The sequence below is a fragment of the Coregonus lavaretus genome (assembly GCF_964263955.1).
Source record: "Coregonus lavaretus genome assembly, chromosome: 5".
Taxonomy (NCBI): domain Eukaryota; kingdom Metazoa; phylum Chordata; class Actinopteri; order Salmoniformes; family Salmonidae; genus Coregonus; species Coregonus lavaretus.
In genome coordinates this window covers 31,548,157-31,620,245 of record NC_139992.1, presented here as the reverse complement: position 1 = coordinate 31,620,245, position 72,089 = coordinate 31,548,157, and the positions used below count along the sequence as shown (strand labels likewise).

At 41.4% G+C, this 72,089-nt stretch overlaps 3 protein-coding genes across 5 annotated transcripts; 1 reads left to right on the top strand and 2 right to left on the bottom strand.

Annotated features, from left to right (window-relative positions):
• Positions 1–39,734: 39,734 nt before the first annotated feature.
• On the bottom strand, positions 39,735–45,106 carry LOC311129738 (cysteine-rich with EGF-like domain protein 2). 3 transcript variants are annotated; one of them, XR_014613305.1, is made up of 10 exons: positions 44,730–45,100; positions 44,228–44,310; positions 43,924–44,034; positions 43,599–43,690; positions 43,334–43,510; positions 43,078–43,176; positions 42,883–42,966; positions 41,763–42,714; positions 40,585–40,725; positions 39,735–40,054 (listed from the first exon to the last, which is right to left on the bottom strand). XR_014613305.1 is itself a non-coding variant. In XM_084162159.1 (10 exons), the coding sequence occupies exons 1-10, from the start codon at positions 44,859–44,861 to the stop codon at positions 39,996–39,998; spliced, it is 1,074 nt and encodes a 357-aa protein (XP_084018285.1). In that variant the 5' UTR covers positions 44,862–45,106; the 3' UTR covers positions 39,735–39,995. The 3 variants fall into 3 exon arrangements, 2 of the variants coding, with proteins under 2 accessions (XP_084018285.1, XP_084018284.1); XM_084162159.1 differs by having other exon boundaries at positions 42,619–42,714; positions 44,730–45,106; XM_084162158.1 differs by having other exon boundaries at positions 42,619–42,714; positions 43,078–43,251; positions 44,730–45,081.
• A 162-nt stretch (positions 45,107–45,268) lies between these two features.
• LOC311128980 (dol-P-Man:Man(7)GlcNAc(2)-PP-Dol alpha-1,6-mannosyltransferase-like) lies at positions 45,269–49,393 on the top strand. The gene is made up of 9 exons (XM_084161208.1): positions 45,269–45,435; positions 45,676–45,808; positions 46,021–46,194; positions 46,698–46,892; positions 47,189–47,294; positions 47,535–47,756; positions 47,946–48,115; positions 48,415–48,490; positions 48,640–49,393. The coding sequence occupies exons 1-9, from the start codon at positions 45,277–45,279 to the stop codon at positions 48,872–48,874; spliced, it is 1,470 nt and encodes a 489-aa protein (XP_084017334.1). The 5' UTR covers positions 45,269–45,276; the 3' UTR covers positions 48,875–49,393.
• Positions 49,394–49,711: 318 nt separating this feature from the next.
• LOC311129134 (zinc finger BED domain-containing protein 4-like) lies at positions 49,712–56,529 on the bottom strand. The gene is made up of 2 exons (XM_084161426.1): positions 56,251–56,529; positions 49,712–54,551 (listed from the first exon to the last, which is right to left on the bottom strand). Exon 2 carries the CDS (start codon positions 54,360–54,362, stop codon positions 50,514–50,516), a length of 3,849 nt encoding a protein of 1,282 aa, XP_084017552.1. The 5' UTR covers positions 54,363–54,551; positions 56,251–56,529; the 3' UTR covers positions 49,712–50,513.
• Positions 56,530–72,089: the final 15,560 nt, after the last annotated feature.

The following is a 72,089-nucleotide window of genomic DNA, read 5'->3' as shown; positions in this document are numbered from 1 at the left end:
CCTCTATTAACAGTGTTTTTATGTAATACTTGGACAGAGTGATGTTTGTGTGTGTGTATGCGTGTATGTACAGTGAGGGAAAAGTATTTGATCCCCTGCTGACCCAAAACACACGGCCAAGGCAACAAAGGAGTGGCTCAAGAAGAAGCACATTAAGGTCCTCGAGTGGCCTAGACAGTCTCCAGACCTTAATCCCATAGAAAATCTGTGGAGGGAGCTGAAAGTTCGAGTTGCCAAACGTCAGCCTTAAAGCCTTAATGACTTGGAGAAGATCTGAAAAGAGGAGTGGGACAAAATCCCTCCTGGGATGTGTGCAAACCTGGTGGCCAAATACAAGAAATGTCTGACCTCTGTGATTGCCAACAAGGGTTTTGCCACCAAGTATTAAGTCATGTTTTGCAGAGGGGTCAAATACTTATTCCCTCATTAAAATGCAAATCAATTTATAACATTTTTTACATGCGTTTTTCTGGATTTTTTTGTTGTTATTCTGTCTCTCACTGTTCAAATAAACGTACCATTAAAATTATAGACTGATCATGTCTTTGTCAGTGGGCAAACGTGCAAAATCAGAAGGGGATCAAATACTTTTTTCCCTCACTGTATCTGCTTAGGTGTGTGACCTACTGTAGGTAGAACATTCAGTTCACCTCAGTAATTTAAAATTGATCAATTTAAGGTCAAATTTACATTGTCTATATTTACCTTCCAACAATATTGTAGTGGCTGTATACTGTATGTCAATGTTAACTCAACCGAACCACTGAAAGGTTACAGGTATCAAGTAACACACCTGCTGCTGTTTACCTGTATGTCTATTTCTAGAAATGTCTTCCATTCATTTCTACTGTCAACATATGGCTCACAATGATGACCTCCCAGGTATACCTGTCCACATCTTTGTGTGTGTGTATTTATATGTGTATGTGTGTGTGTGTGTGTGTGTGTGTGTGTGTGTGTGTGTGTGTGTGTGTGTGTGTGTGTGTGTGTGTGTGTGTGTGTGTGCGCGCACCAGACGACCACAGAGTGAGGCTGAGGTGATATCCCACACAGGACCAACATCCTGTAAACACCTGTCTTTATTGTCCATCGTCACCATGGTGATCAGGTTTATTGTCCAGGTGTTTGTTCAAGCAAGGTTTAATTATGCAATGACATCTTTGCCGCCATCATCCATCATCCATCGTCCAATCCATCCATCCGTGGAATGGAACGGAACCGTAATGGAACTTATTCCAATTCCCAGCTGTTGTGGTTCCAGAATAATCATGGAGCTTTTAGATGATGTCATAAAGATCCCTTCCGTTCTGACCCGCTGGGGAGGTCTGTTGATGGAGTATCAGTAGTGCATGGCCCAGCTGTTACCATAGTAGCCTAATACGGATCTGGTCAATAATAGTGCAGTATTATTATTGGGTGCGAATTGAGATTTGCCCAGAGAGAGAGTGTGTGATCCAGAGACACGTCTTTGTTTTTCAAACTTCTGCCCAGCACATGTTCTATCAAGGGCCTTGACACACACACATCTGACACATAGTCGAAGACTGTTTACATTTGCCCTCCAACCTCTTCCGATTCACTTGAAACGTCTGAAAACATGCTATTCCTTCAATTTATGGATGTTTTTTCCCCCATGAGTCCCTTGAATAATACATGCATGGCCGTTGGTTGCCCATATGACGTGTCAGCATAGATTGTGTTTTGAACAAGAAGGAAGAAACGCAAAGTAACTTGGAAGTAGGGATATAAAAGGGGCTGGTCAGGAAGTTTATCTTGAGTTGAAACCAGGCACACAGCTCATAGGATTACCCAACAGGCGTTGTGGTTCACGGAGTGGCCAGAGCTAAAATCTGGGTCACGCTGTAGAGTAGAGGGGAGATATAGGGAAGATATAGAGAGACCCTCTTCATTGTATACTTGTACTCCTATTTGTATCATCCCCCATAGTATCATGTTCTTGGCTTTTATATCATTATCTTTCCCACATTGACATATTGCTGTGGGATTTAGCACTACCAGTTTTAATATGATTGGTTTCATATGCATAAGGTTGACAAAGCACTATGGAATTTCGCACTGGTAGTGTACTAGTGTTATTGGTTTCAGAAGCAGTTTGTTGTTGTTGATGATACTGACATAGGGTATAAAGAGAGAGTGTGATGGTAAATAGCTTGTAGTAGCAGCGTTGTTGCTGTTATTATTGTCATTGTCATAATGAGCAGTGTTGTGCTGGCACCTTGTGTGTGTGTGGACTGCACTATAAAACATTTCCTGTAATTTGTACAGTAAATTACTGGCAGATTTACAGGACCGTTACTGTAACACAAATTTACAGCATATTACTGGAACACCTGACTACAGTAACATGCATTATTTCTAGAATTTACAGTGCATTACTGGAAGCACAGTGGTTAGTAAACTGTTGCAGATTTACAGTGCAGGTAGCTAGTGCCAACAATGGGCAGTATTTCTGTTAAATGTATTTGATATAGGTATTTCAATACTTTCCATACCTACAGTGGGGAGAACAAGTATTTGAGACACTGCCGATTTTGCAGGTTTTCCTACTTACAAAGCATGTAGAGGTCTGTAATTTTTATCATAGGTACACTTCAACTGTGAGAGACGGAATCTAAAACAAAAATCCAGAAAATCACATTGTATGATTTTTAAGTAATTAATATGCATTTTATTGCATGACATAAGTATTTGATACATCAGAAAAGCAGAATTTAATATTTGGTACAGAAACCTTTGTTTGCAATTACAGAGATCATACTATTCCTGTAGGTCTTGACCAGGTTTGCACACACTGCAGCAGGGATTTTGGCCCACTCCTCCATACAGACCTTCTCCAGATTTCGGGGCTGTCGCTGGGCAATACGGACTATTAGCTCCCTCCAAATATTTTCTATTGGGTTCAGGTCTGGAGACTGGCTAGGCCACTCCAGGACCTTGAGATGCTTCTTACGGAGCCACTCCTTAGTTGCCCTGGCTGTGTGTTTCAGGTCGTTGTCATGCTGGAAGACCCAGCTACAACCCATCTTCAATGCTCTTACTGAGGGAAGGAGGTTGTTGGCCAAGATCTCGCGATACATGGCCCCATCAGTCCTCCCCTCAATACGGTGCAGTCGTCCTGTCCCCTTTGCAGAAAAGCATCCCCAAAGAATGATGTTTCCACCTCCATGCTTCACGGTTGGGATGGTGTTCTTGGGGTTGTACTCATCCTTCTTCTTCCTCCAAACACGGCGAGTGGAGTTTAGACCAAAAAGCTATATTTTTGTCTCATCAGACCACATGACGTTCACCCATTCCTCCTCTGGTTCATCCAGATGGTCATTGGCAAACTTCAGATGGGCCTGGACATGCGCTGGCTTGAGCAGGGGGACCTTGCGTGCGCTGCAGGATTTTAATTCATGACGGCGTAGTGTGTTACTAATGGTTTTCTTTGAGACTGTGGTCCCAGCTCTCTTCAGGTCATTGACCAGGTCCTGCCGTGTAGTTCTGGGCGGATCCCTCACCTTCCTCATGATCATTGATGCCCCACGAGGTGAGATCTTGCATGGAACCCCAGACTGAGGGTGATTGACCATCATCTTGAACTTCTTCTATTTTCTAATAATTGCGCCAACAGTTGTTGCCTTCTCACCAAGCTGCTTGCCTATTGTCCTGTAGCCCATCCCAGCCTTGTGCAGGTCTACAATTTTATCCCTGATGTCCTTACACAGCTCTCTGGTCTTGGCCATTGTGGAGAGGTTGGAGTCTGTTTGATTGAGTGTGTGGACAGGTGTCTTTTATACAGGTAACGAGTTCAAACAGGTGCAGTTAATACAGGTAATGAGTGGAGAACAGGAGGGCTTCTTAAAGAAAAACTAACAGGTCTGTGAGAGCCAGAATTCTTATTGTTTGGTAGGTGATCAAATACTTATGTCATGCAATAAAATGCAAATTCATTACTTAAAAATCATACAATGTGATTTTCTGGATTTTTGTTTTAGATTCCGTCTCTCACGGTTGAAGTGTACCTATGATAAATATTACAGACCTCTACATGCTTTGTAAGTAGGAAAACCTGCAAAATCGGCAGTGTATCAAATACTTGTTGTCCCCACTGTATTTTGTATTTTATTGGCATGATCAACAATTAATGTAGCCTATTTTGGAACAGTTGATTTAGAATACATGCATTTTGTATTTTCTAATACAAATATAGATTTGCAAGTAGCACGCTTAACTACAACATTCTCGGTAACAGTAAAATCATATTTTTACTTGCTATGACTGTGGTATATTCTTGTTTACCTTAGTTTAATATACTGACTGTAAGTCGCTCTGGATAAGAGCGTCTGCTAAATGACCAAAATTTAAAAATGAACACTTGCAAAGCACACTACTGGGTATTATTCTAATGACCCCCGCCCCCAAACAAGGCCAAATTTGATCAAAATACAGATTAGAATAATACCCAACAGTCTGCTTTGCAAATATTCATTTTTAACATTTACATTTTGGTCATTTAGCAGACGCTCGTGTCCAGAGAAACTTACAGTCAGTGCATTAATCTAAGGTTCATTTTAAAAAACACATATCACAGTCATAGCGAGTAAAATGTTTCTGTAACCGTTAGTGGGAATGTTGTTGTAGTTAAGGATACATTAGTCTTAAAAATATGCTGTATTAGAAACAAGATATATTTTGAATATATCTCTGGCTTGTGCAAACTACGTTATTTTAATAATCACAGTAATTTGCCACCAGATTCCTGTAAATTACTGGAAAATGCAGAACAATGTCATAGTACAATACTGTAAAATGTGCCCACTATACTGTAAGAAAGTAAATACTACTGTAATCATGTTGGTGTTTCACAGTATTTTACAGTAATTACATGGGATTAGTTCAAACAGGTTGGCTGTTAGGTATTTGTATATTACAGCATATTTATGAATATTTTGTGTTTTATATTACTTGCACTAATCTGGCAGTCACTACAGGGCCAAAGAAATCAAAAGGACATGGCTATCAATCATTAAAGGTTTGAGACTTGCTGCCACTCTAATCTGTTCACTATATACATTTGATTATAGGGAACTACTACCACATACAGTGCCTTCAGAAAGTATTCACACCCCTTGACTTTTTCCACAATTTGTTGTGTTACATCTTGAATTTAAAATGACACAATACACCATGTCAGTGGAATTTTGTTTTTATAATTTTTTACAAATTCATAAAGAATGTCTTGAGTCAATAAGTATTCAACCCCTATGTTATGGAAAACATAAATAAGTACAGGAGTAAAGACGTGCTTAACAAGTCAAGTAATAAGATGCATGGACTCTGAGTGCAATAATAGTGGTTAACATGAGTGTTGAATACTACCCTATCTCTGTACCACACACATGCAATTATCTGTAAGGTCCCTCAGTCGAGAAGTGAATTCCAAGTAGATTCAACCACAAAGACCAGGCAGGTTTTCCAATGCCTCACAAAGGGCACCTATTGGTAGATGGGTGAAAATAAAAAAAGCAGACACTGAATATCCCTTTGAGCATGGTGAAGTTATCGATTACGCAACTCAATTGCCGGAGAGGAAGGAAACCGCTCAGGGATTTCACCATGAGGCCATTGGTGATTTAAAACAGTTACAGAGTTAATGGCTGTGATAGGAGAAAACTGAGGATGGACCAACAGCATTGTAGTTACTCCACAATACTAACCTACATGACAGAGTGAAAACAAGGAAGCCTGTATAGAAAAAAAAAATTCTCCAAAACATGCATCCTGTTTGCAATAAGGCACTCCCTCAACGTGACCAAGACAAAGGAGATGATTGTGGACTACAGGAAAAAAAAGAGGACTGAGCATGCCCCCATTCTCATCGACGGGGCTGTAGTGGAACAGGTTGAGAGCTTCAAGTTCCTTGGTGTCCACATCACCAACGAACTATCATGGTCCAAACACACCAAGACAGTCGTGAAGAGGGCACGACAAAGCCTATTCCCCCTCAGGGGACTGAAAAGATTCGGCATGGGTCCTCAGATCCTCAAAAAATTCTACAGCTGCACCATCGAGAGCATCCTGACTGGTTGCATCACCGCCTGGTATGGCAACTGCTTGGCCTCCGACCGCAAGGCACTACAGAGGGTAGTGCGTACGGCCCAGTACATCACTGGGGCCAAGCTTCCTGCCATCCAGGACCTCTATACCAGGCGGTGTCAGAGGAAGGCCCTCAAAATTGTCAAAGACTCCAGCCACCCTAGTCATAGACTGTTCTCTCTGCTACCGCACGGCAAGCGGTACCGGAGTGCCAAGTCTAGGTCCAAAAGACTTCTCAACAGCTTCTACCCCCAAGCCATAAGACTCCTGAATAGCTAATCATGGCTACCCGGACTATTTGCACTGCCCCCCCACCCCATCTTTTTACGCTGCTGCTACTCTGTTAATTATTTATGCATAGTCACTTTAACTCTACCCACATGTACATATTACTTCAACTACCTCAACTAGCCGGTGCACCCGCACATTGACTCTGCACCGGTACCCCCCTGTATATATAGCCTCCCTACTGTTATTTTATTTTACTTCTGCTCTTTTTTTCTCAACACTTTTTGTTGTTGTTTTATTTTACATTTTTATTAAAAATAAATGCACTGTTGGTTAAGGGCTGTAAGTAAGCATTTCACTGTAATGTCTGCACCTGTTGTATTCGGCGCATGTGGCCAATAACATTTGATTTGATTTGATTTGATTTGAAGTAATACTGCAAAATAAAATGTGGCGAACTAATGAACTTTTTGGCCTGAATACAAAGTGTTACGTTGGGGGCAAATCCAACACAACACATCACTGAGTACCACTTAATATTTTCAAGCATGGTGGTGGCTACATCATGTTCTGGGTATGCTTGTCATTGGCATGGACTAGGGAGTTATTTGGGATACAAATAAATGGAATAGAGCTAAGCACAGTCAAAATCCTAGAGTAAAAACTGGTTCAGTCTGCTTTCCAACAGACACCGGGAGACAAATTCACCTTTCAGCTGGACAATAACCTACTACACAAGGCCAAATATACACTGGAGTTGCTTACCAAGACAACGTTGAATGTTCCTGAGTGGCCTGGTTACAGTTTTGACTTAAAATCTGCATGGAAATCTATGGCAAGACTTGAAAATGTCTGTCTAGCAATGATCAATAACCAATGTGGCAGACCTTAAAGAATGTTTTGAATAATAATGGGCAAATATTGTACAATACAGGTATGCAAAGCTCTTAGAGCAGGGGTGTCAAACTCATGCCCTGGAGGGCCTAATCAAGTACAAGGGAGGAGCGAAAATCTGTAGACACTCGGCCCTCCGTGGAATGAGTTTGACACTGGTCTAAAGCCTTGTTCACACTGCAGACCTTAATGCTCAAATCAGTTTTGTTTTTCAAATCCATTTGGGACTACTGACTTTCCAAACAACAAGTTACAAGTGACCAAATCGGATTTGTGTGTGTTCAGACAGCAGTCATTTGCTGACAAGGCTACGCTAGTTGTCATAGTAATGATGGTTATGTGTGCAGTGGTGTAGGCTGATTGGTGGTGGTGCTGGTGCTTCCTATCACTCAGAAGTTATGTAGCAAGCTAAAGTGACAACAAAGCCTGCCATGGACATTTCCAAGTTGCTTTGAATGTTAAACATCATAGGGTAACAACACTTTTAAAACCTCAAAGGATAACATGATCCAACTTTCAAAACGAGTCCTTTTTGGCTAGCCACAGCAGTCAAAGGTCATGGAAAGGATTATGTTCAAGCAGATTGACAGTTGTATTTCCTTACATAACCTATTCTATGAGCTCCAATCTAGCTTTAGGAAATCCCATTCCACCAACACTTGCCTACTATATCTAACTGACCACATAAGGAAGGAAGTAGACAGGGGGACATTTTGTGGTATGGTTATGTTAGATCTCCAAAAGGCGTTCGATACAGTGGGTCATGAGATTCTGTTAATCAAACTAAGAGCCATGGGCTTTAACAACTTAGCAGTAAAATGGGTTAGCTCTTACCTGCAAGGAAGAAAACAGATGGTTGATGTGGATGGGACCCTGTCTAAACCCAAAATCTTGAACTGCGGGGTACACCAAGGGAGTGTGCTGGGTCCACTTTTTCTATTGTATATAAATGATCTGAAATCTGCCTGTACATGTGACCTTTTCTTATATACAGATGATTCTGCACTGTTGGTTTCCACAGACAAAAAGGTGGTTGAGAAAGCCCTCAGTGCTGAGCCCTCAGACTGAATGTCAGTAAATGGCTATATGACAATAAGCTGTCACTTCACCTTGGAAAAACAGAGTCCATCTTGTTCGGGTCCAAGGTGAAACTGAGGAAATCCCCTGATTTTAAGGTGGTAGTAGGTGACATAGTAGTCGCAGCAAAATACTCTTAAGTATCTTGGATGTGTGCTAGATAAACATCTGACAGGGGAGAGCATGCCACAAAATGTTATCTCCAAAGTGAACCATAAAATTAGGTTTCTGGCAAGAACCTCCAAATATCTGGATAAGAATGCAATGGGGACATTGGCAGGGGCTCTTGTTCAGTGCCACTTTGACTATGCATGCTCTTCCTGGTACAATAGTGCCCCCAAGATAATAAAAAATTAATTGCAGACATCTCAGAACAAATTAGTCAGGATTATTCTTAAACTTCCAGCATTTACGCATCTTTACTATTCCCACTTTGAAAGCCTTAGATGGCTCAAAGTGGAGGAGAGAGTCGCTCAAAATAAATTGTGTCTTGTACATAAGATTTTCCTCAGTATGGTCCCCAGGTACCTATGTAATTACTTTAACTTAGTAAGGGATAACCATAACTATTCCACTAGAAGGAGTGAAACTGACGTTTTTCCTTTTAGATTTAAAAGTGGTTTGGGGAAATTAACTTTTTTATACTCAGCTGCCATTCTTTGGAATAGCTTCAGAAGAATTTGAAACGTATGACCGCCAATGAAGTTCTCAATGAAAATATGGCTAAATAGTAGCATGTCTCAAAAGTGAGACGTAAGATTACAGTACGTGGCTGAGAAGGAAATACCCGGGATAGCATATGGTCTGCCTTTTGGTGCCTGTTGTTTATTATATTGTGATTGTCTTGTATATATTAGGTATTGATTGTTTTATATATTAAGGGTATGTGAGACAAGGGAGATGTACCTGTCCATAGTTGCTTATTAGGAAAGGAAATTGTACTAATTATCTCATGTTATGAAACAGACAAAAAATGTTGTCTGTCTTTGTCTGTTACCATTACAATTACCTTCTAACCTTGTTGCATTCCCCGTCCCCCCTTCCTTCTTCAAAAGGACCACAATGGAAATAAGCTGTTAAGCTTTATTGTGTTATCCTTGATGATTTTCTTAAATTGTATGTGGAGGCGTCACCGGCTGGAGCGCCCTTATGTATGTATTTTACAAATTGTCAAATAAATTCAATCAATCAAACTAGCTAGCTATGTAGCTGTTTAGCTTTCTAGCACAGTCACTAATTTCTTTGTAAACAATTAACAAGCTAGTTATCTACCATATGTTATTGTCAAACTGTCAACAGAGCAGCTAGCAAGCAACAAGATATGCTGAATAACAGTCTAAAACTACTTGAGGGCAAATAAATCAGATTTGACCGTTCAGATACAAATCTGATTCCTGAACATGTGACTTGTATCTGACTTCAAACCACCTACGAAGGTTGTTTGAAATGTGGCTTGAAATATCCAATTCCATGTGCGTTTTGGCTGTTCAGACTGCAGGAAAAGTAACAGATTAGATCGGATATGCACATAAATAGGATTTGAGACTCTTAAAACTGCCAATGTGAACACAGCTTTAGAGAATTACCCAAAAACACTCACAGCTGTAATCGCTGCCACAGGTGATTCTAACACAGGGCTCTCCAACCCTGTTCCTGGAGAGATACCCTTCTGTGGGTTTTCACTCCAACCTGAGGTAAATAACCTGATTCATCTTATCAACAAGCTAATTATTGAAATCATGTGCCCTAGGGTTGGACTGAACACCTACTGGACAGTAGCTCTCCAGGAACAGGGTTAGAGAGCCCTGTTCTAACATCTACTGACTCAGGGGGTTAAATAATTACTATCTAATCAAGATATATTAGTGTTTTATTTTTCATAAAAATACAAATAAATAATATAATTTTCTTACACTTCTTACACATTTATCGTTGATAAAAAACTACAATTAAGTCAAATATTATTCCACTTTGTAACATAACAAAATGTGTAAAAAATCAAGGGGTGTGACTACTTTCTGAAGGCGCTGTATCGATTCAATGTTTATTTCTTTATTTAACTAAAGGTTAAATAAATTGGTACAGCACTCTCACAAACTGGTATAGCCTCTTACAACGCATGCCTCAACATGTGTTAATGAGCCACAACAATACCATATACCCACAAAAGGTTTTTGGCACTCCAAAATTACAGTATGGTACTGTATTCTGTGGGGTGGTACTGAATTACAGTAAATTACTGTCAATTTACAGAACAAATATAAATACCTGAAGGTTTACAGGAAAAGGTTTTTAGAGTCCAAAAATTCAGTATGGTGCTGTATTCTGGTACTGAATTACAATAAACTACTGGCAGTACAGTAGCCAGTAAGTTACTGTCAATTTACAGAACAATTATACAAAAATACGGTACTCTATTCTGTGGGGTACAGCATTCTCACAAATGGGTGCAACAAATATAGCCTCTTACAAGGCACACCTCAAAATATGTTAATGAGACAGAAATTATTTCCCCCCCACAACCCTAATTCACAGTATGTTGCTGTAAATATAGAGCAAAACCAGTAATACAGTACTTCATTTTACAGTAGTGTAGCAGAATGCCATTGAGCCCCCATAATGTATTGCTCTTTACAGTACTGTAATATATAATTATAGTAGCTAACTGTAAATGTTTTGCTGTGAATTTACAGCAATGTGTTAGTGTGTTTTCCACTCATTCTTCTTACGTTTTAATGAGTCATGAGCTCCCTGAGTGTTTTTTATATGACACTATAAATAAACCCAAACGTATCTGCTCTGTTCATGTGTGCATGTGAGTGCTCGCTGAATTGCACTGCTCACCAAGTGCTTCATTATTCAAGACGTGGAAAAGGCTGTGTTTTCTTAGAGGGGGAGAGTGCCTGCGTCATCTCTGAGTGCGTGTCACTGTGTCATTCGTTCATACGTGCCTCTGCCGGGTGATAATAATAGAAAGGATCGGGGCACTTGTCGTTGTCACACAGCGTGTGTGTTTGTGTGAGTCATCTGAAAAACAACCAGTGTGACTCAGAGCTAGAAGTCAGGGTCGTGGTCAGGATGAAGATACCTTCTGCGTGACACAAACACACACACACTGCGAAATCTGCCCCACAGCCTCAATGTGACTGCATGGGGCTGAATCAGTCAAACACCATATAGTCTCTATAGCTCTGGACCCGGTTTCCAATAGCGATGGAATTTAGCCTTACCAGTGTTTTAACAATGCATCGTAAAAAAAATTATGGCCGAAGATGTCACACCCGTTTCCCAAAACACCACACAGTGCACTCGTTACGAAGTGTCGTTACAGGAGCTGTCTCGTGCTGAAAATAATTCCAGAATAGGCTAAAGAGCTCAATGGAGATCTTAAATGATTTATGGCTATTAAGAGTCACCTTTCTTTTTTATTTATTTTTTACACAGTTCAGTTTTCCCATCAAGAGAAGAAATGTTCTGTAGCCTAGTATGTACAGTCGTATGAGGCTGCATAACAATTGACTCTGTCGTCACAGAAAATGTTCACAGTGGCATGCCATTCATTTTCTAATAAAAGCTGAGTACTGGGGTATTGTCCAGACAAAGATTTTTAGTGTAGCAATATTATGTTGTATGAAATTAAATCAGATGTGAAAAATACGCTATGCAAATATTTGGGCACACTTGTCATTCTGTTGATTTGAATACCTGTAACTACTTAGCACTGAATAATTGGAACACACAATTGGTTTGGTGAGCTCATTAAGCCTTGAACTTCATAGACAAGTGCATCCAATCATGAGAAAATATATTTAAGGTGGCCAATTGCAAGTTGTTGTTCTCTTTGACTCTCCTCTGAGTCAACATGGGGGCCTCAAAACAACTCTCAAATGACCTGAAAACAAAGATTATGGTTTAGGGGAAAGCTACAAAAAGCTATCACAGATATGTAACCTGTCAGTTTCCACTGTGAAGAACATAGTGAGGAAATGGAAGACCACAGGCACAGTTCTTGTTAAGGTCAGAAGTGGCAGGCCGAGTAAAATATTGGAGAGGCAAAGGCGAAGGATGGTGAGAACGGTCAAAAACAGCCCACAGACTACCTCCAAAGACCTACAACATAATCTTGCTGCAGATGGTGTCACTGTGCATCGTTCAGCGCACTTGCACAAGGAGAAGCTGTACGGGAGAGTGATGCGGAAGAGGCCTTTTCTGCACACACGCCACAAACATAGTCGCTTGAGGTATGCAAACGCACATTTGGACAAGCCAGCTTCATTTTGGAATAAGGTGCTGTGGACTGATGAAACAAAGATTGAGTTATTTGGTCATAACAAGGGGCGTTATGCATGGTGGCAAAAGAACACAGCGTTCCAAGAAAAACACTTGCTACCCACAGTAAAATGTGTGGGGGTTCCATCATGCTGTGGGGCTGTGTGGCCAATGCCGGAACTGGGAATCTTGTTAAAGTTGAGGGTCGCATGGATTCCACTCAATATCAGCAGATTCTTGGGAATAATGTTGAAGAATCAGTCACAAAGTTGAAGTTACGCTGGGGCTGGATATTTCAACAAGACAACAGCCCAAAACACTGCTCAAAATCTACCCGGGCATTTATGCAGAGGAACAAGTACAATGTTCTGGAATGGCCATCACAATCCCCAGACCTGAATATCATTGAGAATCTGTGGGATGATTTGAAGCGGGCTGTCCATGCTCGGCAACCATCAAACCTAACTGAAGTGGAGATGTTTTGTAAGGAGGAATGGTCCAAAATACCTTCATCCAGAATCCAGACACTCATTATAGGCTATAGGAAGCGTCTAGAGGCTGTTATTTTAGCAAAAGGAGGCTCTACTATATATTGATGTGATTCTTCTGTTGGGGTGCCCAAATTTATGCACCTGTCTAAATTCGTTTTGATGCATATTGCACATTTTCTGTTAATCCAATAAACCTAATTTCACTACTGAAATATTACTGTGTCCATCAGTTATTTGATAGATCAAAATGAAATTGCTGATCCAAACACCCAATTATTTATAAATGGAAATCATGGAAATTGTCAGGGGTGCCCAAACTTTTTCATATGACTGTATGTAGGTCTAAGTGTTTTCTATTAGCCTATGTCATGTGTTATGCATTCAGTTTTCTCGTGTTATTTTGTATGCAATGTTTGACTATGTAAATTCTGCATTTCTTCAGTTTGTGTAAACTGTGAGCAAGACTGAATAAAGTCAAAGTCGGTAACCTAAAAATAGGATATGATGACAATTGTTTTCGTAATTGCTTAACAAATAATTGTAGTCTAATGGCAGGCAGGAATTGGGCTTGAAGTAGGCCTACAATTATCCTACAAATAAATCATTAAACAATTAAAATATTTAAAATTGTTAAGGGAAAGATCGCAATTTACTGAGGGGGCGGGGTGGTCCAAAATAGGGGAGGGTTGTCAAACATTTTTTTTGCTTTGGAGAGGGTTGTGTGTTTTTTTTTTATTGGGCACAGGGGAGGGTCGTGCATTTTTTCCCCTTGTTAACGTTCACTGTTTTGTAGGTTTTAGTACATAATTTCTTCCATTCTTGCCAAATTTCCTCATCTGCTTGCATATATCAAGGTATTTTGGTACTACCTTTACGATGTGCTAACTCTTACTATACCACAGGTCAGTATAGTCTACGAGTCTAAAGGTCTATCCTGCCCGCTATCGACCATTCATGGTGACAATAGTGGCAGGTGGATCGTTTGTCCAGCTCTGCAATAGGTATTGCTAACTAGCAATCATACCACATACATGAATTGACAATAACAAATAGGAATAGCTGATAGGCAGCGGACAGGCCAGGTGCATCATTGCACATGAAAGAACAATGAAGACATGAAACGCACAGCTCAGAAAGCTCCCCTATTGATCTTGTTTAGGGACAATACAATTATCCAACCTAGACTATAGTAGCCTACAACACCACAATGCAATGAATAATTGTGAGTACAAAATTGAAGTGAAATGCCATTTGAATAACAGTGCAAAAGCCCTGTGACTTTAATGTTTCATTCGATTTAGATCCATTGTGGGTCTAATCTCAAAAGTTTAAAAGGTCTAGAAAGGCACAGTAGTAGGCCAGTCTGACTGTATTTTTACTTCTGATACTGAAAGCGCTGTCTGTTTCAGATCAGCATTCTTCTAAGTCGTCCTATAATAATTTGGCCACATTATGCTACCTCCTGGCAGGCCCAGTTATTCAGGAATGCTTAACACGCGCTCTACCTCCTCTCCAATCCCAGCGGCTATTCTTCGCGCACCTAGAACCTAATGCTTCAATAGAGCCTAAATATTTGTCATAATTTTTTTTAAATGTATTACCTTTTATATGTGGCATAAACACAACCAGTCACAATGTTTTAATCTGATTAGGCTACTTCAAAAGCCTCCTGTAGGTATGTGCACGTTCATCCAAAATATAATTCCAGCGTCATCAAAATGGCTTGACATTAACCAGGTTTCCATCCAACCTTTTTATGCAGTAAAGTAGCCTACATGTCTGGTAAAAAATGTCATGACATCATGGGAAAGCATGCAGTTTATTAGGCTACAGATGAAATAAGTTATGATGAACTTCACAGGGTGGTGAAAGTGCACAGTGATCAGGTTGATGCTCCTTTCAATAAATAAGGAGGATCTTATTCTTGTCACATGATGATCGATGCTTGGCTGCCATTTGACAAACAAAAATAATCACACTTTATCCATAATAATCTCATCATGTAGTAGGCTATACCTGCACTGTATCTGCAAGCTGTTGGCTAGAGCGCACATGCTAATACCAGAGTGGGCATATTGTTATACCTACACAACATTCAGTAGGCCTAGAGTTGACAATGTGATGGAAACCCTTTTAACTTGTATTTTTTAATCAGTTCGTGGGAATTGAGCCTCAAAAGTTATTTTTATGTGCACTACATATTAAAGCACAGACTTTTATCTGCAACAAGTCAATTTGATGGAAACACAACTCTGACGGGAAAATGGTCAAGGGTTTCCCTTAGCCGGTAATAGCGGGTTTTGGTGGTAAAAAAAAAAGAAAAGCCAATAAATAAAATTGTAGCATCATCTGGATACAGGGCAATCGGAAAGTATTCAGACCCCTTCCCTTTTTCCACATTTTGTTACGTTACAGCCTTATTCTAAAATGTATTAAATAAAACATGTTCCTCATCAATCTACACACAATACCCCATAATGAAACAGTAAAACAGATTTTTAGAAATGTTTGTAAATGTATTACAAATAAAAAACAGAAATACCATATTTACATAAGTATTCAGACCCTTTGTTATGAGACTCGAAATTGAGCTCAGGTGCATCTTATTTCCATTGATCATCCTTGAGATGTTTCTACAACTTGATTGATGTCCACCTGTGGTAAATTCCATTGATTGGACATGATTTGGAAAGGCACACACCTGTCTATATAAGGTCCCACAGTTGACAGTGCATGTCAGAGCAAAAAACAAGCCATGAGGTAGAAGGAATTGTCCATAGAACTCTGAGACAGGATTGTGTAAAGGCACAAATCTGGGGAAGGGTACCAAAACATTTCTGCAGTATTGAAGGTCCCCAAGAACACAGTGGCATCCATCATTCTTAAATGGAAGAAGTTTGGAACCACCAAGATTCTTCCTAGAGCTGGCCGCCCGGCCAAACTGAGCAATCGGGGGAGAAGGGCCTTGGTCAGTGAGGTGACCAAGAACCCGATGGTCACTCTGACAGAGCTCCAGAGTTCCTCTGTGGAGATGGGAGAACCTTCCAGAAAGACAACCATCTCTGTAGCACTCCACCAATCGGGCCTTTATGGGAGAGTGGCCAGACGGAAGCCACGCCACCAGTAAAAGGTACATGACAGCCCGCTTTGAGTTTTCCAAAAGGACTCTCAGACCATGAGAAACAAGATTCTCTGGTCTGATGAAATCAAGATTGAACTCTTTGGCTTGAATACCAAGCATCACATCTGGAGAAAACCTGGCACCATCCCTATGGTGAAGCATGGTGGTGGCAGCATCATGCTGTGGGGATGTTTTTCAGCAGCAGGGACTGGGAGACTTGTCAGGATCGAGGGAAAGATTAACAGAGTACAGAGAGATCCTTGATGAATACCTGCTCCAGACCGCTCAGGACCTCAGACTGGGGCGAAGGTTCACCTTCCAACAGGACAACGACCCTAAGCACACAGCCAAGACAACACAGGAGTGGCTTCGGGACAAGTCTCTGAATGTCCTTGAGTGACCCAACCAGAGCCCAGACTTGAACCCGATCAAACATCTCTGGAGAGACCTGAAAATAGCTGTGCAGCAATGCTCCCCATCCAACCTGACAGAGCTTGAGAGGATCAACAAAGAAGAATTGGAGAAACTCCCCAAATACAGGTGTGCCACGCTTGTAGCGTCATACCCAAGAAGACACAAGGCTGTAATTGCTGCCAAAGGTGCTTCAATAAAGTACTGAGAATTGGAGAAACTCCCCAAATACAGGTGTGCCACGCTTGTAGCGTCATACCCAAGAAGACACAAGGCTGTAATTGCTGCCAAAGGTGCTTCAATAAAGTACTGAGTAAAGTGTCTGAATACTTATGTAAATGTGATATTTCCGTTTTTTTTTTTATATAGATTCGCACAAATTTATACAAACTTGTTTTTACTTATGGGGTACTTTACTTTAAAGTAACACATAAGTCATTTTGTGGGGTATCTGTACTTTACTATGTATTTTTTTGAAAACTTTTACTTTTACTTTACTAAATTCCTAAAGAAAATCATGTACTTTATACTCCATACATTTTCCCTGACACCCAAAAGTACTCGTTACATTTTGAATGCTTAGCAGGACAGGAAAATGGTCCAATTCACACACTTATGAAGAGAACACGTGGTCATCCCTACTGCATCTGATCTGGCGGACTCACTAAACACAAATGCATAATTTTATATATGATGTCTGAGTGTTGGAGTGTGCCCCTTATTCATTACTGCTGTTGTCACATTCTCTTGCATAATTCAACAAGTGTGTCAAGAAACAGAAACCCATGCGATTTAAAATCACCTACAGTTGAAGTCGGAAGTTTACATACACTTAGGTTGGAGTCATTAAAACTCGTTTTTCAACCACTCCACAAATTTCTTGTTAACAAACTATAGTTTTGGCAAGTCGGTTAGGGCATCTACTTTGTGCATGACACAAGTAATTTTTCCAACAATTGTTTACAAACAGATTATTTCACTTATAATTCACTGTATCACAATTCCTGTGGGTCAGAAGTTTACATACACTAAGTTGACTGTGCCTTTAAACAGCTTGGAAAATTCCAGAAAAATATGTCTTGGCTTTAGAAGATTCAGATAGGCTATTTGACATCATTTGAGTCAATTGGAGGTGTACCTGTGGATGTATTTCAAGGCCTACCTTCAAACTCAGTGCCTCTTTGCTTGACATCATGTGAAAATCAAAAGAAATCAGCCAAGACCTCAGAAAAGAAATTGTAGACCTCCACAAGTCTGGTTCATCCTTGGGAGCAATTTCCAAATGCCTGAAGGTACCACATTCATCTGTACAAACAATAGTATGCAAGTATAAACACCATGGGACCACGCAGACATCATACCACTCAGGAAGGAGACGCGTTCTGTCTCCTAGAGATGAATGTACTTTGGTGGAGAAAAGTGCAAATCAATCCCAGAACAACAACGAAGGACCTTGTGAAGATGCTGGAGGAAACAGGTACAAAGTATCTATGTCCACAGTAAAACGAGTCCTATATCGACATAACCTGAAAGGCCGCTCAGCAAGGAAGAAGCCACTGCTCCAAAACCGCCATAAAAAAGCCAGACTACGGTTTGCAACTGCACATGGGGACAAAGATTGTACTTTTTGGAGAAATGTCCTCTGGTCTGATGAAACAAAAATAGAACTGTTTGGCCATAATGACCATCGTTATGTTTGGAGGAAAAAGGGGGAAACTTGCAAGCTGAAGAACACCATCCCAACCGTGAAGCAGGGGGTGGCAGCATCATGCTGTGGGGGTGCTTTGCTGCAGGAGGGACTGGTGCACTTCACAAAATAGATGGCATCATCAGGAAGGAAAATTATGTGGATATATTGAAGCAACATCTCAAGACATCAGTCAGGAAGTTAAAGCTTGGTCGCAAATGGGTCTTCCAAATGGACAATGACCCCAAGCATCAAATCAAATCAAATAAAATTTTATTGGCCACATGCGCCGAATACAACAGGTGCAGACATTACAGTGAAATGCTTACTTACAGCCCTTAACCAACAGTGCATTTATTTTTAATAAAAAAGTAGAATAAAACAACAAAAAATTGTTGAGAAAAAAGAGCAGAAGTAAAATAAAATAACAGTAGGGAGGCTATATATACAGGGGTGGTACCGGTGCAGAGTCAATGTGCGGGGGCACCGGCTAGTTGGGGTAGTTGAAGTAATATGTACATGTGGGTAGAGTTAAAGTACTTCCAAAGTTGTGGCAAAATGGCTTACGGACAACAAAGTCAAGGTATTGGAGTGGCCATCACAAAGCCCTGACCTCAATCCTATAGAACATTTGTGGGCAGAACTGAAAAAGCGTGTGCGAGCAAGGAGGCCTACAAACCTGACTCAGTTACACCAGCTCTGTCAGGGGGAATGGGCCAAAATTCACCCAACTTATTGTGGGAAGCTTGTGGAATGCTACCCGAAATGTTTGAATCAAGTTAAACAATTTAAAGGCAATGCTACCAAATACTAATTGAGTGTATGTAAACTTCTGACCCACTGGGAATGTAATGAAAGAAATAAAAGCTGAAATAAATAATTCTCTCTACTATTATTCTGACATTTCACATTCTTAAAATAAAGTGGTGATCCTAACTGACCCAAGACAGGGAGTTTTTACTAGGATTAAATGTCAGGAATTGTGAAAAACTGAGTTTAAATGTATTTAGTTTAGGTGTATGTAAACTTCCGACTTCAACTGTATCTATACATACTTTATATAGTTTGCGAGATCAGACATAATATCACTATAATCCAAGTTTTCCTTTTTCGCATGTTGCTTTCATTTCAGCGCATCTCATTTGTAAAAATGTTAACTGTATTAAAATCATTACTTTTTTCAATTGCACTGTGAGAAAGTTAACTCGGTGCTTTCTCACTTGTCCTATTTCACAGTATACATGGTGATATAATTGCTTGGTCAACTCACCAAAAATTAATTTTGGTTGAGTGTGTTACCTGTGTTTGATCTATTTTAAATCATTTCTAAAGATTGGATATAAATTACAGAAGACATGAGAAGTAAATCAGATAAAGTTTATTAGTAATGTTGCTAAATCAGTACTTACACATGTTTGTGTCTTGTAGCATGTGGAGGGGCGTGGCCACCAAGTGCACATGTGACCATGGTCTGCTCATGAAGAAGGGACACACCATTACTAATTGGGGGGAAAGAGTTTGCGCTCTAGTCCAGCTCTTTAAAAGTATTCTATATATTTCTGTATCGTACAGGTTATACAGTGGCTTGCGAAAGTATTCACTCCCTTGGCATTTTTTCCTATTTTGTTGCCTTACAACATGGAATAAATTTTTTGGGGGATTTGTATCATTTGATCTACACAACATGCTACCACTTTGAAGATGCTAAATATTTTTTCTTGTGAAACAAACAAGAAATAAGACAAAAAAAAAACGGAAAACTTGAGCGTGCATAACTATTCACCCCCCCCCAAAGTCAATAATTTGTAGAGCCACCTTTTGCAGCAATTAATGCTGCAAGTCTCTTGGGGTATGTCTCCATAAACTTGGCACATCTAGCCACAGGGATTTTTGCCCATTCTTCAAGGCAAAACTGCTCGAGCTCCTTCAAGTTGGATGGGTTCCGTTGGTGTAAAGCAATCTTGAAGTCATACCACAGATTCTCAATTGGATTGAGGTTTGGGCTTTGACTAGGCCATTCTAAGACATTTAAATGTTTCCCCTTAAACCACTCAAGTGTTGTGTAGTGTCGAGTCAATGTTGCTTATTATTGCTGTTAAACAAAGGAGTCCGCTCATACTGAACTTTGATCATAAGTTTTATTCATATCACAAGATTTCAGCATAAGTTTACGGATGTCATGATCACCCGGAGAGCAGTGTCCTCCAAATTACAATGTCTGCTCCGCCGTTCTTTGTCTCTAGCCTATACTTATAAGATATACAAAAATATGGGTGGCTCCCTCTACTGTCCAATCACCTGTCTCCAACGAACAGGGGTGTCACTACAAAATGGCTCCCTTTCTGCTAAATAAACATCCTCTCAGGTTCCACTTAAAACCTTATCAAAGTCATAATTCTTCATATACTACAGTTGCTTTAGCAGTATGCTTAGGGTCATTGTCCTGCTGGAAGGTGAACCTCCGTCCCAGTCTCACATCTCTGGAAGACTGAAACAGGTTTCCCTCAAGAATTTCCCTGTATTTAGCGCCATCCATCATTCCTTCAATTCTGACCAGTTTCCCAGTCCCTGCCGATGAAAAACATCCCCACAGCATGATGCTGCCACCACCTTGCTTCACTGTGGGGATGGTGTTCTCGGGGTGATGAGAGGTGTTGTGTTTGCGCCAGATATAGCGTTTTCCTTGATGGCCAAAAAGCTAAATTTTAGTCTCATCTGACCAGAGTACCTTCTTCCATATGTTTGGGGAGTCTCCCACATGCCTTTTGGCAAACAACAAAAGTGTTTGCTTATTTTTTTCTTTAAGCAATGGCTTTTTTTCTGGCCACTCTTCCGTAAAGCCCAGTTCTGTGGAGTGTACGGCTTAAAGTGGTCCTATGTACAGATACTCCAATCTCTGCAGCTCCTTCAGGGTTATCTTTGGTCTCTTTGTTGCCTCTTATTAATGCCCTCCTTGCCTGGTCCGTGAGTTTTGGTGGGTGGCCCTCTCTTGGCAGGTTTGTTGCAGTGCCATATTCTTTCCATGTTTTAATAATGCTCAGTGGGATGTTCAAAGTTTCAGATATTTTTTTATAACCCAACCCTGATCTGTACTTCTCCACAACTTTGTCCCTGACCTATTTGGAGAGCTCCTTGGTCTTCATGGTGCTGCTTGCTTGGTGGTGGCCCTTGCTTAGTTGTGTTGCAGACTCTGGGGCCTTTCAGAACAGGTGTATATATACTGAGATCATGTGACAGATCATGTGACACTTAGATTGCACACAGGTGGACTTTATTTAACAAATTATGTAACTTCTGAAGGTAATTGGTTGCACCAGATCTTATTTAGGGGCTTCATAGCAAAGGGGGTGAGTACATATGCATGCACCACTTCCGTTATTGTTTTTGTATAATTTTTTTAAACAAGTTATTTTTTTCATTTCACTTCACCAATTAAGACTATTTTGTGTATGTCCATTACATGAAATCCAAATAAAAATCAATTTAAATTACAGGTTTTAATGCAACAAAATAGGAAAAACGCCAAAGGGGATGAAAACTTTTGCAAGGCACTATAGTATCTAAACTGTTATTGTAGAGTTGTTTACTTTGCTAAGTGTTTAATGGCTTAGTTTGACAAAGTGCCTTCAATTACAAGTGTTTCCAGTCACCTGGTCACGTTATAAATGCTCAGGCGTAGAGCTTTATGAGGGATTAAGATGGCATTCTGTTTCTGCAGGGGTTTGTAAGAGTTGTTCTGAACCCTAGGGGCTAGTCAGACTGATTTTCAGTCTTTATATGTGTCCGACCGGCTCAATTTGGTCTTATGTAGCAACATTTGAAATTGTGTTTTTTACATTGGATAAAAGTAGAGACTCAGAGCTAGAAAATGGGATATCATACACTACAGTTGAGGAACAATGGGAAAGTAATTCTGCTTTGAAAGTTGATAAACTTGTAAACTCACTTTTGAGAAAATGGCCTTTGAATGTTTTGGTACACCTACTGGAGACCTCTTTTTTACATTTTTACATTTTTAGTCATTTAGCAGACGCTCTTATCCAGAGCGACTTACAGGAGCAATTAGGGTTAAGTGCCTTGCTCAAGGGCACATCGACAGATTTTTCACCTAGTCTGCTCGGGGATTAGAACCAGCGACCTTTCGGTTACTGGCACAACGCTCTTAACCACTAAGCTACCTGCCGCCCCACCTCTTCTTTGTCTACACCCATTCAGCATCGTTCACACCCTCTTAAGCTTTAGCCCCACCCATCTCTTTAAGGGTTGATCCAAGCGTTCTGACCTAACAACAGCAGTCAAGCGCCCAAGATAACGTTGGCTAGCTTGCTAGTCATTTCCAGACACAAATGAGAGAACAGCTCACTTTGACCATTTTACTCACCCTAGCAGAGCTGGTTAGGCTGTTTTTATGTTATCCAGAGCGTTGGTGACTGCAACTGTGCTGCTGGCAACAATTTATGATTTTTGCCAACATTTACTGACACTGGCCATATTCAACAGGTGTTGAACGTTCGTAAATTAGTCTGTTATTTTGCGCTCTGGCACACTCAGACAAGAGTGCTCTGAAGTCAGAATAGATAGCCAGAGCGAATTTACCAGCTACATCTATCAACAGTTGTCGATGTGACATCATTAACATTCTATTAAAATGGTTACTTGCATAGTGGAGTCTTTTGTTAAGACATGTAGCTAGCTAGCTAAACAATGAACCATAATCCCAACTCATGACGTTACTACCCTGCATGAATCTGCAAGTAGCTAACCAACCAGGTTCAATGTTAGCTAGCTAACATTAGCCTATAACTAGCAAAGCAAATGGCACTGAGATACAAATAATATTACTACACAGATCATACACATAACGTTAGCTAGCTGACCAAACAACAGCAGTCAAGCACCCAAGCTAACTGGCTAACGTTGGCTAGCTTGCTGGCTACTTCCAGACACAAATGAGAGAATAGCTCTATCTGACCATTTTACTCGCCCTATTGAAATGGATACTTTTTGTTAAGACATGTAGCTAGCTAGCTAAACAAATATCCATAATCCCAACTCATGACATTACTACCCTGCATTTTATTTTTATTTTATTTCACCTTTATTTAACCAGGTAAGCCAGTTGAGAAAAAGTTCTCATTTACAACTGCGACCTGGCCAAGATAAAGCAAAGCAGTGCGATAAAAACAACAACACAGAGTTACATATGGGGTAAACAAAACATAAAGTCAAAAAATACAACAGAAAATATATATACAGTGTGTGCGAATGTAGTAACTTATGGAGGTAAGGCAATAAATAGGCCATAGTGCAAAATAGTTACAATTTCGTATTAACACTGGAATGATAGATGTGCAAAAGATGATGTGCAAATAGAGATACTGGGGTGCAAATTAGCAAAATAAATAACAATATGGGGATGAGGTAGTTGGGTGGGCTAATTTCAGAATGGCTGTGTACAGGTGCAGTGATCGGTAAGCTGCTCTGACAACTGATGCTTAAAGTTAGTATGAATCTGCAGGTACCTAACCAACCAGGTTCAATGTTAGCTAGCTAACATTAGGCTATAACTAGCAAAGAAAATGGCTCTGCGATATGAATAATATTACTACACAGATCATACACGTAACGTTAGCTAGCTAACAGTACACTTTAACTTGAAATGAAAACGACTTTCTGACTAAATTAGAAACGTGTAATATCTGAAAATGTAAATAGCTAGACTATCTTACCTGTATACATGGATGGAGGCTTCTCCCTCTCTCACAGATGCCATGGTTGCCCTTAGTTGAAGATGTAATCTGTTTTCTCCATCTCCTTAGCTATCATACTCTAATTCCACTGATTTCAAAACTCGGTCCTCCAGAAAGTGGAGAGCAACACTTATGCAGTTCTACTATGCAATATATATTTTTTAAGCTGAGTTAGACAGGATTACCGACACATACTGACCAGCTCAAATAGACAGAAGCGGGCTACATGGCAGACCAATCCGAACTCATCTCTCGGCATGTCCAGCCCACTCATTATCTTAGCCAATCATGGCTAGCGGGAAGGTTGCTGTCTTTTTCTGTGGCTAAACCAACTAGGCTCGTAATTTTATACAAGTTTGTTATTAAGGCACATGAAAGTTCACATGTTCCAGAAGGCATTTCTGCCAAAAAAACGCATTTTGATTTTTTTTTTACGTTTACGTTCAAATGGCTCTCCTGTGAAGTAGTGACACGTGACATACGTCTAGTTTCCTGAAACGAGTCACATATTCATTTGACTAGTTTTTTATCCATTTATTATTTAATTTGAGCCTGGTCCAGTATCTTGTTGGATGATTTGAATGTATTGTAAATACCTGTACCAGCTTCAACAGCCTTAAAGTAAAAACCTTGCACTGGATCTTCTGCTTCCTGCCTCTCTTTGCTCACCAACACACAGACAGTTTGAACCATCCAGGGCAAGTAAGGAGCCTATCACCCACCCTTACATGCACAAAAAATAAACACACATCAAAATAAAGTTATCTTTCTTCTCTTTATTGTGATGTAAGTGTCGAGACGGTGTGTTAAAATCCCGACCAAGCATTATCGTTCTTATAGATGCAACATTCCATTGAGCCCATTTCAGCCATTACCGGAGTGTGTTTGACAGGTCTTTACAAACATTTCCGTGGTCATTACGTTAACGGAGAAAAACGAATGGTACAAGCAAGAGTGGGAAAGACTCACCAGAGTAAAATGATAGAAATCAATCAGCCAGATTTAAGTGACAAGTGGATTTTGCACCCATCAAACATAGGAAATAGATGGCTGAAAAGTTGAGATCCTCAGGTGGTCGTTGCTAGTTTACAGTAGCTACTGTATTTGTGGATGGATGCTGTGCTGAAAGAAAGTATTACAATGGTATTTATAATCAAATGGTTGAAAGGCCAAAGCTGCTGAAGACAAATTCATTGGTGTAACTTTAGAAAGACTAAAATGGGCCGGTGTGTTTGAAATGCCAGGGCCGATTTCTCCAGCCACTGAGAAAGAGACAGTCAAAGACCTTGAAGAGGAGACATTGACGTTAAATACTGTAAAGTGTTGACAATCTCTGTCGCCGGTGCTCAAGTCGTTTTCAAGGTGAGATGCCATTGTCTGAGAGTCGGCTGTGTGTGTCTTTGTGTGTGTATGAGCTCATGTGTCTGTCTGTTTGTGTGTGTGTTTGTACACTCTTAGGAAAAAAGGGGCTATCTAGAACCAAAAAGGATTCTTTGGCTGTTCCCATAGGATAACCCTATGAATAAACCCTTTTGGGTTCCAGGTCGAACCAAAAGCGTTCTACCTGGAACCAACAAGTATTATCCTATGGGGACAGCCACAGAACCCTTTTGGAATCCTTTTTTCTAATAGTGTATGTGCGTACGTTTGTGTGTGTCCTCAAAGTGTATGACTGAGAGGGTGGTCGTGCTCCACTGATGCGTTAGCGTGTCAGAGCCGTCACACTCCCATCAAACTCTCAACTCTATGACGAGGCTGAGTCACAGAGGCCATAGCCTGTGTCACATCTCTGTCTCTCTCCTATCACAACACAAGCTGCTTCAACATCAGACCGGCTGCCAGCCATCGCTGCCACACACGTCACTATCAGAGACACAGAAACACACAGAAATAAAGGCGGGTTGAACTCACACAAAGCATCTTAACCGGAAGTCTCTGTTTTCAAGAAGTAAAAAGAATAGTCTGATAATTTACACATCAAAGAAAAGTGTCTCAGCTAAACAAAATCTTCATTGGATAGGCTTAAATGCATAAACATCTTGACAGCTTTACGAAATGACATATTAAAGCCACACAATACAGGCTTTCAATCCACACCAAAGACCATAACTATACTGAACAAAAATATAAACGCAAGATGTAAAGTGTTTCATGAGCTGAAATAAAATATCCTTTATCATTACACAGGTGCACCTTGTGTTAGGGACAATAAAAGGCCACTCTAAAATGTGCAGTTTTGTCACACAACACAATGCCACAGATGTCTCAAGTTTGGAGGGAGCGTGCAATTGACATGCTGTCTGCAGGAATGTCCACCAGAACTGTTGCCAGAGAATATAATGCTCATTTCTCTACCATAAGCTGCCTCCAACGTCAATTTAGAGAATTTGGCAGTACGTCCAATCGGCCTCACAAACGCAGGCCACGTGTAACCACGCCAGCCCAGGACCTCCAAATTTGGCTTCTTCACCTGCGGGATCGTCTGAGACCAGCCACCCAGACAGCTGATGAAACTGAGGAGTATTTCTGTCTGTAATAAAGCCCTTTTGTGGGGAAAAACTCATTCTGATTGGCTGGGCCTGGCTCCCCAGTGGGTAGGCCTGGTTCCCAAGTGGGTGGGCCTATGTCCTCCCAGGCCAACCCATAGCTGCGCCCCTGCCCAGTCATGTGAAATCCATAGATTGGGGCCTAATTTATTTATTTAAATTAACTGATTTCCTTATATGAACTGTAACTCAGTAAAATTGTTTAAATTGTTGCATGTTGAGTTTATATTTTCGTTCAGTATATATTGACAAATGATACATAGCCTAACTATAAAACATGGGCGAGCATCCACGCTGGAGGGAAATGTATCGTTCTACAGTAGGCCTACATCTGTCAGTCAATTGATGTCCCAAATCAGCTCATCAACTCAGCCAGGGAAACATAAACAGTAGCCTATTATCGGTTTTCACACCTTTGACAATCGATAGGCTAACGGGTAGCCTTCAGAATGTAGCCTATTGGAATATAATCAAATAACAAGGGGCCTAGAGCAACCATCAATGGCACTAGAATATCACCAGCTGATGTCTCGTTAAACCATCAATAGCGCTAAATTCACCCGCACAGCTGATCTCAATTGCAACCATTATTGGTCACCTCAACTCATTACCGCTCCCGAAAAGATGATTTCGGTGTTAAAGCCGATTTATGGTCATTCCAGCATCTGCATTGGCAGTACAGCATTTACTGCGATGCGGCTTCTGCAGAAGTCAGGGCATTCATACTTCATGCGCTTCGCGATATGGAGCCCTCCACATTGTTACAAAATTTGGGAGGCGCACAGCGATGTGGTAAGGAGCTTGATTTCGTCTCCGGAGGCGCCACAATGGTGTCACACCCTTCCTACGGAGCCTGCGGTCCACATTTCCAGATCAAGCATAAAACCGGCTTTTACCTTAATGTTAGTCCTGCTTACATCCAAAGTATTTCAAGATCTGGTTGGTATTGTAATCAGAACAACTTAATCCTTTTTTAACAGACTAAGGGCGATTTATCTATTTGACAAGCACTCCGTTCAATATTTCCTTGTCTACCACGGTAAATTCTACTGTGGCAATTTACCCAACACTTTGTATGAATGGAAACTAATGTTGGTGTAGCCCAGGGTTCCCCAACTGGTGGCCCACAGCCCTCATTTGGCCCACGGGTGGTTTTATTTGTCCACCTAGTTCTGAGCCCACCATAAAAAAAATTATAATAACATTTTGAGGGGGGTCATAGCAGACTGTAAAAACACCACAAAGTCAGTTCCAAGTGATTTTAAATTTGAAAATCTTTTCCCAACTATTCCCATGCATAATAGAGAGATCGTATACAAATGTAAACAAGCTTTGAAATGATTATGTTTTAGTCAAATATTATATCTGTTTGGGCTTCTTTTGGTCAATTTGCAGTCTACAAATTATTTGTAATTATGTTCCAGCCTCCCAACCATCCGCTCAAGAAAGAGATCGTCCCGTGGCTGAATCTAGTTGATGATCCCTGGTGTAGCCTATTGTTATTCTTTTATTAGGTTCCTATTTATGTTATCCAAAAGTGTCTGGTACGGTCATTTCTTATCAAGATCGGGGGTCAAATATCCATGGACTGTCCATATTTTAAATGTGTAACTAAATCAAGTCAATTGGGGGGATTCTATTATTATTGCCAGAAGGGCATGGACCGGAATTGAACCCATGCCAACCCGGTAGGCCTTTGTGTGCATGCTGAAGTCAGTGACCCTAACCACTAGACCACTCCAGGCCACAATTTAACTGAATTTTGACCTTAGGATAGACTTGATACTTGTATGCCGTAACCTAGTGGCTATATAAAATGATGGTTGTTGATGTGTATGGCTGCATTTCAGATACATTTTTGTACATTTGAATGTTGCAATAATAGGGCCTAGGCCTAACGATTGAGCGAGCAAGAGTGAAAATTATTTTGATGAGAGCAAGCCATGATCCCAATGACTCGACTGCCTACGCATGGAGAGAAAGAGAACTGCTCATTTTCAGGGACTCACCAGGCTCATTTGAATTTCCTATGCAGCATGTAAATTCTCTGCAAAAAAAGAGTGATCAAGTTAAGATCTGTACTAAGCAGGATCAATGAGTTAGCCAGCTAACTTTGCTAAACAACCAAAAATATCTACTGATTTTCAGGAACATTAAGAAAGCCAAACTTCAATATGTGTTTTCGGTTGTTGAGTCAATTAGACAAAGCTCATTTCAAGCTACCCTTTCTAAAAAATAAAACAATTATTTCAGAACATTTATGCAAGTTAGCTGGCTTGTTGTTATACCTGCCAACTGACCAGGTGTAGAGTGGGGGAGGGGAGGGGAGAGGAGGGGATGACAGAGATCCGACTCTCGTCCACTTGGTGCCCTGTGGTGAGGAAGTTCATGGTCTATCATAGACTCTGGGTCAATGAGGGCACCAAAGGATTCTTCTCTCTGTATAACCTTGTTTTACCTCATTTGCTGTCCGCAGTCAAAGAGCAAATAATGTACTGTAAGGCCCATGACAGAATGACATATAGGACTATAGTACCTAATAACCCAGAGCTTTTTTTGATCAGGAAAATCTCCAGTCCATGATAATAAGAGGTGAGAATTGGTGAGAGATGGTTGTCAATAGAGATACAATACTTTTTTATAAGGACAATGTAAAGAGGCCTGGTGTAAAGAGGTCATTCAGGTCATCTACTGTCACCCAGGGTGTCACACAGAGCTGGCCCTGTCCTGGCCCCACCTCGGCAGGAATGCTAAGAATGGACATTTACATTCACAGTTGTGAATGGTGTTTTTTGTCCATTTGTTTGTTTTATCAATTGGACTCAGGCCAAGACCTGCAGAGGGTCTTTGTCATTGGTCAACACCTGCAGGCAGCCTTTGTCATTGGTCAGAGCATGTTCTGTGGACTGTGAAAGAACCTATGAGCATCAGCAACATCATCAGCAGCTCTGCCATTACACTGGGCCAGGGCTACATTTCCTGCAACACGGCAGCTGTATTATCATACTCTACAATACCACAACACAGGGACATGAGCGGATAAGCCATCAAATACAACCCTTCTCTTTCATATCATACAGTACCATACCATACTAACCTAACTTCAATAGGTACACCACAGTCTTTCTGTTTCACTGAAAACCATGCCGTTCACCTTTGGTTCACCCACCAACCACTGATTGTCTTTCCTGCTATATTGAAAACAGATGTTTGAAGCAGAGGTACACTAGAAACACATAGCCTACAGTTCTTGACCAGGGGAGGGATGGATGAATGACTGAACGAACAAGAGCTCTGCTTCAGTTTTCAGCAGCAGCACCTTCAACAAGCCAATTACTGCCCCATGTGTTCCTCTTTGTATGACAAGATCGACCAGGTGGAGATGTTTGTGTGAGAGGGGGGTATTTTGTGTAAGAGGTGGGTATTCCACTTCAGACCAAACACAGAAGTTCCCTTCACAAAGACAGATCTTTGATTTATATTTTGTGCTTGACCTGGATGCCCCCCTGGCAGTGGCGATTTTAACATGTAAATCTTGGTGGGGCAAACAAAACCAAAAAATGTGAGGATGCATGCCAGCAAAGCCACTACACTACACAACACAACACTAAACAATACATTAATTGCACTATAACGGTGACAAACGGTGCCCAAAAACTGTTAGGGCCTACATAAAGCTGTCCCAACAGCAGAGCTTTCTTTTCAGCACCATGGAGTGAATCCTTACCACTGCTACACTTGGCTATCAGCGGAGCCTTGTCTGGCAGCGAAACAGTTAATTCAGCTTCATTTACTGCCTTAAAAAAAAACATAGCTAATATGGCTGACTTGCTTAAACAAATGTGGTTTCTACTGACAATTGAGATGTACAAACTATGGCATAAGGGGACGACGAGCAGATAAGAGGCAATCTGTAATTTCGATTAAGAAATTAATGAGCGAGCTAGGACGGACTTAGTCAATATAACTATTTGTTCAGCACTTTTGAAATGTACAGCGACAGAATTCAGAACATGGGCCGTTCTTACAGTATTCTCCCTGAACACCAAGTCAGAACCGTAGGATAAATAAAGGGGGCATATAAGCAGACAATGAAAACTCTTACAATATCCGATGATGACATTTCTCTAAAACAGGCTATAGGCTACATGTGCACCACCAAGTCAGAACAGTAGGCTGTTATGAGGGGGAAAGGGACCACATTATTAACATATTACTTTCTTAGCTACAGTATACATATCTCCCTGGCATATTACATAATTTATGCAGCAGCATACAATACATTTTTGGACTCACCTTGTTGTGCTGTGCTCACTTGAACAGGAAGGTGGCATGGCGGTCCTTCTTGTGGGCAAATTTTGTCATCAAACTTTGTCATCAAAGTCTGGCATTCTCTGGATTTATGGTACTTTCAAGACAACTGTGAACTCGGAAAAAACAAGGTTAAATGATGACATCAGTGATCTTCAGGTCGGAGCTCTAGAAAGAGGCCAGAGTTCCCGACTTAGAATTCCGAGTTGGATGACCGTTCAACATGTATTTTCCCAGCCAGTTGTCTTGAATTCACTGAAGTCTGAAATTTCCCAGTTCTGAGTTTCCTGTTCTTTTGATCATGGCAGAAGTCATGCTGGATTGACTGCATGGCCAATGTATTCAAACTTTTCTGGCCCATGGTGTTGAATGTTTATCCTTTTAAGCTTGGAAAAGAGACCCTTGAACTCAGACAAGGACCACACCCACTCCACTGAATAGCAGGCTAGTGATTGCTTTGCAACGCTTGCAGTTAGCCACTGATTCCTTCCAAACCACTTTTGCTGAATTTGCGATTTTCAACTTGTCCAATGGCTGATGAGCGCCGATACGTTTTATTTACAATTTCTCTTTATATGATAAGGATTGAAAATAATTTGCCATTAGATTGTCGACATGATTTATGACGATGACTGCTTGTCTAGCTTGCTAGCTAAGATTTTGAAGGTATGATGTTGACATGATCAGTCCAATTAAAGCTACGGTAGATAAAACGTGATTTGATGTCATTTTATCTGTGGCCAATGACCTTGAGCCTTCTTGGATGTGCACTTCTAATGTAACTCTATGGCAGCACCCAAGGGGCTTGAATTTTTTAGCTCTCCCCGTAGATTTTGCGGTGACGTAGTGTCCCCATGAGTGACAGTACACTGAGCCAATCACGCCGCAAGTAGAGAACATTACCAACCCATACGCTCCATATTTTCCACTGGCTGCCCCACCACCACAGAAAGCACTGAGCTAGGCTGAAACACCTGCATTTTGGAGCTGCCTTACTCAAGAATGCCAAGAGTGTGCAAAGCTGACATTAAGGCAAAGGGTGGCTATTTGAAGAATCTCAAATATAAAATATATTTCGATTTGTTTAACACTTTTTTGTTCACTACATGATTCCATATGTGTTATTTCATAGATTTAATGTGTTCACAATTATTCTACAATGTAAACATTTTTTAAAATAAAGAACAACCCTTGCATGAGTAGGTGTCCAAACTTTTGACTGGTACTGTATATATATATATATATTTTAGCATTTTAAAAAATATGTATTTTTATTTTGCTAAACAGGTGGGGATCAAAACAAGTGGGGCAGAGCGGGTCGCCATTGCCCCCTGGCTGCAAGCAGGTACAGTGAGGGAAAAAAGTATTTGATCCCCTGCTGATTTTGTACGTTTGCCCACTGACAAATAAATGATCAGTCTATAATTTTAATGGTATGTTTATTTGAACAGTGAGAGACAGAATAACAACAAAAAAATCCAGAAAAACGCATGTCAAAAATGTTATAAATTGATTTGCATTTTAATGAGGGAAATAAGTATTTGACCCCATCTCATTCAGAAAGATTTCTGGCTCCCAGGTGTCTTTTATACAGGTAACGAGCTGAGATTAGGAGCACACTCTTAAAGGGAGTGCTCCTAATCTCAGTTTGTTACCTGTATAAAAGACACCTGTCCGCAGAAGCAATCAATCAATCAGATTCCAAACTCTCCACCATTGCCAAGACCAAAGAGCTCTCCAAGGATGTCAGGGACAAGATTGTAGACCTACACAAGGATGGAATGGGCTACAAGACCATCGCCAAGCAGCTTGGTGAGAAGGTGACAACAGTTGGTGCGATTATTCGCAAATGGAAGAAACACAAAATAACTGTCAATCTCCCTCGGCCTGGGGCTCCATGCAAGATCTCACCTCGTGGAGTTGCAATGATCATGAGAACGGTGAGGAATCAGCCCAGAATTACACGGGGGGATCTTGTCAATGATCTCAAGGCAGCTGGGACCATAGTCACCAAGAAAACAATTGGTAACACACTACTCCGTGAAGGACTGAAATCCTGCAGCGCCCGCAAGGTCCCCCTGCTCAAGAAAGCACATATACAGGCCCGTCTGAAGTTTGCCAATGAACATCTGAATGATTCAGAGGAGAACTGGGTGAAAGTGTTGTGGTCAGATGAGACCAAAATTGAGCTCTTTGGCATCAACTCAACTCGCCTTGTTTGGAGGAGGAGGAATGCTTCCTATGACCCCAAGAACACCATCCCCACCGTCAAACATGGAGGTGGAAACATTATGCTTTGGGGGTGTTTTTCTGCTAAGGGGACAGGACAACTTCACCGCATCAAAGGGACGATGGACGGGGCCATGTACCGTCAAATCTTGGGTGAGAACCTCCTTCCCTCAGCCACGGCATTGAAAATGGGTCGTGGATGGGTATTCCAGCATGACAATGACCCAAAACACACGGCCAAGGCAACAAAGGAGTGGCTCAAGAAGAAGCACATTAAGGTCCTGGAGTGGCCTAGCCAGTCTCCAGACCTTAATCCCATAGAAAATCTGTGGAGGGAGCTGAAGGTTCGAGTTGCCAAACGTAAGCCTCGAAACCTTAATGACTTGGAGAAGATCTGAAAAGAGGAGTGGGACAAAATCCCTCCTGAGATGTGTGCAAACCTGGTGGCCAACTACAAGAAATGTCTGACCTCTGTGATTGCCAACAAGTAGTACTAAGTCATGTTTTGCAGAGGGGTCAAATACTTATTTCCCTCATTAAAATGCAAATCAATTTATAAAATTTTTTACATGCGTTTTTCTGGATTTTTTTGTTGTTATTCTGTCTCTCACTGTTCAAATAAACCTACCATTAACATTATAGACTGATCATGTCTTTGTCAGTGGGCAAACATACAAAATCAGCAGGGGATCAAATACTTTTTTCCCTTACTGTATGTGTGTGTGTGTGTTTGTGTGGGAGAGATGCTCGGTTCTCTGGGCTCGGGTCATTAAGTCTACTCCATGTCTCCACCAGGCATATATGACTTTATTTATATTTATGTAATGTATGTGTGTGAGAGTATCCATGACAGAGTGAAAGAGAAAATGTAGTATTTTAGGTTTGGGAGGTTTAACCTCAGCTCTCACGCAGGCTCCCTCACTTGGCTCTGTGTGTCCAGGCCAGGGGAACAGCCCAGGGAACAGGTCTGGGGCTCTGGGTGTGGAAACTGGGGCCTGGTGCAACAGAGCAAGGTGACGCCAGGCACCACAGAGAGCCTGTTGTTAGGCTTGCGTAGTGCTGAGGAGAGCAGGACTGCATCCCAAATGGTCCCCTATTCCCAGGGCTCTGGTCAAAAGTAGTGCACTACAGGGAACAGGGTGCAATTTGGGACGCATACCAGGGAGAGCTGGGGGCATAGCTGTGTGTGGCGGGAGCCTCTATATCTGGTTCTAGTTAGGAACTCTTTCAGTGGACCTGGGTTGCATTTCAAAACAAGCGGCCGGCGTGAACGCAGTAGACACACAGGAGCAGGGAAGAATGATGCATTTGGCACACACACAGGCACAAGAACACTCTCTTTTCTCTCCCTCTCTCTTTCTCCTTCTCTCTACCATCTCCACCCACTAACTAAATGGTCACATTCTGCGAGCAGTGTGAGCTACAGGGGAGGCAGAGAGGGGAGGCAGGGAAGAGAAGGGAGGCAGAAATGGAAGGCAGGAGGAGGAGGGGAGGTGGAAAAGGGGCCAAAAGCCGCTCTTTGACTGACTTTCTCTCTCACAAAATGAATATTGAAGATATTTCTGTCGGCATATATTTTGTATAACAAAGTGTTCTCATCCATGCTTTGCCACCCAGTTTTACTCTAAGTTTGAAAATTGGCCTGAAAGGTTAGTGCTGCTTTGTTACATAATGTCCATTCCGATTCCGAAAGCATCCATCTGGGCTCCAGTGTGTGTGTGTGTGTGTGTGTGTGTGTGTGTGTGTGTGTGTGTGTGTGTGTGTGTGTGTGTGTGTGTGTGTGTGTGTGTGTGTGTGTGTGTGTGTGTGTGTGTGTGTGTGGCTGCATACTTGTGTGTGTGTGTTGGTTCCTTTTGGCTTGGGTGCAAGTGTACGAGTGTGTGTGGGCAAGAGCCGGATGGAGAGAGTGGGAAGTAAAAGAAAGCACCATTCAGTTCCACAGTCAGTAACACACAGATATAGAGCCATAGTGCTCCACCAGTACCGGCTGCAATGACACACTCATTGTTGAATCAATGCAGAGCCAGAAACAAAACAAATCTTGGCCAAGCAAACAAGCACAAATGCAATAAACAATTATATAAATATCTGTGATCAAGCTGACTGCTTATTGCACACACAGACACTCCATTCAGGCATTTCTCTACGGATGATTAGAGGTAGAAACAAAAGTATTATGACCCCCCCTGATGCATGCTTTACCCTGAGGTCAGAGTGCAGGGAAAGGCTACGAGGGTGTTGTGAAAACAATCACGCTGCCTCACCAAATATTCTCAACATCTTAGCTATTTTATTTCCCGTCGGCCAATCGCTGAGCCATTTTCCAAGTTGTCAATCGGACCATTGAGAAGGGTTTAGAGTTTAGGCAATAACATGTAACCACACAAAGGAGAAGAGGGAATGGAGTAGACATGTAGAAAGGAAAAGCACTTGTTGACCGGACTGGAGGGAGGGGAGAGAGGGAGGGATGGAGGGGGAAGCCGCTGGATGGCTTGTTATTCTCCTACGAATTAGGCCTGTGCACACAGACAGCAGCAGTAGGCTAGGCTTGTCCTTTCTCTCCACTGAGGATTGTGGACTCACAGGGCCCACCTCCTTCTCTTCTACCACTTTACTACTGGCTGGACATGATACACAGGCCAGGCACAGAACCATCCTACTCAGGTAGAGGAGATGAGAGGATGAAAGGAGGGGAAGAGGGGGGAAAAGAGGCATAAAAGAAAACAAAGGGGAGAGGAGGATAGGGGGAAATGAAATGAGGAGGGAGGGAGGAGAGGGTAAGAGGAGAGCGGTAGAGGGGAGAGAAGGACAGGAGGAGAGAGGTTGGGAGGGGGAAAGGATGTTAATCCCAGGGGTAAAGATATGGACTGATACAGGTGTCTGAATGGGGGCTCAGCAGGGAGAAAATGGGGGGGGGGGGGGGGGGGGGGGGGTGTTGGTGACACACATCTCCCATTCGATCCTAGACACTGGTACAGTCTCAATATTACGAAGTGATATAATCAACAACAACAAAATCAAAAAAGCATAACACGGTATGATTAAAGAATGTTGTCATGGCATAAATTAGATCATAACATAATAATGCTGATGATTCAATGTTATGATTTGATGACTCAATGTTATGCTGACTAAACATTATGATTGATTTTATATTGATGGACTGTGCATCCAACACACCATTCCATAAAGTAGACATGTACAACTTCGTCCAAATGCCTAAAACAGACTGATGGCCAGTCTCGAGAAAATGCTTCAAACATTTTGTGAAAATCTCTGAAAGATACTGAAGGCCAGAAAGTAGCTCTTCAAACATCCCCCTATTCCCTCCTAGTGCCTCATGGACTGGATACATAATCTCATCTCACAGCTTCCTTGTTCCTGCTCCTCCATGTTTGTTTACATCCTCCATCATCATAAACATGGCCCAGACACCACGCCAACACTACTAAACGCTAAAGCCATGGCACCTCTCTTCTTCGACCAACCAATGCAGTCGATGTTGACTGACCGCACTGAACTGAGGCTGGCGTGCAGCTCTCGTCTAGAGGTGGAAACCAGACAAAGCCTTCCTGAGAGATCAAAGTCAAAGTCCTTTCATTCCTGATGTGTGTGTGTTAGAGATCAGAGTGGTGACACACGCAAACATGTAAGGGTGTGCACACACACACACACACACACACACACACACACACACACACACACACTGGCTCAGAGATCAGAGAGAGGGGCAACATCAGTCCATCTGACCAGTCTGTCCGCAGAGTCTCTCGGTAGCGTTGCGCAGCAGAAGTGTGTGTGCCAACGCCACTTCCTCCAGTCTCCTGAGAAATATGCTGCTGTCTGCCTCTGACTCAGGTCTGACTCAGGTCTGGCTCAGGTCTGCATCAGACTGCAGCAGACAGCACCGGTTACATTCAGACTCACTCCTAGGAGCAGAGCACAAGTCTCAAATCACTTTCTATGCCCTGCATAGTGCAATACTTTTCAACAGAGTAATACATCATATAGTGCACTACTTATGACCAAAGTAAGCAGCTGTGAATAAGTGAAAAGATTATGGATATTCATCATAGGTATTTTCAGTGGCCTTAATGTATCACCTTAATTTAGCTAGAAGGGAGGGTGAGTGACTCATAATGGGGTCATGATGGAAAGGCAGAAGGGTTGGTAGTCCACTGTATAAACAGGCTGTGCTCAACTGCTCATGGGTGTATATCAGCAGCATTCAAATTATATCACAGAGCTCCCTGTATCTCAACACTAGGGGTCAGCCATGTTACAGAGGTCACAGGGAGGGCGAGTCAGTCAGGCCAGGACATTAATTCACTTTACACAACAATACAATTTCCCAGCAAGCAGCTCCTCTACTCTGCATCAGGCCACAATATAGGCCCCAGCTGGTTTCTCCTCTACTCAAGACTCAGGGCCCGTCCCAAAGGCACCGTATTCCCTATGTAGTGCATTACTTTTGACCAGGGCCCATAGGGCAGTAGTGCACTATATAGGGAATAGGGTGCCATTTGGGATACAGAAAGACACATCCAAGGCTTCTGACTGTATCCATTCTCCAACTGTGTCTGCAGGGCTTTAAATTTGTCCAGGCATTATTGATGGACGGCGGTTTCTCTGTCCAGCTGTGTGTAGAAAAGCAGACCTGACCACATCAGAAGAGTACAGAGGAAGTAAGCAAGCCACATCACAGGCAGTAGCCTGAGCGAAAGCACATGGTACAACTGCTTCCCTGCTTTGCAGCATTCCGAACCCCAAACCACAGTTGGAGGAGGAGGGGTGAGAGGAGAGGGAAGGACAGGGCACATGGTTTGATGCCAAAGAGAGAGGAAAGGGGGAACGAGTATCCTGCATTGCACTGCCGTGTCCCATCATTGACCCTACATCCATTGGCACACTGCCCTCAGAGAAATGAATTCAGATCATAGCATGACATTCATTAAGGTCAGGCCCATCCAAAACTCCACAACCAAAGAGTCATCATCATGCCCAGCCTACAGTATCAGACAATTTAATAAGGGGTGATGACACCAGAGATGCATGTAAAAGTATAAATGGATGACACCTGTCTGTCTTGAACTCGTGAATGCATTTCTGAATGAAAATATGAAAATTTTCAGCGTCCCCATCTCATGCTCCCAATTTCATCATGCCTTGGGAAGTCCGTCTGTACTCCCTGTCCTTGTGGTCACCCTGAGTACAACCGGACCATGTGGACCACAGCTAGCCTTTACTGGCAGAACACAACCACAACAGAGAGGTGGAAGAGAGCATAGCACTCCTTCAACCAACCCACACACATTTGTGGACTTCTGAAGCCATTTGACAGTTCAGGCAGGGATTTACTCCACAAAAGGGTTAGAATGCAGGCTAAAATAAACATCTGAATGGAGTGTACTAGTTCCTTTTGAAGTGCCTTGGTCTGTGAAAGTCAGCTGCAAAGACTTCCATGTCAATATTCACAGTCTATTGTTGTTTCCGAGCTTGAGAGAGAGAAATGCTGGAAAAGAACAAAGTTGAAGGACTACTCATGGCATCACTAAGTCGCCACAGCAACCTGTTGTGACACAAACACATACTTTCCTCACTGACTGCAATACACTGTTGAGTCGGTGGTGTTGCAAGTGGAGCTTTCCTTGTGTTTCCGAGCACTATTAGGGCATCACAAAAACGACTACTACTCCCCCTAACCTATCTACTACTTATCTTTACAAACCTGAATTGCATTTGTTGTATTCCACTGTGTGTAGGCCTATATAGCACAAGTAGGGAGATCTTGGCCCATCTAACTTTACAATGCTGACATAACATCTTGCATCGGGGTGCAAAAAACAAAACCATTATGCACACAGAGATGGGGAATAACATTGAGGTTTCTTGTCAACTGTAATCTCATCTCACTTTTGGCACACATTGCCATTTTGTGCAGATGAAACACTGGAAAAGTACCACAGACAGAGGAGAGGAAATGTGGGCAATAAGTGGTGTGTGTTGGGGGGTGGGGGGGTGTGTGTTCAGTGGAAAGCACCAGCCAGGACAGGTTTCAACTGGCTCCTCATCCAGCTCTAAAGCTGCAAAGACAGTCAAAACAACTTACATCATCCCTTGGGGGGGTGAAAAGCAGGTTAGTGGGATATGCTGCCTTTGATCAGGAACAGATAACTATTGAAAGATGATGATTTAGGATCAGGGTCATACAAAAACACACACATTTCACTAGCTGATCCACAAGACATGGTCGTCAATCTTTTCAATTGCCTAACCCTAAAATAATACCACATTTGATCTATTTCATATCAAACAAAAAAACAGTACATTTCATTCTGCCGATTCATCCAACTAACAGCTGATTTGAGATTTCTTCTGTGGTTAGAGTGCCACTCTGTGTTCAACTTTGAAAACTACAACAGTATTTCAATTGAATTGACTGCACCCAAGAAGATGTCTTAGGCACTGCTAATCCAGAAAGATCCAGAATCAGACATATGCACCATAATTTCTGTTCTCAAACTTTATTTGAATTACGTTCAAAATCCTGCATGAATTTAAAAACCAGACAACAATAGACAACACTTGTTGGGTTAACCACAGAAACAACAAGAACCAGAGTACTTGGGGGTTGAACCTTTATTTTCTCAGCCATTCTGTTGGCTGCCCATCCATGATCCACAGGTATAAAAGTCTGTAAAGACTGCAGTATGCATGTTGAGTGTTCAATAACTGCCATGTAGTCCCAATGCTTTAAAAGGAGTGGCCTCAAGATATTCTGATGCTGTGAGCTATAGGGGTGTAGTCTCACGGGTGACACCCACTTCATAATTTACTCCAAATGCTCTTCCTGGTTTGTTCCTATTGGTTCATTTCCTGAGGTCAAAGGTCCTCGTGCTCTTCTGGATGTTTCACTGTTTCAGCCACTTCCTCATTCTCCTCTGAAGGTAACAAAGACAAAACCACAAGCACTTGAAAATAAGAACTGACCAGCGCTGGAAGTCCCACACTCCTCAACTCATCTGCTGTACAAGGCAACACAATATCCTTTCCTTATGTGTTTATTTTGTCTTTATGTATAGTGTATGCTGAAAAGGGAATGACCTCATTGAGGACTTTGAAGTTTCTCTAATTCTAACACATACTTGCTTGAGCATGCACTAATGTCAAATATAGATTCAACTAAGAGAACCAAGAGTAATCTGATTCAACTGCACCTGCAGTATTTCATAGAGTATACTGTTACTGTAGTAGTAACTACAGTGTACTTTACCTGCCAAATCAGATTGATTTGGATTTAATTACATTCATGGTTGTGGTCGACAAGACTTATTATGCAGAATGAAGTTACATAAAAAAACAATATTTCAATAACAAGATAACTAACTACACTCAATTAAAGTATGTCATCATGTATAAAATGCATTTTAAAATCATAAATCAACTAGTCCAGATTGTTATTATTGATTACCTGGCTCGGGTATTTTGACACAGACTCCGTCCTGTTCCTCGTACCTGCTGGCACAGATACAGATGTAGCTTCCTTTGTTGTTCACACACTCCTGGTTCTCCGCAGTACACACAGCGTCAGGCTGCTCACACTCGTTCACATCTGTACAGAGAACAGATCAACAATCAATTATGATTTTTATTTTTTTACATTTATAGAAAGCATTAACTCCCCTCTGTGTACTTATTTCATGACTCTAGAACCAAGATTATGTATTCAAAATAGCTTCTTACGTTTTATAATTGTATGTTCGTTAATGGGAAAATTGTCATTTTTGTCAATTTCATGCTGTTCGTATGTGGCTGCTATGAACGTGAACTGTGTTTGCGTGTGATCAGGGGAGTATTCATTCTGGCAATTCTGTTGAAAAACGTTTCTTAAAACGGAAGCAAACGGAATGGGGATAAACATACTTGAATTTGTCCAATAGAAACTCTCGTTTGCAACTGTTGAAATAATGATTACACCATAGATCAGCTAGATGAAGGGAAGAGTGTGCAAGGCAGTATTGAATGTGTCACGGTCTGTCACCTTGATTACTTTCATTTCTCTCGACCAGTGCACCTACATTGTAAACTTTCATTCATAGACTAGGTTGTAGCAACCTCATGATGGGTATAGGGAACATTTGAGTATTATGCAGTAGCCTAAACTTATCGATGTTACATTGAGCTGAGTGAATAGAATATGAATGACAGTCATCCAATATGCTGTAATAGAAATAAGGCCATGCTCATAAAACAAATAATCATCCTCCCTCATCTTAAACGTCACCGACCGCCAAGGAGTTACAAGCACGTCAATAAGCATTCAACAACGTCCATAAGTCATTCCCATTTCATTTAAAGTTGCAATATGTAACTTTTTGGGCGACCCGACCAAATTCACATAGAAATGTGAGTTATAGATCTGTTATTCTCATTGAACGCAAGTCTACGAAGCGGTAGATCTGTTCCATGTGTGTTATTTCTATGCTTCACGTTTTTAAGTATTTTACTTTCAGTTTTGTACACCAGCTTCAAACAGCTGAAAATACAACATTTTTGGTTATGGAAAATATATTTCACAGCAGTTTAGATGGTACAATGATTCTCTACACTATACTTGCTTGTTTTGTCACAAAATGAAATTATGCAAACCATTAGAATTTCAGCAACCAGGCAATGGCGGAGTGATTTCTGCATAGTGCATCTTTAAAACATAAAAGGATATTTAAGCAAAGTATCTGACTGTCTGTTAAAACATGGATCTTGGTTTAGCATGTAGAGAAATGTAGGGATAGCATTGCAGTGCGAGGGGTAATGTGCTGTATCGTCCTGCCTTTAAGGTAGTGTCCAGACTACGGACATACCTCCATTGTGGACGAGTTACTCTATGTCCAAGACTACTGCCTCTCTGTTACTGGCCAACAGGGTACGCAGGCTGGACAACTGACAGTGGCTACATCAGGGATGGAAAAAATGAAGGATAAAATAATGAAAAATGACAGAAGGGATGAAGGAAAGAAGGGAGGGAGGGAGGGAGGGAGGAAAGGAATGAAGATACTTCCTTAGTATTCCACCAGGGCCATACTGGTGAGATGTCCTAGCTGCAAGTATGAGTAACTGCATGTGGAATGTGCCTGAAAGTGGGCATTGCGAGAAAATAAAAATAAAAAGTGTGAGGATCAACACCAGTGGGTGTGTCGAAACCTAACAGCTAATTGGGCAGATTGGTTGTCACTCAAGACTTTTGCATGGCTGCTTCCTTGTAGCATTTTAGATAAGCTGGTTAGGCACGTTAGGAGAATGAGGTTAAGGTTAGGAAAAGGGTTAGGCTTAGCAAAAATGCTACAAGGAAGCAGCAAGCAGCCACGCAAAACGGTCTTGAGTGGCAACCAATCTGCCCAATTAGCTGTTACTTTTCGATACACCCACTTGTGTTGATCCTCCCACTTGTTTTGCAAAGCTCACTTTCAGACACACTCCACTTATGCAGTTACCCATGTCTCCCTACCTGTGCAGGTGCCCTCTGTGTCCTGGTACCCAGGAGCACAGCTCTGGCACTTATCAGGCCCTGCCCCAGTACAGCCTGAACACACCTTGTCACAGCCTGCCAGAGAGGAGAACACAGAGGTCAAATGTTAATACTTGTTTAAAGTTTATTAAAAATAGCTTAGTCATGTTTATATTTTCAGTCCCTAATACAATAGCTGTATCCATCCAACAACATAGTAAATATGGTCCTCTCACTAAGTAGTAGACCACAGTTTTACAGTACCTTTACAGGAGAACGAGCCATCCGTGTTCAGACAGTACTGATCCTCTTTGCAGAGAGGAGGGTCGTTCAAGCACTCGTTCACATCTAGGGTCACAATGAGAAGAAACAGGAAAAGTGAGTTTGATCTTGATGTCAAATTCATGACAGGAAAATTATTTATTATGCCATGGAAAAGTATCAAAATGTCTCTCTCACCAAGACAGGTCCCCTCGTCATCCTCCCCCCAGCCCGTCTTGCACTCCTCACAGTCCTCATTGGTTAGACCAGTGCAGGTCTTGCAGGAGGCGTGACACTCTGTAGTGTAGGGGATTAGTGGGAAAGGTGGTCTGAGATGCATGCCCTGCTCCAAATAGACCCCTAGCCTGTCCCCTAGGCACATTGTTTAGATCTGAAAGGACTGGATGTGTAAACCATTGTTAAAAATAACATGCAAACATAATAAACCAAGTACCTGTGCATAGTGAAAACGTGTCGTTCCTAATTTCACTGAAGTATCCGTCGATGCAGTCCAGACAGAACTCCCCCTTGTAACCATGGTCACAGTTGCACCCGCCGTTACCCCCTCGTGTTCCGTCACCGTCACACACACCATTGCCATGGCAAGGCCTCTCGGAACCCCCCACACAGGCTGTCAGAAGGAAACAGTTGGTTCTCATTCACCCATGGCTGGTTGGTATTAGTCAACTAAATGTGGTTTTGGAGGACTATGTCTTTACCATTGCAATCAGGGCCAAATGTTCCCTTCGAACAGCACACCTTGATGGTATCAATGCAGAACCAATTATACAGATCAGGATGCTTCTTTTGCCTGGATTGGAAGAGCGTGATGTCAAAAATCACAATACACATTTGAATTGTAGCCTGGAAGTTCAGAGATTCCACAAGGACAAAGATAGTGATAAGGGGTCTTGAAATCTGATGTCAATGGCCTATACTCCAGGAGAAGTAAAAGGCCTAAGTAAGTAAGTAGTAAGGGGTTTTGTGCTAATGGAACATGTGCTGCCCTCTTGTTCTAGCTGAGCAGTCAGGTCAAGTACTCACCTCTTGAACCACCAGGTCTCAAAGTGGTCCTCGTGCTCTTCTACCATGTGGTTACATTCAAAGCTGCTGCTGTCACACAGATTCTCCAGAATCTCAACTAGGCGGATCTCACTGAGGAGAGGGGGAGTGGGAGGAGGGAAAGGGAAGAGGAGACAGAGAAATCAGCTTATATTGTGCCACTGGGTCAACAGCAAATACGTGGTCTGGGTCAGCATGACACATAGGTTTAGCAATCACTGATCAGAGCAAACAGATATGTGATAAGCACAGCAACATGATGATGAGTGGTGTATAGGAATCTTACCTCGTCTCATATTTGGAAAGTGCCCTCTCCTCCCAAGCGGTGTTTCCTCCACCAAAGTTCTGCTTTTTCGTTCGGTCCAATCCCTGTTGGAACAGTAGTGTGAGGATGAAGACTAGCTAACCAGACACTGATTATGGCAGTCATTTGATCAATGGTGAAAATGTAATACAGCACTGTGTCTGATCATTTGGGTGTAAACAGCACACATATGTAAGCTAGTTATTAGGTTCGACTCCCACATTTTAAACTGGTCTAACGTTAATTGACTAGCTGACTGACTAGTATACTGGTGTTATGATGCTCAGTCACATTACATAGCCTACATCAAGGTCAGAAGAGGAAGGCTTAGTTACATGAATGCATTACAAGAACAATACACCATTGTTGGTTGCCCACTGGTAAATAAAAGCACATCAATTGGTTGTGGTTTGAATCAGACCAATTGATAGTCCTGCCCAGCTAGCCAAGGCAAATTATACACAGAAGAACATTTCAAACTTACCTTACTGAAGTTATCAGCTATCTGTTTGCAGGTATTACATGAGCTTTTTAAGTCTTTTACATAGGTGCATTGTGATAGTAAAATAAAAATTAGGCTACAAAATAGCCACAGTAATTGACTGAACGATAGCATTTTGGCTAGCTACAGTAGCTGGATAGCAGTTGAATGACTCGAGGTTTCATATCATAGCTAACGTTACACCTTAGCCACTTGCCAGCAAGCTTCCTATACCTAAAAACGTGCAGCACAGAGTCTAGCCACATATACAACAATTTATTGGAAGTTAGCTAGCGTTATCTATGCAAAGCGTACGAAAGTAATATTTACATGCAGGTAGATAAAAATTGCTACCTTTTTTTTATTTCCGCGTCAGCCTCTTGGTACGATTGTGGCTTGTCGTGATTTGCCATTTTGCTCATCAATCACGTTGAGTACCAATTATATTCCGCCACGCGCGGGACAACCGTCTTCTTTTTACCCACGTGGGAACATATGTTCACGTTTCCATATTTGTGCGCATGCGTCAACTTCCTATCTACTTCAGGTCATGGCAGAGAAGCGGGCTGCGTCTGGGCAATCACTGTTGTTTTTACTAATTTCGGTGACTCTATTACATTTGTTTATTTGTCCTTTTACAAAAGTTGAAGAGAGTTTCAACTTACAGGCAGCGCATGATATTCTTTATCACAGACTTGATTTTGAAAAGGTAAGACTGAGAGCTACACATACATCAGCCAACTAACGGTAGCTAGCTAACAGTTAGCTAATCTTTACACATGCATTGTGCAAATGCTTGTTGAGAGTGTTACACTTGATATTTTTCATCTCTTGATAAAGCTTTCTGCAACATTACCTGCCCGTAAATCATTTTGTTCCCAGCTAAACAATGACAAATGCCAGAACTCCATTGCTGATGTTGACAGTATTTTTCCCACTATCTCACCAGTATGACCACCATGAATTCCCTGGTGTGGTGCCACGGACATTCCTTGGACCTGTGTTCCTATCAACGGTCTGCTCCCCACTGATCTACCTGCTGTCACTACTGGAGGCTTCCAAATTCTACACACAGCTGATGGGTAAGTCTTGCTACTATTATATGATACCCATAAACAACAGCAGTGCAATAGAGCAGACCTGGGTCCAATAGATTTTTCACTTTTGGGACAACTCAATTGTTTCCATAGTGCCAGACAAGCTAAATCAAGTACAGCTTGATAGGTAAATGACAGGTCTGTACAAATCAGTCCACCTACTCAAATGTATTGATGTGTACCTTTCTGCTGTCCAGTGCGAGGTTGCCTGGGAGTGTGTGTGACGTTAGCTCTATGGCGCATGCAGAGGGAGGTTCGGAGGCAGTTCGGGTCGACAGTTGCGGGACTGTTCTGTCTCACCTGCGCCTCACAGTTCCATCTCATGTTCTACAGCACGAGACCCCTCCCCAATGTATTTGCACTGCCAATAGGTAAGAGACACTGACTGATATATTGAAGACATGATTGTAGTGTAAAACTATCTTGGATGAAAATCTTCTATACAAATTTTTTCAGTATAACTTATGTATCAAATTACTGTTGGAGACCAGCCTCATGTAGGATAAAATCTATAATATAAATGTCCACCAATGTGTTAAAGGTGCTACACATTCCACTATTTGACGAACTGACTTGTTGGAAAGGTGGCATCCTATGACAGTGCCACGTTGAAAGTCACTGAGCTCTTCAGTAAGGCCATTATACTACCACTGTTTGTCTATGGAGATTGCATGGCAATCTCCATAGGCAATCTCCATAGTGCTCTTTTATACACCTGTCAGCGACGGGTGTGGCTGGAATAGCCGAATCCACTAATTTGAAGGGGTGTCCACATACTTTTGTATGTAGTGTATTTTAGGAGAGTCCTTTCTTCCAGTAGTTTCTCTGATGTTAATCTTATGCAGTAAAACGGTCTGTTCTGTTTTCTTCCTAGTCCTGTTGGCGTTCACTGCATGGATGGGGCAGAGGTACGGGTCCTTCATCTGTCTCTCTGCTCTCATCATCATCGTGTTTAGATCAGAACTGTGTCTCTACCTGGGTCTTATGCTGCTCATGTCACTACTGAGCAGGAGGCTGGGGATCCTCCAACTGCTCTACTATGCCATTCCTGCAGGTGCTTTGTCACTAGGTGAACGATAAGATATTGATACTGACTATAACCTAAATGTTGCTATTTTGTGTTCCCATTGTAAATATGTTATCAGCAACATTAATTCTGGTCCTGGAGAACTACAGGGTGTGCAGGCTTTTGCTCCAGCCCAGCACTAACACAGCTGGCTAAGCTACAGTAGTTAGATGAGTCGGGTGTGCTGTAGCTTGCCTGGAACAAATGCATACATACCCTGTAGTTTTTCAGGAATAGAAGTGTTATAAATATATAAGCTCTTTAGATGAACGTCTAATTTTATCTTCTGTCTCTTTCAGCTTTGACTGTCGGCATTGACTCATTCTTCTGGAATAAGCTGATTTGGCCCGAGGGCCAGGTACTCTGGTACAACACCATCCTGAACAAGAGCTCCAACTGGGGAATATCCTTCACTTCACTAAATGCTTGTTATAAACTTATAACAACAATGCCCACTCAGTCAACTAATTAAATCATGCAACGCAGCTTTAGACACCTGCTTCTCCTTGATCGATTCTGAGTTAGTGTAAACATTTGTGATAATATTATGAAAGTAATGGGTTAATTTTCCACTCATCAGAGAGCCCACTTGTGACCTGAAAACAACAACTTGCTAGCTTTCCTTGACTTTCTCCCCCAGTAAACCTCCCCCTTTCTGTGGTACTTCTACTCTGCTCTGCCCCGTGCCCTGGGCTGCGCAGTGCTGTTCGTCCCCCTAGGCCTACTGGACAGACGGACGCGCATCCTGCTGCTGCCTACTGTAGGATTTATCCTGCTCTACTCTTTCCTGCCCCACAAGGAGCTACGCTTTATCCTCTACACCTTCCCTGTACTGAATATAGTGGCCGCACGGGGCTGCTCCTTCATGTAAGGAGAGAAAGGCTGTTATTGGCATGATTGTTGTCTGTTCAGGGAGGTCAATTTAGTATAATAATGTTGCAAAAACATGACTAGTGCTTATTTTGACATTTATGGCCTTTAGGATGATGGAGTCACAGTTCAGAGAAACCACATTATATAATAATGTTGAAAACTTTTTAATTCTCGGTCCGACAGTCTGAACAACTACCACAAATCTTGGATGTATAAACTTGGCTCCTTAATCGTGGTTGGCCAGTTGGTGACAAATGCTGCATACTCCAGCATATCTCTGTACGTGTCCCATCACAACTACCCTGGAGGCAGGGGGATGCAGGTACTACATAAACTAGTACCGTTTACATCAGGTAAGAGCAGTGATGTAGTGGAAGGTAAATGCACATCAAGGCTGTTTAGACACCTTTCTTATTTTGACCGAGCATTTAACCACCATTTGCTGAAAAACGTATTGAAAGTATAGTAGGGAGCGTTAATTTACTCGCCACTATCAGTGTTTACCCACTTTTTTTTTTTTTTTACCACTATATCACTTGGTAAGAGGTTATCAATTTTTAGTTATCATACCAGTTATAAAGTCAGTGAGGAAAGTGTAATGGTTGCAAAAACACTGATTAAAGGCTGTATGTAATCAATTGCTTCTCCTCAGATGTCTCTGTTCATATTGATGTATTTGCTGCCCAAACTGGAGTGTCACGTTTCTTAGAACTGAACAGAAACTGGAGGTTAGTTTGACTAGGTATTCTATTCTGGAATATAACTGTTTCCAACCTTCTAAAAGCATTCTTTATTTGTAAGTCGCTCTGGATAAGAGCGTCTGCTAAATGACGTAATGTAAAAATTCTAAGGATTCAGCTTTGTGTTCTATTGTCAGGTATGACAAGAGAGAAGACATTGGCCCTGGACACCCTGATATGAAGACATACTCCCATGTTCTAATGGAGGCCAATGCCACCCAGATAGCATTACTCAAAGGCTCCCACATGCCTTTGGCCTTCATCCAAGGTTACAGCAACATGACGTTGAATGCCTTTCGGTTTCCTTTCTTCAGTATAAACCTGGGAGGCAAACTGGTGTTGCTAGAAAGAGTACCTGACCCTTCCAGTTGAACTGAGTACAGTGTCGTTTTTCAGGATTTAGTATTTTCTCATGACCAAATTGTAGTGTTCTGTTGTTTTCCATCACTCTTTTGGGATATAAGTTGGTTGATATAAGCCAGGTATTGGTGGAATACACTGATAGGATCACCTTTATTTGTTTATGTAAATGACTCAAACGTGTCTGGCCAGGCCAGCTTAGTTCTCCATTCACATGCAAAGAAAGTATATATAGACCTTTCATTACTTCAACTGAAAATGATCCATGACAATGCACTTATCCTCCAATTTTACTCCACCAAACCAGGTAACTGGTTTACTGTCTTTAACACTTTCTTAAAATGAAGTGGTCAGATAACCACAGTTCAATAATTGCAATCCTTCAAAACTGCATTTCTTTTTTTCTGAAATAAGTTCAAAGAACTTATGCTATTGCTCCATTTTGTGTTTTGTATGCATTTATAGTTTCCCATATGAACAAAACCACTCATCATTAGCTTTGGAATAAAACTGAAGAGGAAATGTGAAAAATACATTGTCCTGTTTGTTGATTTAAAAGGAAGTACTTGCACCACTTGAGGCAATATTACATGCTTCTAGAGACCACAGTTTTCAGAAATGTTACATTTAAGTGTTGCAAATAGACAACATTCGCTGGTGACTCTGTTCCCCATGACAGTGATATGTGTGGGTCTTGTTTAGTAGGGAGAACACTAAATGAAACTGGCAGGTAGTGTCTGAACTTTTCTAGTAAGAACATATTTTGTTGCCAAACATTTTGCTACAGTGTCCCCTACCGAACATGGCCATTTTTGTACACAAAACATTGAAAAGAACAGGAACAAAGGATTACATAAGAAACCTTTATTTACAAATGACCACAATATTTGCATGGTTCCAGTCTGAATGCTTCCACATTTATCAAATTAAGTTCAGAAATCATTATACAAATGTACAGTACATTTTACTTGACAACCCATAATTTAATCCCTTGAAAATAAACTTAAAATTGTGCTAAAGAGACGTATATTTCAAACAAAATGCCTCCGGAAAATACAGCAATATCTTGCATAATATTAAAAAATATTTCAGCAAGTAAAAAGTTATTTCTAAAATCGACAGTACCATGAGCCACAAATTCACAATGAAATAATTAAATAACAAACTTAACATCTTTCAGTCACAGCATTTATTTTTGGGTCATGTGTTCATTTAGAAAACAACCCAGCATCTTGTTTCTAATATTTTAAGCCATTTAAATTGAAAAACTTGATTTGCGCATCAAAGTATTTACAGCATTTTGACCTGAATTGGTTTTGGATAAGGCACAAGGAGAGAGAAGACAAAACTTTGACATTGAAAAAAATTAAAAGACAGGAACAAATATTCACAAGCCCTACCGCTAAATACACCCCTCCCTCCCTCACACTTTTCACTGAGTCTCTGACTGATGCAAGTTCTAAGGTGTTTTGACAGTAGTACACAAAATGCAATTAAGAAAAACCTCATTAACAATTCCAAATGCGCTCATGTTTTGAAAATGAACCTCAGTGTAATATCTATTCTCCTTCAGTTACCCCTGAATCTAAAAAGGGTCATTTCACAGTTCTATGGATCTTGATAAGGAGCTCCTCATAAACAATGGTTTTAATCAGTGCTGATAATAAATTAAGGGTAGGTTGACCTTTAGAAAGAGAAGCCCCTCCATGTTTTCTAGTAATGGCATGGGCTGATTCAGAGCGCAATTCACACTGGCTGTGCTGAACAGAATCTCTGCTGGGACAATGCTGGGAGGGCAGCCCACATAGCGGACAGCGACCTTGGCAAGGTCAGGCCACAGTAACTTCTTCAGGTTCCAATAGTCCAGTGGATCACAGCTTTGATCAAGTATGTCCTCCTCCAAGTATTCCAGCACTGCCAGCTCTGATGATTTTGGCTTGTCCTCCTGTTTTATCTTGTGTCTGATGTCATCCATGAGCGCCCAGAGGTTGTCCTTGTTGTTTGAGGGAGAGCCGTTTGATGAAGCTGGGACCTCTCCACCACATCCGTTGGATAGTGAAGGCTTTGTCTCAATTGAGGTAGAATGGGACACCTGAAGTTCACTGATGAGGTCTTGTTTGCATTGCTCCGCCTGTTCCTCTGTGAACAAGGAAGTCTTGTACCGCGGGTCCAGCATTGTCGCCCAAGTGTACCTGGGGTCGTGTAGGGTCGACGACATCCTGCTCACCATCGCTTCCTTCAGAGACTTGAGCATGTTGTCAATGCCCATTGTCTCGTCGAAGAGCATGTCTATCTTCCGGTTGAGGATGTGTATCAGTGGTATGACTTGACCCAGAGTGGCGGTGCGATTGCTCATCTCCCTGCAGGCCACTTCGAAGGGCTTCAATGCATTGCACACCGACTGCATCACTTCCCACTGATCGCAACTGATCATTTCCCTGAAGTTGCACTCTATCGACATCTCGTCGACCGCTTTCTTTTGTTCCACCAGACGTTCAAGCATGAAGAAGGATGTCCTCCATTTTGAGGGAACGTCCTGGATGAGGCCATTTTCAGGTAGCTGGTAAACCTTCTGCAGTTCGGCCAACTTCTCCTTTGCTTTGTCTGAGCGATACACGCGCTCGCAGATCTTCCGAGCGATGCTTAGAAGGTTCTGGACCATCCTCTGACTCTTTATGGCTTCGCTCACAATTAGGTCTATGGTGTGTCCAAAGCACTGCATGATGACATGGTCGTTGTCCTCCAGGACATTTGCAATGGCATTGTTGTCGGTTACAGTGAATCCTTTCTTCAGCCCTAAGGAGCTGATCCAGGTGTCCCAGTAGTATTCGAGCTGCTTCTGTATATTTAGCATGTCATGGTCACAGTCTATCTGTGACACACTGAGGAGAGCGGAGCAGTGAAAGTCCTCGCCCTGAGGTCTAACACATGATTCGTATGAAACCCAGTGGGCAGTAAGAGTCAGATATTCCCGAGTCTGGCTAGTGACCCAGATGCTTGTTGTGAAATGAACGATACCACTCTCAGCCTCTTTCAGGTGTGTGAGAACAACCTCCTTCACCCTCTCATACATGTCTGGTATGGCAGTGCTGGTGAAATACGAAGAGGAGGGTAGAGAATACTGAGGTTGAAGGTACTCCAGTAATCGGTTCAAACCTGTGTTCTCTACTAGGGCTGATGGCTGAAGATCCAGTGCAAGCATTTCAGCAACGAGTTTGGTGATTTTTTTGGCAACCGGGTGGTATTCATCAAATCTTTCACAGTTTTCGTCATACACAGAAGAAGTGTCCATGAGTTCATGTTTAACGTGAATTTCAGCAGACGGCACATCACCTGAGATAGTACTGTTACTTTCAAGAACATTTCCATGAAATCTCTGCATGTGCCTGAATAAACAACTAGTTCCAAGGTTTGTCGTCTTTTTGCCCCGACTTATTGTGCGGCTACAGTGCAAGCAAACCACCTTAGTGGGATCGGAAGGGGAAATCGAAAAATGATTCCACAACTTTGATGTCTTTTTACTGAACACAGAGTTATGTGGCTTTTTCTCTTTGGCAGGGCTGTTAGTTAGTTTGGCTGGAACAGCCTCAGCGGCAGAGAGAGTAGCGTAGGGATGAGGTGAGGAGTCCTTATCATTTGTGATTTTTTGGTTTTTGAGGACATCAGGGTGCCTTCTCATTAGATGCCTCATCAAACAGCTGGTTCCAAAGTCACCCCGTTTCCCCCGGCTGATGACACAGGGGCAGTATCGGCAGAGGGCTTTAAGCTGATCCACTGGAGAGACGATGAAATGGTGCCACACTTCGGATTTCACCCGTTTCATGATTTTTTTGTTTTGTTGGAAAATTGAACTCGCCAGATCCTCTTTCAGGCCTGAGCCCTCTAGGGACAGATCGCACGGTGAGGAAGGTAAAGGAACATCCTCATCTCGGAATCCAAAGCAGAGATTGAGGGAGGAATCCTGTTCTGATTGGTTTATTGTGTCATCAGACTCCTCCTTCACATCCATGCTTTCATCTTCGTTATGGGGCACTTCGTCAGATATTGTTTCTGGGGAGGATGGAGCAAAGGGGGATTCTTTTTTAATGTTCACTACTGAGTCCTGATGCAGCTGAGAGCGAGACAATAGTGTTGGTGGGTTTGTATATGGTGGTGGGATGTTCGAGCCCTGTCCATTTTCTTCCATGACAATTTCTCTGTGGGCTCTCCACATATGGCGAATCAGACAGCTAGTGCCCAAGTCCTTTCCATTTTTACCCCTGCTAAATTCATTCATGCAGTGTATGCATACTGCTTTGGAACTGTCAGCAGGTGACAGGTAGAAATGCTTCCACACAGCTGATCTTCTACGAGAACTTGAGTTTTTGGGACTTGCAGTGAGGCGCTCACACCCACCTCCATCCATCACTTTTTTATGGTTGTTGTTGGAATGTGAGGATGAGACTGTGCCAGTGTCGTTTTTGGCACCCTTTTCTAGTTTTGGTTCGAGTTTTGGTAACACTTCTTTGGATGATGATATGTCAGAGCCCTCTGCTGGAGAGGTGGACGGTGAAGAGTTATTTTGTGAATCGGGAGTAGTAATGCTAGCTGCCAGGCTTCCATTATTTGATGAATTTGAGGGGGGTATTACAGATGAGGCAACAGAAGCAGTCAGAGTATTTGAGGAGAGGTCGCCATCTTGTAAAAGCACAGTGGGGTGAGCCCTTCGTACGTGCCTCATTAAACAACTTGTACTGAGGTCCTTCTCGTTCTTACCTCGACTGAACTCTTTCATACAGTACATACAGATTGCTTTGGTACTATCGCGTGGAGATATGCAGAAATGGTTCCAGGCAGGGGATTTCTTCCTGGGATTAGCGTTAGCGGGACTTCTCATGGATGACAATAGGCTTTGAGTGACAGCATCCATCGCAACATCATAAAGAGTGCTTGTGTACCCACTAAGCATACTACTGTAATCATCTGTATTGTCATCTGTATTGTCTCTAGTAACAAAGGGGCCTACAGAACTATCATACGATAACCTTTCATCCTCTTGGGTCCCCTCCTCCATACTGTTTGGATCCTCCTCTTCCTCAATATGTTCAGATGTGTCATTTTCTATCTTGACCTCAGTGTTTAGATGTAGGCTTTTGTTTGAAATGGCTGGAGAAGTAGGCCTAAGAGAGTCCTCTTTGTCACATGCCTCATCTGCTTCATTGACAGACTCATTAATTGTTAATTGTCCATCAACCTGAGAAATAGATAAGTTGTCTGGTTCCTCCTCGTGAATAGAAGCCACAGGGGAAGAGTCTTTAGCCAGTGTTTTAGACGGACAAGAGGTTTTTGTGTCTGCAGTGTCATGGGGGGTGATGCTGTATGATTTAAACACGTAGCCATCTTGCCCCTCAATTTTTAGACATGTTCCTTTTGCCTCTCTTTTCTTGTTTTCTATGCCATTAGTTTCTGAGTCTACTACATCTTCTTCACTCTTAAGAGAGAGGTCTTCCTCTCCATCCATGTTAGCCGACCAAAGTTCTGCGAGAAAATCAAATTTTCTTATCTAATGCAGCTTGCCAAAAGTTTGAGTCATGGGTGTGTGAGCATTTCTCACACCAACGTTTCAGTCTGTTTGTCCAGATCAGAAGGCGCAAGCTTGTAGTCCATTTTCGAATGTGTCAAGAGAAGTTTCCACCTTTTCTAGTGGGATCTGGAATGAGAGAGAAATTCAATAAACATTTATATTTCAGCAAATAAAAACAAGTTGACAGACTTGAAACTGTTTATAACATGTCAGGCTGCAATCCAAAGGACCTCACATTACCCCTAAAACAGATATTGTGTTAGGTTGTATTATATATTAGCCATGCTTAGCAGTAGGACAGTGTAGAGCAGGGGTATTCAACTCTTACCCTACGAGGTCCAGAGCCTGCTGGTTTTCTGTTCTACCTGATAATTAATTGCACCCACCTGGTGTAACAGGTCTAAATCAGTCCCTGATTAGAGAGGAACAACAACAACAACAAAAATGCAGTGGAACTTGCTTCGAGCTTCAGAGTTGAGTTTGAGGGGTGTAGAGCGATACTAGCCTACCATTATTTAGGTGATATCCCACCCAAAACATTTTAATACAATTGGTTACAATGTTGGTGCGCATTGCTTCCAGCAATTCATTTTACTTTGGGGTCCTTTAAGCCCCATCTATGACAAAATGTATAGCCTAACATTCATTGGTGACATTTTATCAATATTCAAAGTAGGTATGTTGATAATTTAATGTAAATAAATAATGGGAGTATAACTATCCAATTTATGATTGAAAAATAGCCAAGAACACAATACATTGTTATTGGTTATCAAATTAATAAATTGGTTTCATGGTTGCCACACTAAGTAAACCTACATGGTAGCCACAGTAAGTAAACCTTTTTTTATTAGCAACAATGCCTTTAGTTTGCCTATAAATAAAACTGCTTATTACACAGACACATTGAGTGTTCTTTAATATCAACTAACCCAGAACAAGAGACAAATGGGGAATTCATCGTTATTCATGCATGCAGCCAGTCTGCTACCAGCAAACCACCACGAATGTTATGTTTCACCAATATTGTATCAACCACAGACATAATCCGATCTCACAGGTGATCGGATCATAATTATGTCTGCAATCTAGACAAAACAGCTACAGTAGTATCATACTCCTTTTCTAGCTAGAACGTTATCCAATTGTTAACTAGCTAGTTAGCGTGACAGCTAGCTAGCTAGCTAGTTAGCGTGACAGCTAGCTAGCTAGTTAGCTTGACAGCTAGCTACAGTAACCTTATTTCCTGATCCAACGTTAGCTAGCTGGCTAGTACTTTTCCGGGTAGAGTTAGCTAACGAGCAACATCCAGGATTAAGGTGTGACACGTTGATTTGCTTTAAAATATTAGCCATTTCACTCACAACTCATAATTTGGAGCCCATTGAGGTAATGCTAAGTGCAAACCCTAATCTAGCTAGCCAAGTTAATAGCAGTGTCTGAGGCTAGCTAGGTATCACATTAAACCTAGCTAGCTACACAAAAACAAACATGCATCCACACACACTTCAGTCATATGGGTTTCTAAACCAGACAGTTGAAACCATAACTTAACAAACAGACTATCATTTCAACTACATATATTAAGCAGCCTATTTATTAATTGGGGACAGTGTCCGATACAGTACGGACCCTGGTCGTGCCAGTTAGCTAGGCCGCACAGGGCATAACCTGTCTGGTGAGACAGAACCAGATCCTTCCCTGGTAATGGAACAGAAGAACCACACACACACAGACCAACCGAATCAGCCCAGCACATTACTCACGACGTTGTTTAAAAAAAGAGACCCCTAGAAATCATATTAGACCAAGATAGTATACATACCTTACAATCTTTGTGTATAATTCACTGGGTTTCAGTTACTAAACTATTAAATACGACACATTTGATTGATCCAGAGTGGGAATTACTTCGTTGCTTTGTCTCCTAGCAGTTCACATTCAGCTGAAGCAGGTCCACACAACGTCGGACGGAAGGAACACGCTTTATGATGTCACTGGGTTGAAGGGTTTTCCAATATGGCGGCAGGGACAATAAAAAAACTAAACATTCGTCGATAAAGCAACACTTCTTAATAGATCAATACGTGCATACTACTTCTTGACAGACGTTATTATGCATGATTGGCATTGTGTACATATGCCATCGCCAATACACGGACAATAATCCATTTTTCTAACGGTGTTGTTTGTTTTCCTCATGTTAATCACTGCTCTTAAATTTTAACCTTACCAACGGGGTTTCTTGACCTGAAGCGTCTCTCCCAGGGGCACTGAAACCACGGGTGGGCATATGGTTTACACAACAAAACTCGACATATTTATTCATATAAACATATTTGACTTGGCTTATTTCTAGAAGCACAGGCATTACAAATTGTTATGAAAGGCTTGCTGTAGAATAGTCATTGTTCACTAATTACTGCTGAGAACAATGTGAATGTGAAATCTAAATGTTACTATATGTGGAGTGAGTCTAAATTTAGACAGTGTCTCAGCCAGCATGAAACACACATTAAATGGGAATTTGAATGTTAACACAGACTGAACTTTGAACAAATTACTAGGCTGCATGTATGTAAATCCTCATGCATGCTTTGAGGCTTCACAGGACAGGGGGCAGATGGGGCCAAAGATGGTGGATGGTTTACTCTGGCCATTTGTTAACCATTGAACACGTTTGAAAAGTTCCTGTCTGTGTAAGTGGGTGTTCCCTCTCTCGTGTGAGCATGCTTTCCCGCGTGAGCTCATGGTTCCTCCATAATATCTGCCATGCTCATGCGAGAGAGGCAACAGCTGGCTCAGAGGTATTTTTGTTATTTTAATAGGATCCCCATTAGCTGTTGCGAAAGCAGCAGCTACTTTTCCTGGGGTCCACACAAAACATGAAACATGACATATTACAGAACATTAATAGACCAGAACAGCTCAAAGACGGAACTAAATACATTTAAAAACAGCACACATATCCTACATGTCAACACATACACACAAAATATCTAGGTAAAATATGTGCCATGAGGTGTCATGTGCCATGAGGTGTTACTTAATCTGTTTTTTTAAACCAGATTTGCTGTTCATTTGAGCAATATGAGATGGAAGGGAGTTCCATGCAATAATGGCTCTATATAATACTGTACGCTTTCTTGAATCTGTTCAGGATTTGGGGACTGTGAAAATACCCCTGGTGGCATGTCTGGTGGGGTAAGTGTGTGTGTCAGAGCTGTGTGTAAATTGACTATGCAAACAATTTGGAATTTTCAATACATTGTTTCTTATAAAAATAAGAAGTGATGCAGTCAGTCTCTCCTCAATTATTAGCCAAGAGAGACTGGCATGCATAGTATTTATATTAGCCCTCTGATTACAATGAAGAGCAAGATGTGCCACACGATTCTTGTCCAGCTGCAGGTTAAGTAGGTCTTTCTTTGCAGCACTTGACCACATGACTGGACAATAATCAAGATAAGACAAAACTAGAGCCTGCTGGACTTGCTTTTTGGAATGTGGTGTCAAAAAAGCAGAGCATCTATAAAAAATGTTCCAACAGTTTGCTAAGAGCTGGCAGCAAGCTGAAAGGTCTGCTGTTAGAACCAGTAAAGGCTGCTTTACCATCAGATCAACAAATATTTTGGGGTGTTGCTATAGGCCACCAAGTGCTAACAGTCAGTATCTAAATAATGTGTGTGAAATGCTTGATAGTGCATGTGATGTAAACAGAGGTCTACTTTCTTGGGGACCTGAATATTGACTGGTTTTCATTAAGGTGTCCGCTCAAGAGGAAGTTTCTCACTGTAACTAGTGCCTGTAATCTGGTTCAGGTTATTAATCGACCTACCAGGGTATTTTCAAACACTACAGGAACAAGATAATCCACATGTATTGATCACATTTTTACTAATACTGTAGAACTTTGGATTTAGTGATCACAATATAGTGGCTATATCTAGGAGAGCCAAAGTTCCCAAAGCTGGGCCTAAAATAGTGTATGAGATCATACAAAATATTTAGCTGTGACTCTTATGTGGATGATGTCAGGTCACTTAAACGTTTCCATTCAATTGAAAGTTCCAGAACGTAAAAACTTACTGAACGCAGCCCTGAGGTGCGTTCAGTTTTATTGAACATTTGCTACATTGCGGAATGGTTTGTACTGAACGACATGTTTACCCAAAATGTTCCTGTATGTTCTTGAACAGACTTTGAGGTACGTTTACTCCCATTTTGTGGGTGTGGCGAGGTGTGGCTTAATGCCGCGTTCAAAACTGCTGGGAACTTGGAAATCTCCGACTTCCGACTTCAGTGCATTCAAGACAACTGGGAACTCTTTAAAAAAATGAGCTCCGACTGGGAAAAATAGTTTTGAACGGTAATCCACCTCGGAATTCTAAGTCAGAAACTCGGGCATCTTTCTAGAGCTCCGACATTCCGACCTGAAGATCACTGACGTCATGATATGACCTCGTTTTATCCAGAGTTCCCAGTTGTCTTGAAAGCACCATAAAACAATGAGTGATGTGTTTAAAGGCCAATGACCATGCTGACAGCATTCCCCAATCCACAACCCGTTTTTCAACAGTTCTTTCAGTACAGCACCGGTTCTGTTTAATTGAACGTTCCAAAATGTAAAAACTTACTGAACGCAGCCCTGGTCTGTTTAGTATCCCTCAGTACTTATAAGGCACACTTGAAGACTTGAGTGGCCCGTTACCATAGTAAGCTTAAAGGGGCAGCTGAAGATTTTTGTAATATTTTGGCTAAAACACTCAGGTCACAAAATATTAAATTGAGCAATATACCACATGACTTCTTATTAGTTATACAATCCTTGTTTTATAAACATTACTAAGCATGCTCATCCATTTTGATTTGTGCTTTTTTTGTATATACAGTTGAAGTCTGAAGTTTACATACACCTTAGCCAAATACATTTCAACTCAGTTTTTCACAATTCCTGACATTTAATCCTAGTAGAAATTCCCTGTCTTAGGTCAGTTAGGATCACCACTTTATTTTCAGAATGTGAAATATCAGAATAATAGTAGAGAGAATTATTTATTTCAGCTTTTATTTATTTCATCACATTCCCAGTGGGCCAGAAGTTTACATACACTCAATTAGTATTTGGTAGCATTGCCTTTAAATTGTTTAACTTAGGTCAAATATTTCGGGTAGCCTTCCACAAGCTTCCCACAATAAGTTGGGTGAATTTTGTCCCATTCCTCCTGACAGAGCTGGTGTAACTGAGTCAGGATTGTAGGCCTCCTTGCTCGCACACGCTTTTTCAGTTCTGCCCACACATTTTCTATAGGATTGAGGTCAGGGCTTTGTGATGGCCACTCCAATACCTTGACTTTGTTGTCCTTAAGCCATTTTGCCACAACTTTGGAAGTATGCTTGGGGTCATTGTCCATTTGGAAGAACCATTTGCGACCAAGCTTTAACTTCCTGACTGATGTCTTGAGATGTTGCTTCAAAATATCCACATTATTTTCCTTCCTGATGATGCCATCTATTTTGTGAAGTGCACCAGTCCCTCCTGCAGCAAAGCATCCCCACAGCATGATGCTGCCACCCCCGTGCTTCACGGTTGGGATGGTGTTCTTGGGCTTGCAAGCATCCCCCTATTTCCTCCAAATGTAACGATGGTCAATATGGCCAAACAGATCTATTTTTGTTTCATCAGACCAGAGGACATTTCTCTAAAAAGTACGATCTTTGTTCCCATGTGCAGTTGCAAACCGTAGTCTGGCTTTTTTTATGGCTGTTTTGGAGATGTGGCTTCTTCCTTGCTGAGCGGCCTTTCAGGTTATGTTGATATAGGACTAGTTTTACTGTGGATATAGATACTTTTGTACCTGTTTCCTCCAGCATCTTCACAAGGTCCTTTGCTGTTGTTCTGGGATTGATTTGCACTTTTCGCACAAAAGTACGTTCATCTTTAGGAGACAGAACGCGTCTCCTTCCTGAGCGGTATGACGGCTGCGTGGTCCCATGGTGTTTATACTTGCGTACTATTGTTTGTACAGATGAACGTGGTACCTTCAGGCGTTTGGAAATTGCTCCCAAGGATGAACCAGAATTGTGGAGGTCTACAATTTTGTTTCTGAGGTCTTGGCAGATTTATTTTCATTTTCCCATGATGTCAAGCAAAGAGGCACTGAGTTTGAAGGTAGGCCTTCAATTGACTCAAATGATGTCAATTAGCCTATCAGAAGCTTCTAAAGCCATGACATCATTTTCTGGAATTTTCCAAGCTGTTAAAAAGGCACAGTCAACTTAGTGTATGTAAACTTCTGACCCATTGGAATTGTGACACAGTGAATTATAAGTGAAATAATCTGTCTGTAAACAATTGTTGGAAAAATTACTTGTGTCATGCACAAAGTAGATGTCCTAACTGATTTGCCAAAACTATAGCTTGCTAACAAGACATTTGTGGAGTGGTTGAAAAATGAGTTTTAATGACTCCAACCTAAGTATATGTAAACTTCCGACTTCAACTGTAATGGGAGGTTTGTATCATTTGATTTACACAACATGCCTACAACTTTGAAGATGCAAACTATTTTTTCTTGTGAAACAAACAAGAAATAAGACAGAAAAAACCAAGAAAACCTGAGCGTGCATAACTATTCACCCCCACCCCCCAAAGTCAATACTTTGTAAAGCCACCTTTTGCAGCAATTACAGTGGCAAGTCTCTTGGGGTATGTCTCTTTAATCTTGGCACATGTAGCCACTGGGATTTTTGCCCATTCTTCAAGGCAAAACTGCTCCAGCTCCTTCAAGTTGGATGGGTTCCACTGGTGTACGGCAATCTTTAAGTCATACCACAGATTCTCAATTGGATTAAGGTCTGGGCTTTGACTAGGCCATTCCAAGACATTTAAATGTTTCCCCTTAAACCACTCAAGTGTTGCTTTAGCAGTATGCTTATGGTCATTGTCCTGCTGGAAGGTGAACATCCGTACCAGTCTCAAATCTCTGGAAGACTGAAACAGGTTTCCCTCAAGAATTTCCCTGTATTTAGCGCCATCCATCATTACTTCAATTCTGACCAGTTTCCCAGTCCCTGCCGATGAAAAACATCCCCACAGCATGATGCTGCCACCACCATGCTTCACTGTGGGGATGGTGTTCTCGGGGTGATGAGAGGTGTTGGGTTTGCGCCAGACATAGCGTTTTCCTTGATGGCCAAAAAGCTACATTTTAGTCTCATCTGACCAGAGTAACTTCTTCCATATGTTTGAGGAGTCTCCCACATGCCCTTTGGCGAACATCAAACGTGTTTGCTTATTTTTTTCTTTAAACAATGGCTTTTTTCTGGCCACTCTTCCGTAAAGCCCAGCTCTGTGGAGTGTACGGCTTAAAGTGATCCTATGGATAGATACTCAAATCTCCGCTGTGGAGCTTTGCAGCTCCTTCAGGGTTATCTTTGGTCTCTTTGTTGCCTCTCTGATTAATGCCTTCCTTGCCTGGTCCGTGAGTTTTGGTGGGCAGCCCTCTCTTGGCAGGTTTGTTGTGGTGCCATATTCTTTCCATTTGTTAATAATGGATTTAATGGTGCTCCGTGGGATGTTCAAAGTTTCTGATATTTTTTTATAACCCAACCCTGATCTGTACATCTCCACAACCTTGTCCCTGACCTGTTTGGATAGGTCCTTGGTCTTCATGGTGTTGCTTGCTTGGTGGTGCCCCTTGCTTAGTGGTGTTGCAGACTCTGGGGCCTTTCAGAACAGGTGTATATATACTGAGATCATGTGACAGATCATGTGACACTTAGATTGCACACAGGTGGACTTTATTTAACTAATTATGTGACTTCTGAAGGTAATTGGTTGCACCAGATCTTATTTAGGGGCTTCATAGCAAAGGGGGTAAATACATATGCATGCACCACTTTTCCGTTATTGATTTTTTCGAATTTTTTGAAACAAGTTATTTTTTTCATTTAACTTCACCAATTTTGACTATTTTGTGTATGTACATGACATGAAATGCAAATAGAAATTCATTTAAATTAAAGATTGTAATGCATCAAAATAGAAAAAACGCCAAGGGGGATGAATACTTTTGCAATGCACTGTATCGGCTATTACACGATTATAGAAAATGTGCAAATTGACTGGAAACCTGGTGGTATATGCTCCAATTTGCGTTGTGGTTTGAGGAGAACACTTACATTTTGTCAAGGCAGAGATGAGTGGCCGTGACGCTTGCGGATAAGGCAGAGATGACTTGTGGACAACAGTGGATGCATCAATTCAGGCTTCAAGTCTAGGCCTAACAGGGTTGCTATGTTCGCTGTTTTCCCAAAAATTGGGCTACTTTGAAAACGATATTGAGGGTGAAAATGTATTGGTCGCAGTTTGCAGTGGCATTTCTCTTTTAAAAAAATATTTCACTGTGACCTGCTGCTGGTGACTATCCGGCAGTGAGGCAGGCTGTTGCTGAGTGAGTGAGTGGTGGGGTGTGTATGGGGGGTGATTCATGCCAGAATTAAGCCTTGTGAAGCTACTGATACCTCTCACCAAGTCACCTAACGTCTTCCTAGTGCCATAAAATACCGGCATGAATTAACATGGACTGTCAATGGAGACACATTTTTTTTAAGGCTTCAAACTGCCGACACGTTCACGTTACGTGACGCGTACACATCATTTAGAAGTAGTGTTCACGTCATGTAACGTGGCACTGACACGTCACGTGTCAGTTTGCTTGTAAGTTTATTACAAAAGATCTCACCATGAACACCTTAAAAACGTCTACAGGACATCTACGTGTACATCATGCTTTCACGTCGTGTACACGCGACAATTACGCGTCATGTGTTAGTTTAAGTGTCTGTTTAGTTCATTATTAAAGATCTCACCATGAATGCCTTACAAACATCTGCAAGACGTCTACATGTACATGATTACATGTAATCGAATCAACTTCATTTGTCGATTTAGCTAAAATAGGCATATCACCTCAATACAAAAATTATTAGACTAGTTGATTTGCAGCCAGCCACCATTACTGTGTAGATATTCCTATTTCTCAAATCAATACGGACACAAGGGCTTCTTTGTTGGAGGTAGCCCTATTCAGAAATAAGAGGTAGCCTAGGTCTCTAGTGGCGGAGTCAAAACCACTCGGAACTCGGCAATCTCTGACTTCCGACATCAGTGCGTTCAAGACAACTGAGAACTCGGGGGAAAAAAACGAGCTCAGACTGGGAAAAAATGGTTTTGAACGGTCATCTAACTCGGAATTCCAAATCAGAAACTCTGGCATCTTTCTCTGACCTGAAAATCACTGATCGCTTTCCTCCGGAGTTCCCACTTAACCACAAATGTACCGGTTTAACAGACACAATCACTGTCACCATGCAATCCTTAGGCTATACATTTCTATGGATATGTCTTATGGTTAAAAGCAGGGCTTGAATTGAGGGGGTATGTGAGGATATAGGCCTAACCCTTGTTATTTAGATGGGCAAAAAGCATATGCTACCCCTTGTTTGCTTAGCCTTACAAAAAACAATGGTCAAGATTATATAAAGCGATCTAGGCTATAAAACTGATTAACTCCACGATTATTTCCGCATAATCTACTAGCCTATCGAAGGTCTTGCTCAGCCTCAACATCACAGGAAAATGTGGTTGTTTTTTTAACCGTTCCCTAATTTCGAATATTAGTGTTGGCTATGCATACAGCAAAATACCAAAAAGATAGAATCGGTATGGGTCTATCCATAGACCAAACAGCTTAACAGATACACTTTTTCATTCAGGAGATTCACATTCAATCAGGCTATTCATTTCAATGCAGTTGTGTTCTTACACATAACCTTAGCCTAAACGGAACTGAAAATACCCCAGCCTGTTTTGATCACAGATCATGATGAATCCTGAACATTTCAGCAGTTTGTCATTGATTTAGCCCACAATCGCCTACAGATTTGATACAAATGAAGACCTATATTTAATCTGGATTTGACAAATAGCCTGACTAGGATCCTTTGACTTTTCCCCCAATTAGGCTAAGTGTAGTCCTATTAATACACTTTTAATATTTTCCTATTAATTTGCATGGGCTAACCATAGTAATTAATGAATTATGAATTATGAATAAACAGGCATCGGGGTAAAAAAAAATAAAAAAAATTGTTTTGATGCCCCCCCATACACATTAATGTTACTTACCTTACAGATCACAAAGTCAGCTAATTTCCACTCCATTCATATACAAATACATTTGATTCATACACTGGCTTGTCTTTCTGGCATGTTTTCATTTTAAACTGGCCTTCCCTTATCGACACTGAAATAATATTATATCAGTAGTCCTCTATTATGATTTTAAAAACGTCATACCTCATTAATACACCCTTGTGGTTGAATAAATATCTATTGTAGGTCCTAAGATACAACAATCAAATGTTGAACTAACAAATACCATCAAGGGATACGTTAAAATTTACAATAATGAACACCTTGTAAAACAGCTGTGAAAACCAATCTGGCAATATTTAAGATTTAAATATATAAACGTTTATATTTTTTGGTACATACGTGTCAAATTACTTTCACAGATTTGTTGTACACTCACATGGCAATCATAGACTGAAATACTGAATTATGGTGTGTGGAATAGAGAGGAGGTGGGTGCTGTGTGGGTGGGAGGTTCTGCCTGTCACTTGTTCTCAACAGGCAGTCAGTCTCGGAAGGGGGACTCGAAGAGGCAGACTGCAAATTCCAGGCACTGATGCTCTCTTTGTTCAGAGTGTTTGCAGTGCTAGTGTTTTTTGCTAATCTGTGTATCTCACATTATGTGCCCAGTATGATCGTTTTCTTGCTCTTTCTTAGCAGATAATGACAACATGACAATAACAGTAGCTGTAGATGATGTAATGAAAAGTTGGAGGGTGGTTGGTAATGGAGGACATCAGGTGGATCCATGTCTGGGTGTTAGGCAGAATCCCTAGGTCCTGGAGAACATGAGCAGAGTAAAGGGAACAGGGTAGGAGACAGAGACATAAACAAACAAACACACAGGTTACAGGTTGATCAGGTATGTAAAAATACAGTTATTGAATGATTGAATGATTTAATTTATATGTTTGATTAGACATGCAATAATGTTAATGGCAGACAGAAAATAAAGAATAACTGTCTGTAATTGTTTATGTCAGTGGGGTTGATGAGGAGGTAAGGGATGGTCCCTGGAAAAGATAAGAGAGAGGTGAGTTGTGAGAGAAACTCCAGGGTGGTGTCATGACCACCGGAGTCATATACCTTAACAGTACCTACCTAGAAGCGGAGGTTAGTTAACGTGACCCAGTGGTTAACCTTGAGATTGACTATTTGGAGAAACCCCTGGGCCAGTGTTGGTACTGCTGACAGCATGGAGATGCCGCCCACCACGAGGAGGCAAATGCAAATAGTTATCATCAGAGATTTTTATATTCACCTCAACGGATGGTGACCCCAGCTAGGACCAAAAGAGCAGCAAGGTTTCAAAGGTCTCGCCTTCCTTTCGCCCTTCTTCCAAGTCATTCACCCGGATGTCGAAGCACTTGGTCCCCTTCTTGATTCTCCTCCGGTGGCTCTCCTTCTGTTTCTCCTGCACCTGTGCCTTGTCTCACCTTGATTGATAATAGAAATAAATGCAATTATATTTAATATTATTACTAATACATCTCTCACATATCTCTTGGAGGGCCAGAAAATAAATTAACAGCAAACAATAATTTTACCGGGTCAAAAACCTCCTCGGAGGCGTTCTGATCTGGTTCGACAACTTCCACCACATCAGGTGGAGTTTCAGTGATCTCAAAGTACGTTATAAGAAAATAGCAATAGACAAACAACACTTATGTCAATCACAAATTTGTAATACTACAGTATATGCAGAAATTGTATATAACATTGCATTGTTTACCTCAGTTAACAGCTGCGGCTCCCGTCCGTACAGCAGGCGATAGGGTGAGTACTCTGGAGGCCTGTACGCTGCTGTTGGGTGCAAAGAGAATTACCTTCAGGTTGTCCTCCCACCATTCCTGCCCATCAAGGGACTTGCCCATGGCAGTCTTGAGGGTCTGGTTGGTCCTTTCATCCAAACCTGGAGTCACCATACATCTACACATTTACATTATATATAACTCACTGTACTATCAGTGTCAATAAAAAATAAAAAATAAAAAACGATAAATTACTGAAGGCCTATGCGAAACAATGCTACAACTATTACATTATTAACCACTAACATGTAAGCTAACATTGACAGAAAGATTGCCTAGAGCTAACTAGCGCTTAGCCAAGCTAAATTTGTTTAACATCAAGCTAGCGAACTGTTAAACGCAATCTTCATACAGATATTAACACTTTAACACATTTTATTGTGACATCACATAGTTGCATATATTACCTGAACTAAACTGAGCCTTTGTTCATAGAAAATAAAACAAATAGGATCTAAAACGTTGTTGAAAAAAAGTACAGAATGTTTAAACGTACAGAAACCTCCATTACTTACAATGGGGAAAATTCCAAACAGTTTTTCACTCGGTTAAAACTCCCTTCAAATGCCTTCAAACATCCCCAAACTCGTGGACTATGTAGTTAACCATGTTACCTCAATTAAATACCTGAATGTAAAATGATGAGACGGATAAACGTTAGTCGTTTTCAGTAGTAGGCATTCTCCAAGATTAAAGAAGAACCCTCCAATGCTCCCCATTGATGTCACAGCTCCACCTAGTGGCAGTAATCATATACATTACTTTAAATGCAAATACCTGGGAGGCCTACAAAATGATACAAAATAAAACATAAAAAATATGACCATACATATTTGTGTGTCACATATACACATGGCATATGCTTGGGTACCACCTTGACATCTCTGATCTGCTTGCCTCAATAAATGAAGGCTAGAACATTGGTAGCCAGGATTAGCTATTTGTATCTAGTCTCTTAATAATTGCATAACGGTGCAAGTTAGACACATGTTATCTTTTGTTTGCATGTGAGCATGTCTTTTTTTGTCGGTCCTGTCAATGTTGAGTGATCACACATGCCTCAGCACGCATAGAAGGTTACTTTGCCTGCTTGCAAATGTGTGCTAAAAGTGGGGATGTTTCATAGATTTCTGATTATCTTAACTCCCCACCACCAATTAACCCATTAAATTATTTATTTTTACAGAAAAACACGGAAACACCACTGCAATATAGGCCTACACTCAGAAAAAAAGGTGCTATCTACAACCTAAAAGGATTCTTCCTCTGTCCCCATAGGATAACCCTTTTTGGTTCCAGGTAGAACCCATTCTGTGCCTAGGTAGAACCCTTTTGGGCTCCATTCCACAGAGGGTTCTACATGGAACCAAAAAGGGTTCTCCTTTGGTGACAGCCAAAGAACCCTGTTGGAACCCCTTTTTGGAAGAGTGTACTCAACAAGTTCAACCAGTTAAGTTTACACCATTTCATTCTGTACTCAAACATTTGCCTGGTATTCAAGATAACACGCAACATAGCACCACCACCTTTGAAGGTTTTCATCAACCTCTACTCAGACTTTAATAGCAGTGTTCCAAGAACCTCCACCAGGGGTGACTGTAGTATCCTCAAACTGACAAAAAGGAGACACAAGAGGGCACCCCATACTCATTTTAGATCCCAAGTGGTCTTTATTTTCATACAGTATGCTCTCACTCTCATCACTATCTCCTTTGCCATCTTCCATTTATGGCATTTCAACATTGACACAGAGGGGCACATCACACTCATGTCTTTTCTTGGAACGCCATACACACACACAAACACACACACACACACACACACACACACACACACACAAACACACTACTGTAGCATCTTGTTTACATTTCTCAAATTTTAGGCGTCCAGCTGAGGCCTTGGATGGATCATGTTGCAATGAGATGGGCACAGGGGTATATATGTATGTATAGTCCTTTTCAGTGTGGCGGCAAATTAGTTGAACAGGAGAAGAGGATGTGGTTGCTTGTGGAGGGAGAGCAGTGGGGGTGGTGGGTAGAACAGCTGTAGTGACGCTGATTGGTTGCTCTGGCTCATTACTTCTTGACTAAAAGAAAGATAGGTTTAGAAATTAGTTAGACATTGCCATAGTTCAACAGCTGAAAAGCCTTCATTAACATACTCCCAGTGATAGCAAAATATTCAGTATTCACTGAATGAAGTAGCCTGCACATCCCCATTTACAATTTAATTAATCAATGAAATAAATTATACTATAGCACATTCAATTACGTTATTATTGTAGACTATAGGCTACTCCTGTATCTACCTTGTACAATACCGTAATCATTGAATGAAGTAGCGTACCCATCCACATTTACAATTTAATTCATCAATTAGAAAAATAATACTAGCACACACAGCGCATTCGGAAAGTATTCAGACCCCTTGACTTTTTCCACATTTTGTTATGTTACAGCCTTATTCTAAAATTGATTAAATTGTTTTTCCCCCCTCATCAATTTACACACAATACCCCATAATGACAAAGCAAAAATAGGTTTTTAGAAATGTATGCAAATTTATAACAAATAAAAACCGGAAATATCATATTTACATAAGTATTCAGACCCTTTACTCAGTACTTTGTTGAAGCACATTTGGCAGCGATTACAGCCTTGAGTCTTCTTGAGTATGACGCTACAAGCTTGGCACACCTGTATTTGGGGGGTTTCTCCCATTCTTCTCTGCAGATCCTCTCAAGCTCTGTCACGTTGGATGGGGAGCGTCGCTGCACAGCTATTTTCAGGTCTCTCCAGAGATGTTCGATCGGGTTCATGTCCGGGCTCTGGCTGGGCCACTCAAGGACATTCAGAGGCTTGTCCCGAAGCCACTCCTGCGTTGTCTTGGCTGTGTGCTCAGGTTCGTTGTCCTGTTGGAAGGTGAACCTTCGCCCCAGTCTGAGGTCCTGGGCGCTCTGGAGCAGGTTTTCATCAAGGATCTCTCTATACTTTGCTCTGTTCATCTTTCCCTCGATCCTGACTAGTCTCCCTGCCGCTAAAAAACATCCCCACAGCATGATGCTGCCACCACCTTGCTTCACCGTAGGGATGGTGCCAGGCTTCCTCCAGACGTGACACTTTGCATTCAGGCCAATGAGTTCAGTCTTGGTTTCATCAGACCAGATAACCTTGTTTCTCATGGTTTGAGAGTCTTTAGGTGCCTTTTGGCAAACTCCAGGCCGGCTGTCATTTGCCTTTTACTGAGGAGTGGCTTCCGTCTGGCCACTCTGCCATAAAGGCCTGATTGGTGGAGTGCTGCAGAGATAGTTGTCCTTCTGGAAGGTTCTCCCATCTCCACATAGGAACTCTGGAGCTCTGTCAGAGTGACCATCGCGTTCTTGGTCACCTCCCTGACCAAGGCCCTTCTCCACCGAATGCTCCGTTTGGCCGGGCGGCCAGCTCTAGGAAGAGTCTGGGTAATTCCAAACTTCATCCATTTAAGAATGATGGAGGCCACTGTGTTCTTGGGGACCTTCAATACTGAAAAAAAAAATGTGGTACCCTTCCCCAGATCTGTGCCTTGACACAATCCTGTCTCGGAGCTCTGCGGACAATTCCTTTGACCTCAGGGCTTAGTTCTTGCTCTGACATGCACTATCAAATGTCGGACCTTATATAAACAGGTGTGTGCCTTTCCAAATCATGTCCAATCAATTGAATTTACCACAGGTGGACTCCAATCAAATTGTAGAAACATCTTAAGGATGATCAATGGAAACAGGATGCATTTGACCTCTAATTCGAGTCTCATAGCAAAGGGTCTGAATACTTATGTAAATAAGGTATTTCTGTTTTTTATATTTAATACATTTGCATACATTTCAAAACATCTGTTTTCGCTTTGTCATTTACATTTACATTTTAGTCATTTAGCAGATGCTCTTATCCAGAGCGACGTACAGTTAGTGAGTGCATGCCTTTTCATACTGGTCCCCTGTGGGAATCGAACCCACAACCCTGGCGTTGCAAGCGCCATGCTCTACCAATTGAGCTACACGGGACTACAATTATGGGGTATTGTGTGTAGATTGATGATGGGAAAAATTATTTAATAAATTTTAGAATAAGGCTGTAACGTAACTAAAGGTGGTAAAGGGGTCTGAATACTTTCTGAACGCACTGTACAGTTACATTATTGTAGAATAGGCTACTCATTTCATTGGTCTTGTCAGGCGTGGTTTTAGGTCTTCGATCTTAGTTGTGTGTTGTACCTCATTTCCCTTCTTCAGTGAAAAGTAGTCATGCATCCCCCATTCAATTCAGTTCGAGTGGGAATGTGTAGGCCTAGTGACAGTGGACAGCTCCAGCACACAATAGCATTACAATGTAAAATATTTATATACCCTATAGTACAATGGCATGTAGGGGTAGTGTATTACAATGTAAAATATGTATATATCCTATTGCACCACGTGTGTATATTTTCATTTGCATTTTAATTCATCCATGATATAAATAGTACTAGCACATCAAATTAAGTTATTATTATACACTAGCCTACTCCCTTATTGACACAGTAAATAATATTGCCTACGTGTTTTCGACAATACATTATCAACTCATTATCAACAAAAAGTAATTATTTTCAAATAAACCAAATTTACCTTAACACATTTCCTAACGATATCACAACTAAAATATAGCCTACTTACTCCTCAATCGGATCAAGGACATCTTTTATTTTATTTTATTTTTTTAGTTGAATTTTTTTTCTTATTATGGACACAGTATGCTTACATTATTAGCTATCTTTGTTATTATTTGTTGTTATTTGTTATTAGTCCCATCCTTCAACTCCATTCAATACCTCCCATCTATATCTTAACACCATCCATATAGGATTTCTATTTGCCATATATATTTCAACCGTACTGTGATGTTTTACAAAAGTTCTGAACCTTTCTATTCTCATTGCTTCTACAGATTGTGAAATAAAAATAAACATTTTTGCTAAAAGTATTATTATATTATTGATCGATTGACTAAGACTTTTCAGATCACCCAGTAATGCTATCTGCAAGGTTAGCTCCAGGTAAATATTGCAATCCTTTAGCCATTCCTGGACCTGTGTCCAAAAACAAGCTACAAATGGACAGAACCAAAACAAATGATCTAATGATTCTGTCTCTTCACAGCAAAATCTGCAGAGCTGGGAAGATTGTATCCCCCATATAAATAACATTAGAATGGTAGCAAGAATTTTATATAATAATTTAAATTGAAAGATTCTAATTTTTGAATCCGGTGTCGTTTTGTGTGTCAGTTCATAAACACTATGCAATGGGATCGGTACGTCAAAAATCTCTTCCCAACTATTTTGCAATCTATATGGGATGGCTGTCAATCCTTCGGTCCTTAAGTGAAACTGATATACTTTTTTATTTATCACAGTTTTCCTTAACCAATTATGTTCTTTAATGCAAGGCCGACAGACAAGTTCCTTACTTTCTCCCCCTTCCACTTTCCTCTTCCACTTTTGCGGTAAGGCTGCAATTATTTGGTTGTAATTTTGGGTAGAGCAGACATTTCCATATGTTTTTGTCAGCTGCATGTGCGACATAACTCCACCAGTCCTACCGATGATATCATTTACGAAGATTATACCTTTTTTTAA

What these genes read in the sequence shown, in the direction of transcription:
- LOC311129134 (XM_084161426.1), bottom strand. Translation starts at nt 54,362, where the DNA reads ATGGATGGAGAGGAAGACCTCTCTCTTAAGAGTGAAGAAGATGTAGTA.
- LOC311129738 (XM_084162158.1), bottom strand. Translation starts at nt 44,861, where the DNA reads ATGCTATCGTTCAGTCAATTACTGTGGCTATTTTGTAGCCTAATTTTT. An exon ending in GAGACCTGGTGGTTCAAGAG is followed by an intron (nt 43,691 to 43,923) that starts GTGAGTACTTGA and finishes CTTCCAATCCAG; the next exon opens with GCAAAAGAAGCATCCTGATC. An exon ending in TGACGAGGGGACCTGTCTTG is followed by an intron (nt 42,967 to 43,077) that starts GTGAGAGAGACA and finishes TTGTGACCCTAG; the next exon opens with ATGTGAACGAGTGCTTGAAC.
- LOC311128980 (XM_084161208.1), top strand. Translation starts at nt 45,277, where the DNA reads ATGGCAGAGAAGCGGGCTGCGTCTGGGCAATCACTGTTGTTTTTACTA. An exon ending in ATTCTACACACAGCTGATGG is followed by an intron (nt 45,809 to 46,020) that starts GTAAGTCTTGCT and finishes TCTGCTGTCCAG; the next exon opens with TGCGAGGTTGCCTGGGAGTG. An exon ending in ACTAGTACCGTTTACATCAG is followed by an intron (nt 48,116 to 48,414) that starts GTAAGAGCAGTG and finishes GCTTCTCCTCAG; the next exon opens with ATGTCTCTGTTCATATTGAT.